The 56,493-nt window shown below is 48.6% G+C and overlaps 2 protein-coding genes across 2 annotated transcripts; one reads left to right on the top strand and one right to left on the bottom strand.

The window, feature by feature from the left end:
• The first annotated feature begins 8,651 nt into the window (after window positions 1-8,651).
• On the top strand, window positions 8,652-46,910 carry LOC8030437. The gene is made up of 4 exons (XM_042293847.1): window positions 8,652-9,177; window positions 34,723-35,042; window positions 38,019-38,179; window positions 46,725-46,910. The coding sequence occupies exons 1-4, from the start codon at window positions 9,078-9,080 to the stop codon at window positions 46,813-46,815; spliced, it is 672 nt and encodes a 223-aa protein (XP_042149781.1). The 5' UTR covers window positions 8,652-9,077; the 3' UTR covers window positions 46,816-46,910.
• Window positions 46,911-47,431: 521 nt separating this feature from the next.
• On the bottom strand, window positions 47,432-53,200 carry LOC120842634. Its single transcript, XM_040213785.3, has 4 exons — window positions 53,175-53,200; window positions 50,348-50,562; window positions 48,875-49,029; window positions 47,432-47,679 (listed from the first exon to the last, which is right to left on the bottom strand). Exons 1-4 carry the CDS (start codon window positions 53,182-53,184, stop codon window positions 47,577-47,579), a joined length of 483 nt encoding a protein of 160 aa, XP_040069719.2. The 5' UTR covers window positions 53,185-53,200; the 3' UTR covers window positions 47,432-47,576.
• Between the last annotated feature and the right edge of the window lie 3,293 nt (window positions 53,201-56,493).

Here is a 56,493-nt window from a genome sequence, read left to right as displayed (position 1 = left end):
CCGGCGTGCAGTCGTGTATCACTACTGCAGGATGGCCAAATTATGTGGAGACACACCTGAGGCATGTGTCTAAGCACCTTTGCTTCGTACACGCAGACAGTTTTTAAATGACTAATGTGACGTCATACAAGGAAGGCCTCAGACAGTGTCTGCAGGCTGTCTGCTATATGCTGTATGTGTATTCGCAGTGTGACCGCGACGGCTGTAAAGCCCCAGGCTAGTAGTAACTGCGCTGACTAAAAGCTTAAAGGGGCAAGGAAACGCAATGACGTGAGCGCGAGCTTTCTACCGCTCGCTTCAAAGTCTGCCCGCAAGAAGCGCAATGCGTACCGCGCTCGTGACGTCAATTGTTCTCGCACGCCCAAGGGTACTGTAGTTGCGAGCCTTGCCGCTTGGTGGTGTCAACGCGTGACAATCTCGTTTAGTAGTAATATCCGAGGACTGTACTCCCTATGGCATATGCATAGCTAGCCCGTAACATCATTTGCGGCCATGCCGGTATTTTACACGCCACGACCGTTCCCTTGACCTTGTTAGTTTAACATCGCAGAAGGAGTGGCTTGAGGAAACCAGAGAGTAGGGAAAACCGCCAGTACCAAGCAATGGCGTATGGTTGGCCTGACAGAGGTCCCCGCATCCTCAGATCAAGCTCCGAACTAACGTCTGCAAAGAACGGCGATCTCGATGGTGTGCAATGCACGTCGCAGAAGCACTGTGGAACTGAGACTGGAGCCAATCCCGAAATCACAAGAGCTCGAGGTCGCTGCTTTAAAGCGTTGGTCCGCAGAACGATTGAGCGCTCGCCCTGGAAATGCATGTCTCAAAACCAGGAGCGCGGGCTTGCTCGCGCTTGTAGCTTTGGCCGCAGTCTAGGCTTATGAGCGTTCTCCGTCATATCTCATTCATGACTAAGTAACTCCACGAGAGAGCCATGTTGCCGTGAAACATTGCTGCTTCTTAGGAACTCATGACGTGCCGACATTCCAACGGAACTTCACAGACCGCCACCAGATGCAATTTTGAAATCTGTTCATTCTTTATAAAGTTAGTTTTCTTGCATCCTCTGTCTGCATCCTAGAAACACTAGTCTAGGCTATGTCTTTCTTTGCGGCCGGCACAACATGGACCACATCTAAACAAAGAAATAAAAGTGCAAACGATTCGTCTCCGTACCCCTTTAAACCATGTGGCATGCATATCTCAAAGGCAGACCGACGTCTTACGCTGTCTAAACACGAACGTCTAATTTTCTTCGCTCTTTTGTTTTCCTCCTTGAGCGAGTCCTGGCACGAGGCTCTCGGAAGACCGAGAATGTGGACTGTTTACAAATGAGCGAACTGCAACGTAACTAAAACGGAACAAAACGAAGAAGTTCCGCGATGACCAATTGCTCGGGTCTGCGGACGCGCCGCCAGGTCTGTCTCCGCGGTCCTTGTCCCTGATTCTTCCGGTGCGGGCAGCTTCCCGAGGAGCTCTCGGTGGGCGGCTAAACGGTCTTCAAGAAGCCCACGCGGCCCTGTATAAAGACGCTGGAGGTCGCCGGACCGCTCCGAGACAACCACCTTGCGCGCCGGCTGACCAGGTGAGATATGCGCGAGGCTCAAATTGCGTCCAACTCAAAAACATATTTAATAACTTGATTCACAAGGTGCGATTTTGTTTGCAATTTCGCAGCTGCGACGTTGAGGACTACAGCTTTCAGTTCGCTCTTTTTTTTCCCCTCGAGCGACGTCGCAATTGCAATATCGCGAGTAAAATCGCATCTTGTAAGTCGACCGTTATTGTATCATAAACGCCTAGGGTGTATCTGGTGTGACGTCAGTGTGCATGCATCTTTTCAATAGATCTGCAACGTCCATTAGCTACTCCACGAGATCAAGTTGTTTAGGGCGCTGGAGAGTTGACTGGCATGAAACCGTGGGGTTTTCCTTGTTCCACGATTTGGAAACATATATGGTTTTATATTGGAGTGTCATTGATCCATTGTTCATTATCACCAAGTCAGGCTCAAACGTAGGTTGTTAGAGTTTGTTTTTTCTTTTTCAGAACCCTTGCTTAGGGATTATGGCCCGGACACTGTGGATGGCCTTCTTGTGCCTGGTCGCGATGACAAGTGCAACCAAGCCGAGCCAAGGCTCTTCCGGCACTGCAGTTTCCAACTACGTCGCTCAGGTAATCATCCGTCTATTATCACTCCGAGTGTTTTTATTGTTCTGTCTGAGGACGTCGTCACATAGCGACGAATCGTGGTAGCCGTGGTTGGCAACAGCCGAGAAGAGTCAGTAAATTCTCGGATATTTCGGCAAGCTTTTTCCGTAACACAAATGTTTGTGAAGCATATTGTTTGTTTGTTATTTTTTTTTCATCGGCCCCTGTCTAAGTTTTTCATTCTTAATAAATGAAATTAAAAAAAAAAAAGACGACTATCGTTTCGAAGTTTGCACACTTCCTCATAAGCGTATGTTCTAAGTAAAATCGACGTATCTATCTTGCAAAGAGGTAGATATAGCGCTTGGAATCAGTGAAAACAAGAATATCGCTGAAGCAAAACTGCACTTGTGCACATATTCAAGAAGGTGAATGGTGAGCCGACTTAGGCGGACACTGAAAGAAAATCCGTTCCTACACCTGACGGGAACAACGTAAATGTTCGCGACCCGACCACTTTTCTCCAATATCATTATTAGCGGGGTGTGTTGATTGTTAATTAGTAACAGGACATCATTGCAAAGGAAAAGGACCATAATGACAGCGAAGCATTGTGTCGTGCACATGTTGTCGTCATTGTCGTCACGGCCTTTGTCGTTGTTATCTTTGGCGTTGTCTTTGTTTGCTCTAATGATTGAACGTGAGAGGCGAAACGCCTGTGCTTAGACATTGCCTGCGCATAACCAGGAAAAGACTGTCATCGCCCGTATCTGCGGGCGAGTAGAGTTTCGCTTCGTTAATCGAAGATGACGGAGGGTTGACTGACTAGAGTTTTATGGTGCGAGAGCTGCTAGGGTCAAAAAGCGCCATGTTCATGATTTATTGCGAGAGAAAGGGTTAAGGAGTAAAAAGAGGTGTAGTATGTGGTATTGTAATAAGACTATGACCATTAGCCTATGGCCCAGTGCCGCGCATAGATAAAAAATTATAATTATAGTTTTTTTGGTGCAATAACAACCCGTGGTCACACGTTACGAAAATAATCCCTGGGGAAGGGGAACAAGGGGGACGAAGGACAAACACAAATCTCCAAACACAGCTAGGGACTGGTGCGCGACCGAAACAATCCGTCTGGTCCGGTTATCGCACCCGGGACCTCTCCATTTCCAGTGGAGCGCTCTACCGACTGAGCTAACCAGTGGTGAGACCTCAGTAGAGCAAGCAGGTTGTATCAGCTGCCACCAGTCTAACACCAACAAGGGTGAAAGGCTTGCATTTTAAGGTTAAGATTATAATGCAATTAAATGCAAATGTGCAAGCGAGCTGGACAAAAATGACGGAAATAATCCCTGGGGAAGCTTTGTTTTCTGCAAGGTTCCTGCATTTTTTAAGTTTGGTTCTTGGTGTTTTTACAAACTGAAAGTCTCCACTGGCCAGTTACATGCGGTTGGTTGGCGCGAACTAAATGCCGTGGAAGCTGACTCCAGCTTGCACCTTTGCATTTAATTGCATTATAGCCACACATTATTTCATATTATGTCAAAGGGGAAGGAGGATGGAGGCGGTGCACGTGTTCCCTGAGGCGGCGCTCTACACATCATACAGAAGGCACTGCGTCCTCTGCCGACATAGTGACGTACGTATCTGCGGACGTGCCCTCAAGCATGCTCGAAGCACTTTTACTTCAAGGTCAGACATACGTATGATGTGTCTGTAGACAGTTTGTGTGTGGCCAATGTGGCCGTCATTCAAGGAAGCGTCTCAGACAGTGTCTACAGACTATCTTTTCTATGATGCATCAGCAGGGTGACCGCGGCTTGAAACCACAGTCGCGTCTGCGAGCAGACTGCGCCTGGTGAGATTCATGAGCTGTGAGCACGGTGACTCTGGGAATTCAACCAGATGTCATCCGCTCTTTCAGGACTGGAGTGTCCCGTACGAGCCGATCCCGTCGGCGGTTGTCCGCCAGGGCACCTCGGCCTTCGTGCGGGTGGCCCTGGCCAAGGTCACGGGACTGCTGGCGGCCGTGGGCGCGGGCTTCCTGCTCTACAACGGGCTGCTGGCAAGCCAGGGAGAGCGGCCGCTGTCGCGCTTCCCGGGGCCCCTGTACCAGGCCGGCTGGGACGAGCGCTGGCCGGGCCTGGTCCTCAAGAGGCGCCAAGGCAGCTCCTCCAACGGGTGAGCGTGCCATTGTTCTTTTTTTTTTTTTTTTTTTTAAGGATGCGACAGCAGTTTTATTAGAACGACTAATCTCACCGTTGCGGTGTGTATAAGATCAAGACTGGTGACAGCTGTTAACATCCGTTTGTTCTACTGACGGCTAGCTCCTGGTTAGCTTAGTTGATGCTCCTCTAGTCTTAGAGAGGTCCGGGGATCGATTTGTAGAGCAGGAAGAGTTCTTCAGCGGCCACCGGTCGTGTATACAGGGTGCGAGCTGCAGCCAATTTCTTCTTGCGACGACAGTATCTGCCCCTGTAATTGCCACCTAAGCTCCCGCAGATATGGCGATTTACACGTCGAGGCATTTAGGGCGCGCGCATGGGAAAAAAAAAAGCGTCTGAGAGATGCACCGTCTGATCACAAATGAAGAGAGGGCTCTGTAATAGTGCTCACTTATTTTACGCCACGTTTTCTGCCACGAATTTACTATTGGAAGATTTCTTTCCGTACCGCGATGCTGCCCTCTTAATTATGGTTCATGATTGAGGTCGCTGGTAAATTGATGGTAAGCTCATTTAGTTTAATGAGTGACTGCGCCAACAACTCTGTGTGCACGTTTGCTCTTATGATAATCGCACGTGACAGAACATGTAACGTTTTGAAAACTCATATGCAGTGGAACGACGCCAAATTATACCTTTATGGCCTTTATAACTTCTGCGCCATGGAACTTTGATCGTCACTATTATTACCGCAACGCCGACTCTTCGATGGTCAGTATCAACGCACTATTCAAACATCTGTCCGTCACTGAAGGTTTTAATCGTGATGAACGTACTGGTCTTTTCAAGGAAACATGTAAACACGAGGCATTCCTCTAGCGTTGTCAAAAGCCGGGCAACGTAGTTAGTGGTTTCTAGCTTGTGCGCGCGCAGTGATTCACAGACGCTTGCCCTGCAACAGTCCTGGAGCGAGCGCCGGGACCGGCGGTGGCAATGTGCAGCGGTTGCTCCGCACGCTGGCCGCCGTCAACTATCCGGAGCAGTTGTTCCAAGTGCTGCGCGTGCACGACCAGACATGCAAGCAGAGGGTCGTCTGCGAAGTCCACCAGTTCCTAGCCTCAAAGGGTTCCGCAGGATTCTTGCTAACCCTGCTCAGGTAAGAGCGCCACATGTAGTGATACGTTTTGTTGGTGAGCGAGGGTTGCACTGTCGTCATTCTCCTCCCGGCTGTAACCTGCAGCATCTGAGGTGAAGAGTTCAGGGGAAGATTCTCCCACCCCTTTCCACTTTAGCAGAGCGAAGGGTAGGGAGAAGCTCACCCCCTCTCCAGCGTTCGCTCTGCTAAACTGGAAAGCGGTGGGAGAGTTTCCTCTCAATTCTTAACCTGTTACCGACTGGAAGTCGTAGAAAGTGTTCCTCCCCCCTCTCAATCAAAAGTTGGGGTCAAAAAGCGCCGAAGAGCATGAGAAGAACGGGGCGCTTATTTATGTTCATTCGCAGACTAAACTAAAAAAAAAAAAAAAAAAACGAATTTTAAACGTGTTTGCCCAAGCACGAAGCAGCCAACGATGCATCTCTCTGGCTGTTTTAATAAAGTTAAATAAAAGAAAGATGAAGCATGCCGCGTTTTTTTTTTTTTATTTAATTTAATTTTCAGACGCACGACGTCTGAAAATTACGCGAGTGTTCTATCCGTCGGGGTGATTTCGTCTCGAGAAAATTATAAACTTTGAGTGCCTGTCAGTCTCTTCAATATTCTAAAAAAAAAAAAAAAAAAGGAAAGCAGTTAAGTGAGCTGCGTGGCAAAATTACTATAATTTATGTGTTTTGTTCAGTGCATGCTGTATTTTTGTTTTTCTGCCAAAGAAAAAAAAATCCTAACAAGTTTTGTCCAATATATTTCTGACAAAAAGTATATTTGTGAGTAGGTATATATATTATCATTCATTTAGTTTTTGCCGGTTGTTCACGTAACCGTTAAATATAAGGTAACTCGTCTACGATGTACAGCTTTGTCAACACTGTCGTAAATAAGAGCGATCGTTACCTATAGTGGAAGCTCCCAGCTCTCACCTCCAGGAGGCAACCACCTCTCGTTTGCTCTGCTAAAGGGCAAAAATAGGTGGGAGGAGCTTCCACTTTAGTCTTAATCTGTCTCCCACTACAAGGTATACTGCGTTCGTTCTCCACGCATGTGCGCACCCAGCCCACAGGTCCCCGGAATGTCCAAGTATCGAGGCGCCAGCGCGAAGGGACTGCGCAACGAGAACTGCGCCTTCGCCTTCCGAGGTTGCCCGGATTCTCTGGGACAGAGGCTGCTCAAGATCATCGGCCTGCGCTGAGCAACGAGGGCTGACTTGCTGGAACGCCGATCGGAGACCTCGGTCTCGAAGACTGGCTGCGCTCCATGTTCTGTGGGACATTTTCCGCAGCTGACCGCAAAGCCTGCTTGCATATCGCCATAGCCTCGTCTATACTCACAAAGCCAGACTGTTCGACGACAGAGCCATAGAGTGCCCGGTCGGAAATCTGGAGCGTGAGATCTGGTAGCACAGAGCATCAAAGAGCCATTTCTCGGGGAACCTGGACGTCAGCGCACAGATTTTGCAGCGGCGAGGACCAGAAACACACTTGTTCGCTCGGGAGAAGTGTGTTGCGGCATCTCGCCGCAGCGGGGCGCCAGTCACGTGGCTCTCCTCTCATCCGTTGTCTGCCGCTCCACCTTTTTCATTTCGGCGGCCGCTTCTCGTAGCGATTTGCCAGGCTTTGTGAGTATAGACCACGGTGGTATAGACCTTTTCTGCGAGTGCGCCGCCATCTTGAATTGACGTCACTTCCAGTATGCGCGAAAACATTGTTTTGCCTTTGCCACGCCACTAGAAGGCATTTAGGATATAAGCGTAACCGTCACACTTTCTCGTTGTGCCTCCCCTTTATTTTTTTACTATTTACAGGTTGAAACGTTGGATTATTTTTTTCGTCGCCCATACCGGATACGCCTATAGGTGGCTGGGCACGAGAGTACACAAAAAAAGGTCTATAAAGGAGGCTATGATATCGCTCGATAATAAAGAGTTAAGTAGATGGTTATGATTACTCCGATAACGATATCCGATACTCCGCTGCCGCCTTTGCGCATTCGTAGTATCGTTATCAGTGGTATCGGAGGTATCCGGAATGATTTATCTACAACTCCAATATTGCAGAAATTCGCGCAAAGCTGTGCGCAAAAGTGCCTTTTTCATGCTCAGCGAGCATAGGCTGCCAGGTTTCTGAAAATCTTGCTATTTGAAGTTGCAACATAACGTACACCATATGCATGTATGTATTTTTAGATGTGCACGTCGTTCTTCTAGATGTGCACGCCTTCTACGAAGCGGGTAATTCGAAAACCGTCTTCTGTTGCATTGATTGTAGTCAGTCTTTTTATTAGCAATAAATTTCAGATTAACGCAAATTTTTTTCTTTGCCTACGAACGACGCATCTCTCAAATGCCAAGGGACGCCCTTTGAAATAAATTGGGTCTAAGTATCAACGGGCTGCCAACATCGCTCACTGTCATATTCGAAAGCAGCTTTCTGGTTGTTCGAGCAGTTTGAAGCAGTGTGTCCTTTTGAGAAACACGTTCATTAGTCAACGATCGGTGACTCCCACGACTATGAAAAGTTGTCAACAAGGTGTATTTGACCTGTCTACAAGCGGGCAGAGTTTGTTACTTGATTACAATCGGATATTTAAAGCGAGCGGGCCCGTACGTTAATATCAGCCCAAGATCTTGGTCATGGTAGGTCTGAAAGGTATACCCTGACGTTTTGATGGCCCAGCGACCGGTAGACTGTCGCTGACCCCCCGTGCTGCGCAACGCCAGACTTGTCTCGATTAGTGATTCTGGAGGGCATTCCCTGTGATTACTTGGCTAAACTTGGCCTCGTCACATGTCCAAACGACGCTGGTCAGGCCATTCTTGACACCGACTTTACCGACGTACAAAGCCTACCAGACGTGGCTGACTGGCCGGACGAGGAACGTTCCTGACATGAACAGACCTTGCCTCTCAAATTATTCTTGCTTCTACGGTCCGTACCGGAAGCGCTCCGGAACTGGTCATTTAGAAGATGAGAGCCGATCAACGCGTTCGTCCGAAGGTGCTGCCGTTCCGTCGGCTCCGATGACGCACTGAGAGACCCGGAGCGAGCACGTCCTCCCCTGAGTCCCAAGAAGGCGCGTCCTCCTCCCCGTCGCCTCGGCCCAGCTAGAAGACAAGGCCTGCGCATGACGTCATCGTTAGTGGATTCCCGACCCAAGACACGCCGAAGCTGGAGCAGAGTGGCCGCAGAGCGGCAGACGCGTCCCCCTTGGCGTCGCCGCCTGCTGCGCGACGCGCTCGTTGTGAGACACCGCAAGACGCGCTGTTAGCGACACTGACGCGGACGTCGCTGCCCGGACCCACTGGTGATGACGTCTCGGGGGAAAGGCCTTCTAGTTGGTATTGGCCCACCGCGGTGCCTCCAAAACGGGACCTTAGGAGGCTGGCCGCCCGATCGGCGGGGGGCAGGCCGCAGCAGATCCGGGAAGCGATGGCGGCGCCCCGAGGGCGTCGCCATTAGCATAGCGCGTAACGGGACAGCCGGGGAAGCCCCCAGCTGTCGGGGTCAGGCGGGCGACGCTGCCGGCCGCCTCCCAATCCAGTTTGGCTGCGCGGCTTGCAAGGGCGACGCGCCACGAGTGTCGCAGGACCCGCACAAGGGCGGCTGCTCGCCGCTGCCATGCTTGCCCGACGGCTGTGCCCGGCCGCCGCCTCCCTGCTGGCTGCGGTCGCCGTCTCGGCCGCCGTCTGGACCCTCGTCGGCTCGGAACCGCTGCCCGGTGAGATAAGCACCCCACTCTCTCTCTCTCTTTCTGTATCGTCGTGTCATGATGTCCAGACCTTCAGTATTCGCAACTTTCAGCGATGGTGGTACCGTTAGAGTGCCTTCATACACACGCGCGCTTTTGCTTGAGTGGTGACATCTCAGCCATTTTTCCGCCCAATCGTTTTTTTATGCATTTTGAAGTGCGCGCAACCTGGTGTCATTCAGCTCGAGCGCGTAGCTTTGGCTAATGCATAGACGCCATTTTACCGCCCAAGTCACGCACCGAGTGCGCGAGAGCGTCACGCGCTGGCCCATTCAGGGCAACAATGGATGTCTTCACCCTCAGACAGACAGACATGTAGGCACTTTAGGTACCGTGTGAGAAGTGCGCTCCCTGGCGTCTGAATGTCGGCCTTAGAATGAAGGTGCTTGCTGGCACCTGGTTGACCTGGAAGTATATGTGGCTTTTATATTGCTCGTATTTCACCAAATTAGACTTACTTACGCCTCGCAAACCCAACGTTGTGCAGCTCTTCTGCGACGGTCATCCAGATAACAGCCATTTCAATAAGAACTAGGACGCCCCCTATAGACCGTGAAAACTACATGCACGTCTAGAGGGGACAGTGTCGTGCCCTAGACTTGCTTTTCTTTTTATACCCGGCATAGGAACAAACTATTCAACTGGATACGACGCAAAGTTCGAGGCAACATCGCGAAATGTACGTTTAAAGGTTGTTTAAATTTCGAGGAATGGAGCCTGAGATAGCAGCAAGAGCCTGAAAAAGGCTCCTCTCGGATGCGTCAAAGTGGCGGTCGTGACTCGCGCCACCTCCCTACACGTTTTCATGCTACCGTTGTCTACGCGTATGTTTTTCTTTAAAGACGACGACGCGATATTTTCGAGAAACGCGTGATGTACGTTTAAAAGCTCCTACTCTCTAGGCGTTCTGACGCTACCATTGTCGTATACGCCTTTCCTTCCCACTTATGCTTTCATCGGACTCGATGCATCTTGTTTTCTCCTTCGCCCTGCAGAATTGCCTTCCGGGGCCATGTGTGCTTGCTAACCTTGCCATTCGTTTTGTTCATACTCCCTCGAGTAATGTTAGTTTGCAATGAAACCGGAATAAAGAACCCTTGTTGGCGCCTAGGGCGCGTTTAAGGCCATGTGGCGAGAAATTGAGGAAGAGGGGAACACGAGAGCTGCGACGTCAGAACGCTGAGCTCAGGTTGGAATGAATAGTGGGTAGAGGCAAAGCTAGCTGCGTTTGTCTCTACTCAGTGTTCGAACGCGTTGCAATGCGAACGCCGAACGGTCCCGTTCTGATATCGAACGTTTTCGAAGAGGGAGCAGAGGCAAAGGCAGTTAGCTTCGTCTCTACCCTCTAATCATTCCAATCTGAGCTCAGCGTTTTGACGTAACGCGTCGTTGCTCGCGTCTGCGAGCAACGTCGAAGTCTACGCGGAGAGAAAGTTGTCTGCTTCTAGCACAGGATTTGCGGTGACGTCAAAAGGACGTCGAGCTCTGATTGGCTTTGATGGAAAGAATAGTGGGTAGATCTTAAGACGCCTTGAGGTCTACCCACTATTTTTGTTTTTCAATCAGCCAATGAGAGCTCGGCGTTCTGACATCGTTGCAACCCCTGTGCAAGAAGCAGACGACTTTTAGTCCGCATTGAGCCAGTCGAGTCTTTCGGACAGAACCGAAGCCACTCTGCTTAGCGATTAACCGTGTTGGATTCCTCTTGAGCACGTGTCTTTGCGCGTAGAGTTCTGTAAGCATCAAGTTAGCCACTGTTTGACAGGTGATCAGTAGATTTTATTGGCCGCGCTTTTGTCGACGATTTTTTTTTTTTTTCACATTTGAGAATATGGCACAACTGAAACTATTTGAGTTAATATGGGTTTGTAGTCCTGAGGCCTTCACGAGACGCCATAGTGTTGGACGTTGTTGGCAGCGTATGCTCAGAATTGGCGAGGAGGCACGATTACGTAGAACGGTTTAGCGGGCATTTCACCTAATCAGGATCACTGTTCTCGGCAAACAAGAGGCGCGAGCCAATCCTCGAGCATCCGCGGCGACCAACGACCAACAATTTATAAGATTTTTAGCAGATCGTCCCGATGATTCCGATAACGACACCCAATACTCATCTACCGCCTTTGCGCATGCATCGTACCGTTATCGGATATCGTTATCGGGAGTATCTGAGGTTTTGGAACAATTTACTAAAACTCTCTAACATGGCGTCCCGCGAATACTGAAGGAGAGTGTTTTCCCGAAGAGGTAGCGCGATAGCTCGCACTGCAGAATCCAGGGGTCCCGAGTTCCTTCTTCTGGCCCCATTCTGAACAATCCATCCCCACCCCTGGCCGTTTTGATCTACATGAGCTTCGTATCGGCGTGTGGTCGTGTAACCACCACTGCATGGCGTACGTCGACAAGTCCAGCGTATCAGTCGTACTGCACTCAGCACGTTACCCATCCACAACGAAGACACTGCAGACGCTAGTTTAAGTCAGGAACGTTCCGTTGTCTAGACCCCTGTGACGCAAATTTGATTTCGCCCTGCCACATGGACGCTTGTATGTAACTAAGCAGGTTTGTGGTTGAAGGAGTGACTGCAGAGCTCAAAATGATTCATCATTGGTTCGCTCTGCTCTTTGCCAAGTTAGACAGGAACCACGCAAAGTTGCGTGACCGTCTGCTCACCTTAAAGACGTGCGTGCGTATTTAAAATGCGAATCATTTAACCACGTAGAGCATAGCTACGGCTGTTCCGAGGCATGTTAAGAATTAGAGGTGATTGTAGAGTTTCTTATGACACAAGACTACTCGCATTTTATTTCGTACACCGGACTAAACTGTTAGCGTAAACACGACATTGGCGCTTTTTTCCCCGAAAGGGTGATTTGGGGTACACAACTTTACCGGTAGTGTCCGAAATTATCAATTTCTACCACACAACTTTTATAATAAAAATCTTCGCATAAAAAAAATATATTGATTGGTTGTTCGCATTACTTCTGTTGTACTACGTGGAAAGGACAGGAGGACCCACTGTATTCTGTCTTTATGTTATAGTAACATGAATTCTTCACAATGGACGGAACCAACTTCTGTTTTTCTTTGCCCCTTTTTTTGGGAGGGGGGGTAGTTTATTTAATATTAAATATCGAACATCCACGCCATCACAGGTGTTGGAGGAAGATAGAAGGAAAAAAATAATATATTACCATTACACAGCCAATCGTTTTTTTTTTTTTTTTTTTTTACTATTTTTGTGCACAGTCTAGCTGCCTGCGCTTCCGGGGGGATATCGCAGAATTCGTGGACGTTTGAGTAAGGTAATTTATTATTTCTTTTACCGATAAAACATTTTGCTCGGACGCCAATGAGAGCCGCAGGAAAACGAGATAATTTTCTCTAACTGAGCGGTAATCAGGCGTGCCTATCGTTCTGGCTACCAACGGACATGGGCAGACGCGAGACAGGCACAGAATCTCTTCCGGATCGTAATGCGGATAAGTGTCGGGCAATTTATGCGCAGGAGCTGCGCGGGGTCAGCACAGATAAATGCTGAGCCCGATGATCCCCCTCCCTCCATGCCTGTTGGGCGACATGAGTGGCACCGGCAAACCAGTCGCTGGAAATGCCGCCACCGCGACGCTTCTTGAGGTCGCCCGCTTCCTCACGAGACGGCATGCATTTTTCTCGTTCTTTCGCTCGGTTTTGCTCGGCCATTTCGAGCTTCCCGACCGCGCCCGTGTCACCCTGTCGCTAGGTCGGCTGCATGTTTAACTCTGGCCTCCCAGATGTGACCCCCGCCGGCTGAGTAAGTCAACTCGCACGCCGAGTCTATATATGCACCTTATCCAGATAGAGTCAGCAGCGTAGGCGCGGAACAGCTCTACTGTAAAAACATTTGCGTGCGGTTCTGTAGACACTTTTATGCGCAGTTTCCAATGCCGATGTCCGCATTAATGCGACACTGAAAGGGCCGTGCGCTCGAAATTTGACGCCATCTCTTTGCTGCGACTCGTCTTCGATGAAGGCGTCGGGGGCCAATCACTGGATTCGCGCCGTCGTAGTGCGATGGTGATTTGTGAAGGAGGGAGTGAAACATGACGAGGCCATATACTGGGCAGCGATTGGAGTGCTACGTCAGTATGTGGCTGAGACTTGTCTCCAATCGGCGAGGACACCAGTCCCAGCCGAATGCCGACGCAGCGTTCGCGTCCAAGCCCTGCGTTCGCCTGTTTAGGTGACGTAAAATTTCAGCCCTCTGGCCTTGTTATCGGGAAATGTCGACAGGTTTTGGCTGGGGTGGCGTTGAATAATCTTTGGTGCCGTCAGCAGCAAATTTTGTCCCAACTTTTTGTCAGTTACATCAAATATGTAGGAATGAATTGGCTTCCACCTGAAATGGGGCAAAACTCGCGCCCTCTAGGCGACTGGTGGCCGTTGAAAAAATCCCCCTGGTCCGGAATGCGATCCCGGGAACTCTCCGAGACTAAAGGAGCGTTCTACCAGCTGAGCTACCCTTTTACGAAGTTTCAATCGGAGCCCATCAAGCAACCAGCCCGAATACCAGTACTCTCCCGCCAGGTACAATGACCCCGCAAAAAGTGAGTCAACGAACGCTCGGCAGCTACAAGCAGCGCGGTCCGTTGACGGATGCAACCGGCCTTGCCGAGCGTAAACCGATGCGGCCGCGATGACCGCATCCAGCGACGAAGGAGGAGACGACCCGCGCATCGAACGGTAGGGCGGTGCGGGGTCGCCCAGACGGGTTCAGAGCCCGTTCACCCCGAACTTTCCCCGTCACCGAACACGATCTCGGTCGTGCGCGAAATCGAGCGGAGACAGCGCGCGTGACCGCGATCATGGCGGCCCAGCGGCCGAGCTTAGCTGCTTAGGCCGCGACGGGCACGCTGGAGCGCCTAGATTACACAGTGTTTCCAACTGCCTGATATGGGTCACGTGCTTTACGGGCTTGGCCTTTTTTGGCTTCGCGACGTGCGCGGCCAAAAGCGTCGCTGTGGTTCATCTCCCACTAAAGCCCTCCACCCATGTGTTTGCGTTTGTCTTGCAAGTAGCGTCATATGCGCCAGTGCACGAGGCCCGTTTCTCGAGCAGCCTTTGGAAGCGTATGACGGCGCAGCACTGATACCAGTGTAGCTACAGTACTCTGTAGAACACTGTAGTGTAGCACTGAAATGAGCGGCCCTTGGAAGCAAATGGCGGCGGAGCACACGCTCGTGAAACGTGTCTGGCGGGTTTCCACAACAGTGGTTAGCGGCACTCGTAAAAGCACCTTTATCAAGAGGCTTTCTCTTTCAGTATATTGGCCAAACGCTCACTATGACGTCTCGAGTATGATGAATTATAACTTGTTTAATAAAAGAGATAAGGAGGAATGCCAGAACCTCAACTGTGACGGTGTTGGTTTAAGGACGCGGTCGCTGGCAATTGATAATCCTGGTCATGACGTCACAGATACAAAACATAAGAGGGATGGAGCCACCAAAAACATCTCGTGGCCGAGACGCGAGGAGGTGAGGAAAGCGTTGGTCGCCTGCAAGCGTCTCTGCTTTCCTCCCGCCTTTCTCCTCGTCAAGCAACAGCTGCTCGCTTGCGACCAGTGTGCGCAGGGGCCCCATTACATGGCAAACGCTCCTCTGCGTGGTTTGGCTTGCTCCCTCCGTTAAATCTAGGCTCTCAAGGCCACGTTGAGGACGTGAGCGACTGGCGACGACGAGAGGGTGCCCCCGCTGAGCGTGCCGAAGATTGCGATGGCCGTCTGCGTCGTCAACAACACTCCCCTCGCTGCGTTGCTGCGCCTCTTTGCTTCTTTTGATGACCGTGTACCGTTTGACTTGTGCCGTCACGGAGCGCGTTCCAGGAGGGAAAGGATTCAAGTGAGATCTTCGAGACGAAGAGATGCGGGCTGTCACGAAAGGCGATCAAAGAGAGCGGCTTTCTCCTTCGAGCACCTTGTCTCCTTTACATATATGTAAAGGAGAATGCTGTTTTGGAAGGGCCAAAGTACACTCTAAAAAAAAAAAAGGTGTCAAGGGAGAGTAACTGCCCTAAGTTACCCTCCTTTAACCCTATCTTCATCCAAGTTACTCTTTCGCGACCGCTTCTTTCGATGATACTCTCCCTTAACCCTCACTCGAACTCTAGAGTAACTGTAGCTAGAGTTAGTTTCTCCTCGCGATATCACGGGCTGTCAACAGATGGCGCCGCTATGGGGTCGGCGCCAGAGCCGTTTATACTGAGAGAGTTTGGCCTTCTTAAGGAGATTTTGACAGTCTGACAACCACAGCAGCGTAGTCTGACAACCGGGGAATGACTACTTCCGTCCGCCATATTGTGGATCTGACTCATAGGAACTCTGCGCGATTTCTCAGGAATGAACAAGACAAAGAAGTAACGCCATATTGTGTTATCGCGAAATCCGCTTGTTCTAGCGGCCAACAAGCTCCGCCCATCGGCCAAACTCTCTCAGTATAAACGGCTCTGGTCGGCGCATTTTCGACGCTGCTCGGCGCAGATTTTTGTTGTTGTGTTTTTCTTTTTCCGGGGAAGGTTTTTTTTTTTTCCCTAGCCGCTTCTTTTTTTTTGGGGGGGGGGGGGGGGGGGGGGGGAGATGGGCAAGGATATTTTAATAAGTGAGTTGATACAGCCTACCTTTACTTAATTTTGTCAACGCGCAATTCAAATGTTTTTTCTGCTAATTAAAAAAAAGTGCAGAATTTAAGGTGGTTTTTTGCTGCTCCTTTGTGCATATGCGTCGCCAGCGATACGAGCTTATAGGGACCACCAAATGAGGCCGCCGATGTCCGCGTCTATGCATCGCCCTCCCGTCGCGGCCAAACGCATGGGACTTTCGCTTTAGATTATTATGTAGACTTATGATCTTGACAGAAAAGCTTCGTACCCTAACTAGGGGTTTATGGACTGCACTTCGTGTCAGGAGAAGAACATTTTTTGCCTCCAACATGGTGACAAGGCACTGATAGTAGACGACAATGTTGGTTTTGACCTACAGTTTAGCCGGAAGTGACGTCAGCTGCAACAAACGTATACTTAGAAGCGCCAGAAAAAACAAACAACCTAACTGAAAGAAGTAGTAGTGCAACCTCAGAGCGGCTACCGGCAGCTCAATTTTATTTGGAAAACACGAACATATTAGCACACCAGCGGCGTAGCCAGGGGACGGGGTGTTGGGTGTTGAAGGGTCGGAACACCGCCGAAGTTTCATGGTTGTCCCCCTTTACCCCTTCCGCTTTTCCAATGTCAGTATTTTTTGTGTGTGTGTTTCGTTTCGACAATCCACTACGGCGAGGGGCGGTGCATGCCCGCAACATACCGAAGCAAAACGAAAAAGACGAGGCTGTCCGTGGACTGCGTGAAAAACACATCTCCGGCTCCGGCTCTTCGAACAGCCCTCTCCAAACTCGGCCGCGTTTGTAACCGAAGCCTTTCTTCAGGCTCGCAGGTGCGAATGGCTTAGCTCCCGACGTCATAAAAGCCGCGAAATCCTGACCTCGAAAGACGCTGGCCTCGCTTCGGGGAATGCAGGCGGCTTAACTAAAGTTCCCCTACCCTTTGAGTGTCAAGGACTCGACGACAATCTCAGGGCAGCACAACAAAATTCCAAAATAGCAATGATTTGACTTTACGAACCCTACAATGCGGAGAAAACCGGACGACAAAATAACAAACAGCTAAGCGTTTTTTTGTTTTTTTTTTGTTTTTCTTTTTTTGCTCCGTCTTTTTTTTTTTTTTAGGGTTCACGCGCCTGCGCTTATTTAGCTTCAATATGGCACAAAAATGCAAAAAACACACAGACACAAACATCCCCATCGTTAAAAAAAAAGAAAAGAAGCAACAGAGAAAAGCGACAGCATATGCACTGTTGAAGCATATTTGTAATGCTCATAATCACTTGGTTTGAAAGCGTATCTAGTTGACTTCTTTAATCGCCGAAGTGGGTAATGTTTACATGCTTGCGTTCAGCACGTGAGTCGTGGAACTTTTTCAAAAATGAGTTCAAAAGCCAAGCCGTTCTTGACGTTCTTTTTTTTTTTTGTTTCTTTTTTTTTTGAGAATGATTATTGACCTACAACTTTAAGCGTGTCATCACCGTCTCCAACAGCTAGAGTCGGCACATTCACGTCAGGCAGCATCGTCCGCCCTTAGCGAGAGCGATGTTGTGGCCAACGACGTCGGTCTCTATGTCGCAAGCCTCGACTTCGATCAAATCGGCGGCCTGTGCGGAGCATTCGTTTTCTTAAATGCACTTCCTGGGGAAGTACTGGTTTTGACACAGATGTGGCGGGACCGCACCGCGTAGCGCGTCTCGGCGGTACAGGCAACTTGCATTTGCCCAGAGGCTTTGTATCCTGATGTAACCCGCCTGCTGCCAATCCTGGCCACCATGCTCGTTAGCAGCGCTGAATCGGAACGTTTGTTTTCTAGACTCCGAATACTGGGACGTTGAAGCACCTGAGTGCTTCAACGTCCCAGGGGCGCTTGCTACTCCGTTCCAAGCTGAGACCAGACGCTCCGCCTTCAACGCGAGCTCGCTGGCTTCGGTAGTGCTTTGGTTGCGCGTGCCTGCGCGATCACATTTGTTTTTGCAAGGGCAGAAAGATGGCGACATGTGCGATCAAAAGCGTCGCTGTGGTCAGCCTTCTACGATTGGCTGAATCGTGACTATGACGTCAGCAAAGGTTTTCTCATCGACAGAAATAAGTGTAATGAAAGAACTTCAATTTTGACGGTGTTGGCAGTGTTGGTTTCAGAGCGCAATAGCTTCCACCATGCTAATTATAAACACCGTCGAACTTGTCCGTAAGGTAATGATGTCACGAGAGGAAACCGTATACGAGGGCGTCACCAAAATATCTCGCCGCTAATAGGGGCTGCGCTTTTGAACATTCACCGAAATATGCAAATCAGCACCGAAAGGGTACTCTCAGGCCTGGTTCACACTTGCGCATCGGCGGGCGAATCTGCAAGAATTCGGCCGCCGGGCGTAGCGTCCCCTGTGCATTGCCGCGGCCAATTCCGCTTCGGCGACAGCGCATTAGCTGTAAGTGTGAACTAGGCCTCACTTCTTCCAATCGACCGACGGCGGCTTCCACTAAATGTTTAGACCCCACAAAATGATCGAAACTGGTATTTTTCTCACACTTTCTCGTAAAACAACAACGAAGAACGTAAATAGCCTAAAACATGACTATACAACAATATTTTCTGAAAAAAATGTGGTCCGCGCAGGAGCAATGAGAGTGACGCTTCACTATTCACTTCACTCATTGCCCCTCTGCGCATTGCAGTGTTTGTGTTTAATCGTATTCTAAACTTCGCTATTCTCTGGCACTTTTCCATAGTTTTCAGTCATTGGATACCCGAGTGTTCCGCATTGAAGTGCACGCACCGTAATTTTTTGTGAGCCTGTTTAGACTTTTTTGCTCGAAGTCAATTATATTTTCTGACTGCGTTCTTTCGTCGTTTAACATCAAATTCTCCTTTTTTAAATACTGGACGAACGAGATGGTGGAAAAGAAGGTTGGACTTTTGTCGTCTAAGAAACAGGAAAATAGCAAACAAAATTGTGTTTGGGCAGTTTCTTTTCCCGGTCTCTTCTTTTCTTTCTGTCTTTCAAACAGCTTAAGCAAAGAAAAACACCCATGAAAAAAATTCCCTGGCTACGCCACTGATACACACTTTATTATACCTCAAGCCAAATGAATCTGAATTTCTTATTTGATGAAACGAGCGACGACGCACTGATGCAACTGTCATCTTCCTTTACACTGATTTTGAACACCTCGAAATTTTTCCCCTCTGTTTTCTGTTCCTACTTGCCCGGAATCTGTGGTTTATCCAGCAAAGGGTCGTACGAACATTTATCACAGTGGACTGCCAAGTTCCCTAAAGAAGACCGCTTTATAGAAAGTTCATGCTCTATGTGCGATCGGGTGGTGCACGAAAGCACCCGATATCAAATGCCCCACGACTGACACGCGCCCTTTTGCCCTGCCTTCAAAGGGCTAGTTTTATCAGAAGCCCATGACGCGAATTCCCAGATCATGTGGCCTGGTCCTCACTGTGACGGCGGAGCATACTGCTTTTAATTAAGAGACAGATAGTGTGCACGCGAGCGCGTGGAAGGTAATCATGCCGTCATTTGTAGACCCTCAAGATATTAGGTTATGACATGAAACAACGGCGGTTCAACCGTGTACAAAAATTCTGCACGTGGGGCTATAATACTACACCCGTACGACCGCCCACATGTCGTGGATATTTTAGACTACCGATGTGGCGCATTTTTCATGTTTGTGTGCATGTCTCTTTGAGCGCATGCTCTCCTGTTTTGTTTATTTTGAGGCATAAGCTAGTAAGCTTCACTGGTGCTCTGAGGGAACGCCAAGTGGCCGACAATCTTCTTGCAATTTATATCACCCCTTTTCTTTTCGTTGGGAGACATTTGATTTATCATTATCTTTTTTTTTTTTTGACGAGGCTTCAAGTTGAGTTCAGTGCTTCGTGTCTGTCAATTCCTTTTTGTCCCCTTGTTCTAGAGTTATCATGTGTAAGCAAACTCTACTATATTGTTTTTTTGGATACCCGGATAGCAAATACCAGCTGAGACAAACCGACGAATTCGAGAGAGGGAAGAGCGTAGTGGAGGGGCGCGCCGATGGCCTCGAAACGGGTTGCTTACGAAGGTCCCTCGGCCTGGCGCAAGTGCTCTATCTCTCCCTCGAAAAGGGCGAGAGAAGGTGCTGAGAAAATAATTTCTCTCCCGTTTTCCCCACCCACCATCACTAATCCCTCCAAATCTCTTGTGAGCCTAGGGGACTCGGCGTCCGCGTCCTTGAAGGAGGAGGGCTCCCTTGATACCTAAGCTGACAGTGTCGGAGGACCGTCGAGCCCGCCATGCCAGTTATCGCGTGCTCCGCTCTCTGCGCGTGGTTACGGGAGGGAGCGTGATCATGTGATTAAAGCCAAATGTACGATTGGCTCACCGAACACCTTAGCTTCCTCTTCACTTTCAGGTTAGGAGTGACGGAGTCCAGCCCGCGAAGCGCGCGCACACACACACACTCACAGAAAGTGGAGTCGCGTGAACCAAGGCCTAACGATAAGGTAGGGACTGGACGACGGTGGGGACGGGCCCCTCAATGTCCAACACGCGCATCCGCGAACTGGAAAGGGGCAGAGGCGCTTCGCAATTTATGGAGTTTTTTTTCCGGCAGAGATAGCTCTTTTCAAGAATGTCAAGATGAACATGCTCATATCAGGACACCGTGGTGTCAGTTTCTTAAGTTGTTTAGGTTCATTTGATTGCTTAGCGGACGTTTATTTTTTATATTTTTTTTATCGGGTGAACCGGCTCGGCATCTCTTTTATCCACGCTTCCCCAACTGGAACCGGTAAGAACGATGGTTTATTGCCAAGAGCGATCTTCAACATGCGGAATGTCAAGACCTTGGATATTCTCTCGGCAGCGCCTACACGCCGGTGATCTTCCTTTGTTGTGGCCATACATGTCACCACCAGCTTCGACGGACCGAAGACACGACGGACCACTTTCTTTTGCACGTGAGTGACAATGAGAGGATCCTCTCCTTCTTCTTGACCATCGGAGATATGTGTTCATGCTACGTAATGTACGTTTTGTCATGATCCGATCCGTTTGAACCGTGTCTAACTCTGGGCCGGGAGTCTCCGACGAGTCCCGCGTGTAGTCCACAGCGATCGGCCTGAAAGGTCCTGTACAGCGTTATTTGCAAATGCTTTTTATTCCAATAGTCTGTGAGAGACGTTCTGATTGGGTATTTTCGTGTTTGAAGTCATTTAGTTCATTTTTTTTTCTGTTAAAATATGGCTGTCTTCTTGAAGGTAGATGTGTGCTGTAGTAAAGTCCTCCCAGTATGTCCAAAGCCGAATTGCACGGGGCGTTGAGTAGTCCTTCTTTGCCAAGATTCAGCTAGTCGGGTGGTTGTGGAGTGTCAGCTATGTCACTGCGCTATGCGAGCGTATTTGCCAGTAATCGTCTTTACTTGACAAGTTTTTTTTTTTTTTTTTTACGTGAGTGATTTATTGATTGAAGCATCATGTTCCGTTGAACTGTCATATTTTGTTTGTATAACAGGGTATTTATTGGACTGATAATTTAAAAGTACATTTGACACTGGTGAGCTGAAGGGGAGGCCAGCGATTTGATTTATAACTTGTAAATAATATAGAGGCCCCCCCCCCCCCCCCCCCCCCCCAATATGCGTACATTTATAACTACATATTTCTGCGCCGCAAACACCGCAATTCCTTAAAACTGTTTCTTTTTTTCTTTCAAATCAACGTAGAAATATAGGTGTGAACTTAAATGTCGAGATTGCAATAAACATGTTTTAAGTTTAGATGAAGGATTGAGAGACGCTGTGATGCTGCCAGTGTAAGGCTAAGCAATTTATAGATTAACCTTTCTACTATGTGGAAAAAAAAAAGAGCTCTAAATTCGACCTTTCAATGCATGTGCCTGCCCCTGCATTCAGAGTGGTGCAACCAGTTCATCCGCATGCAATAAAAAACATAGAGCGCACATCTATTGCGCAGCAGCACGATGAATTGGCACACATGAGCAGCTCGCTGACTTTCTAGTAGTGTCGGTTGTGGTAGAACCTAAGCTCGCCGCGATGCATGTTCTGTTTTGACATGTAGCATATTTATCAGTTATTTTAATACTCGCCAATCTTAATTTGTATGTTCTTGGTATGGCCTACTTTTAAATTTCTTTTTCTTCTTGTTTTGTTTTGTTTAGAATTCGTGAATTTTAGTAGGTACAACTTTTTCTTTATTAAGGTTCAATGGTACTTTATGGCGAATTATCCCCTTGTAGAGCTGTAGTTACAATATTTAATGATTGGTCTCCCCAAACTTAGATGTTACTTGCATTCGTTAGCTTCCTTTCTAAAGTTGTGAAATAAACTATAATATATGGCAGTCAGCACTTAAACGCAATACGTTGTTCACACTAATTTATCTATAAAAATGTTCCTAACATATTGTATGCCACTTGGACAAATGCAGATGTTAAGAAATTGCATTTGTCCTACCCCTCAGTCTAGTGTCTATATAATAAAGCTATGTCTTGCACCGCTATGGGCAGAGGCCAGCTGATTTGCTACTGTTTGGAAGGTGGAGGGGTGATGTGCAAGGAAGCTAAACTCTGTCCCTCACTCCCATATTGCCTGTTATAATTGTTCCAAAAGTCAGGGAGAAAGGGGAGGGGAACTGCCCCCTCTCCTTGCCCCCTTTTTCTGATGGGGTGCAAACTTGAGGATACCATAAATGAATGCAACCGCTTATGGCTGCTATTGCATACAAAGGAAACAAATAGAGAGAGAGCGAGGGATGTGGTTTATCTTTCTCTTAGATGTTCATAGCAGGGGATACGAACGGTTTTGGATTTTTGCGGCTGAGCGAGCTTGCAATCAGTGCTGCCTTAGTGTTCGGTTGGGACTCTTATTCAATCGGCAAGAAAGCGAGCCCCAGCCAATTATTGGAGCGCATCCTATGAATGGCTCCTGGGATTTTCGAAAATGGTCTATTGTCTCGCAAATGAGTGCACTGGTATTAACTAAAAGCACTTCGCGAGCTGTTTCCTCTCTTTTAATATTGCTGACTCTGCATTTAAGCATTCATTCTTCACAGGAGGAGGGACACGGCCGATCGACCTATCCGGTGACGAGAATTGACGAAGAGGACTCAAGTGCCATAACTGTGGTGTTGGAGGACCACTCCTTTGAGGTGACGGGCTGGTGCAGCGCTCGTTCTTGCATCGCACGGAGTCGACGACATTTCTTACCGTCAAAAAGCAAGCCAGTCACTCGCAGTGATTGGGCACTTCATTAGTTTGAAGTACAAATAAAGTCCGTCTTGGCTTTAGACTTGATCACGAAGTTAAAAAAAAAACTGTTAGCCAGAGGAAATTTGTGTGTTGGTTTTGCCTTTTTTGCCATGTGCTGAAATTAAAATTTTGGTTTATTAAAATCTATTCTACTGTTTTATTTCAGTGCTGACTTTTTATGAGAACCTATAGCCTCTGTGCAGGCTCATGCTTTATATTTTGTCATTTTTCAGCTGCAGTTCCACATTTCCTTTGCACCCATCTCCTTGTGAACATGTACATAGCTGCTTTTAGATTTTAGGGTTTCCTGAAGAGGGTGCTAATTCTTTTATACAGAGTTTAGGGAACACATCAGATGGGTCTGTACTTACTGTACACAATTATTTCTGTAGAGTAATTACAGTCCCATTCAAGTGTTGCCTAAACTCTGTATTAAAGAGTTAAGTACTATCTAAGGAGGGGTCAAACAAACTGCTCAAGTGTGCTGCTATGTGACATTAACTCTTGGTAGAGAGCAGAGTTAACTCTTTAATACGGACTCAAGGTACAATTCAAATGGAGTTGTATTTACTCCACAATAAGGTTAAAACTACCCTTCCTGGAGAGCGTGCTTGATTCTTAAATATAGAGTTCAGGCAACACTTCTAATGGAGTTGTCATTACTCTCCACAAACGAGTGGATTCAACTCTTCGCGGAGAACATGTTTAACTCTTGCATACAGAGTTTAGGTAACACTTCTAATAGAGTTGTGGCTACTCTACACGATGGAGTGAGGGTAACTCTTCCTGGCGAGTACGCGTAACTCTTGAATACAGAGTTCAGGCAACATTGTAATAGAGTTGTAGTTACCCTACACGAAGGAATGAAGGTAACCCTTCCTGGAGAGTATCCTTCACTCGTCAACAAGGAGTTTCGGCAACACTTCTGATTGAGTTATAGTCACTCTACACAAAAAAGTGAAATTTACTCTCATCAAAGAGTTTAGGCAACACTTGTCATGGAGTTATAGTTACTCTACACAAAGGAGTGAAGGTAACACTTACACTTACAAATCAAAAGAGTAGCCCTGACTCTCTCAAAGGTATTGGCGTGACTCTCTATAGAAGAGTTAAATGAACACTTGTATGGAAGAGTTAAACATACACTTGCCTCCGAAGAGTTATAGTTACTCTTTAAAAGAGTGGATTCTGTGACAAGCCAGTTACACTCCAAAAAGAGTTAAATCGACACCTTTTTTTTTTAGAGTGTATGAACGTGCGGGTATACACGGCACGGCTCCTTAGTGGCGCAGAGAGTGCCACCTCACTTGACAGTGAGGTGGTTTCATTTTTTCTTATTCTTTATAGAGTACTTGGCGATGCATTCGAATGCTTATAGATATGACGAGGCTGAGATTTACCGTTTGGAAGGTCAATTCCGAGGAGTCGAACCCTTCGTGACAAATGCGGGATCCGTTGGGAGAACGGCAACAGAAAAGAACTGTTTAAACCTGCCATGGTGTTCATGTCGTGGCTGTAATCAAAGCCACAAGCCCCACATATCGTTTCCAAAGTGCAATGTGCTGCGCACCGCCAGAGACAATCGTGTCTGGGCAAGTCCCGACTCGTAATGTTGAAGCTCGATGGCTTCATCACGTGTCACTGTTATTCTAAAGACTATATGACCGGCGCGCCGCTAAGGCATCACCCCGCTGCGGTGGCGCTGCTCTTGGCATGGTGTCAGAGCCGTTTATACTGAGAAAGTTTGCCCTTCTTAAGGATATTTTGATGGTCTCGCAACCAAAGCAGCGTAGTCTGACAACCGGGGAATGACTACTTCCGTTCGCCGTTTTGGGGCTTTGACTCCTAGGAATTTTATGCAAATTCTCAGGAATAAAAAAGAGAAAGAAGTCACGCCATTTTGTGTTATCGCGAAATGCGCTGGTTCTAACAGGGAACCAGCTCCGCCCATTGGCGACGTGTGCGACCGAAAGCGTCGCTGTGGTCGGCCTTTCACGATTGGCCCAAAAGCTGACTATGACGTCGGAAAGGGTATACCATCGACGGAAATAAGAAGAATGAAGGAACTTTAATTTCGACGGTGTTGGCAGTGTTCCTTTGAGAGCGCAAGGATTTCAGGCTTCCACCATGCTATTTACAAACACCATCGAACTTGTTGTTCGCAAGGTAATGACGTAACAAGGGGGAACCATAGGAGGGCGCCACCAAAACATCTCGCCGCTAATTGGCCAAACTCTTTGCGTCTACGCCAACGTTATTAGATTACCTCAGTTATGGAACTCCCGCCCCCCCCCCCTCCCCCCCCCCCCCCCCCTCACTCACTACAGTTCGCATCCCGTCGTTTGAAGCGCCAAGTAGGGTCTGCGCGTCAAAAAAAAACCTGCATTCTTTAACAAAGCTGTTCAGAAAGGGCGCTAACTCTGTCCAGCTGCCTGTTGTAAAGGGAAATCCCCACCATTATCTGCACGCTCTTGGAGATCCTACATTTAAGAGAGGGGGGAGCAACTCAAACCATGGGGAGCGTTTGAAATTTAATGGCGGGCACCTCGGACGCAAATTGATTGTTCGTGCGCAGTGGCGTACCAACTTGTTTTTGAGTGGGGGGGCAAACCAGACCCTCTCCCCCCCCTCCCCAAATCGAAAATTCGGCGCAACTTTTGTCCAACTTTTCTAAAGATTTGGCAATGATTCGGCAAAATTACAACGTTACCAGACTTAACATTGATATTTTGTTTTTTCTCACGAAAAAAATTTTGCTTCTTCTTCTTAAAATAAATACAACTTGTAGTGCCTATTAAAAGAGTTATGACTATATAAGGTGATATTCTAGAAGATAATTGTATCGATGTCGCTTTTGTGTATTTACTTGTAATTTTGGTGTATGCTTCCAGAAAGTGGCGTGACAACGAGGTTGGGTAGTAGCCGGCACAGTCACGAATCACACTACGAGAGCTTTGATTTTGAGGCTTCATCAGCGCACGCCTGCAAGTGTGTTTACATTGTTAAAATAAAGGCAATCACTGCGTTCTTACTTTCTCTGGTAGTCGCCGTTTCGTGCGCGAAAACGGATGCAACGGTTGCTGAGCCTTCACCAGAAGAGATAACAATATTGTATATATGCATGTTTTTCGATTTGAGTCACTTGACGTCAGCTTTGCATGAAAGTGCGCGTTCCATATTCGCAACGTGCCGTTTTTAACCTTTAAAATTCCGGTTTCTGGTGTTCGGACACACACGGACGTTTAGGAAGATGGGGAGAGTTAGGAATGGTCGGATGTGCAACGTCGACCATGATAGTTCTGTGTTTAACGAATATTTTTCATCAGTGTTTACTAACGAGTGCTTGGACTCCGTCCCCACTCTCCCTGAAGAGCTTTACGAGCGCATGCATCCTATTAACGTTAACTCCGCCGGTATCATAACATTGATTGATAAACTAAAACTTACTTCGTCCGCTGGAACCGATAACATCAACTCTAATATTTAAAAGAAACACCAGTGTTATTTCGAGTGAGTATTTAAAACTTATCTTTATTCAGTCCTTATCTCAAAGGTGCCTTCCATCTGACCAAAAGGTGGGAAGGGTAATTCCCAGTCTTTAAACAGGGCAGCCGCTCTTCCGCATCTAATTATCGCCCTAATTCATTGACTTCAATTTCTTGCAAACTACTTGAGCATATCCTCTACTCCAATATCATGAGGCACCTATCATCCCATTTCTTTTCTTTAAACAGCAGCACGGTTTTCAAAAAGGTACACTCTCCGGCAATATGAAAGACCCACTGGGAGCGCGTGGCCGAGGCGGTGGCTGGCGGGGGCGCTGCGAGCCCTCCGGGCAATTCCATTCTGCTTTGAGGGGAGGACGCTCACTCGGGCTCAGATAAAGCGAAACGCGCTTATCAGTTTGTGTCGAGTGCCGAATGAGCGTCCTCCCCTCGAAGCAGAATGGAACTGCCCGGAGCGCTCGCAGCGCCCCCACCAGCCACCGCCTCGGCCACGCGCTCCCAGTGGGTCTTTCATATCGCCGGAGACTGTACTTTCCTGCGAAACACAACTCTGCGACTTCATCCATGACTTGCACACTAACCTTGAACCTTGAACCTTGAAATGAAAAAAACTGACGCAGTTTTTTTTTTTTTTTTTCCAAAGCGTTCGGCCGTGTTTTTTATCAACGCCTTCTTTCTAAGCTATCATCTTTTTGCCTCGACCAAATAACCGTTTGCATAGATTCGTGACTTTCTTTTTTCCCGTGTACAGGTCACGTCCATGATGATCATGAATCTTCCTTAATAAATGTATCTCCTGGTGTTCCCCTGGGGTTCGTACTTGGGCCCTTACTCTTTTTAATATTTATTAATGACATCTCCATTGGGATTTCTTCAAAAAACCGCTTTTTCGCCGACGACTGCGTCATCCATAACAAAGTAACTTGTGTGCAAAATAATAACCAGCTTCAGGAAGATCTAGAGAAAATTAACAATTGGTGCAAAGAGTGGATTATGTCATTAAACAAGTATAAACGCAAACTAATCCACTTCACCAAGAAAAACAAACAAACACTGTCATTTAATTACTTCTTGTACTCCGATCTGATTGAGACCGCTACTGTGTATAAATACCTTGGTGTAAGACTAACATCTGACCTTCCCTAAAATAACCACATTGAAGTCATTACTGCCGATTCATCTGGAACTCTTGGACTAAGCAGACGTAACTTAAAAAGGGCTCCACCCTTTGTTCGTAAGCTAACCTTGGACACGTACGTCAGACCAAAAATAGAATATGCTTCAACCATCTGGAATACCCATCGACTGTACCTCATCAATACCCTGTAGAGGCAGTTCAGAACAGAGCTGCTCGCTTCATTTCATCCACTTATGACTTTTTTTTTCAGTGTCTCAGCGCTAAAAACTGAACTAACCATGTCCTCTTTGCAGCTTCGCAGAAAAGTCTCTCAGCTGTGCTTTATTCACAAAATCTACTACCACATTCCCGACCTCAAAACCACTTCCCGACCGAACATCTTCTCGCCTCAACAACGTCTGCACCATCAAGCACATTTCTGACTCTACTAACGCTTTCAATTGGTCATTCCTTTCTCAAGCCATCAGCCACTGGAACAGTCCCCCATTCTCCATTGTCACCATCTTGGACCCTGCTGATTTCTCCTCTGCAGTAAAACTACACCTTTCTTGGCCCATGTGATGGTGTGCGGGGCTAGGCAGATAGGTGAAAACCCTTACGCAGAGCGCCTGCCGGGCCAGACTTGTACGTAGTTCAACTACTTTACTCAAGTTACTGTAGTTTAACTACTTTTCTGGGTAGTTTAGTAACTTTTAATTACATTTCTATTCTAGTAATTCGTAGTTTACTTTAACTACTTTTCCGAGTGACTTCCACTCAAATTACAAATTACTTTCTAATTTTAGTGGTTGTTTTGCCTATCAACACAGAAAAGATGTCGGAAGGTCAGCTGATATTTGCAGAGGGGGAAGCATGCGGAGTAGAAAAGGGGGGGGGGGATGGGAAGGAAGAAAGTGATTTAGATAGTCCAAAAAACCCCAAAATTTTAACGAGCCCCCCCCCACTGCAACAACACTGCTACGAGGCGCGGGGAGCGAACAGACACGACGCAAGAGAGGTCGAGTAACTGTGGGATTAGCTCCGAATAGTGGCGTTTCTTTGTATTCCGAAGCTCAAGGAGACTTGACGCATTTGAAGAAAGGGCTTGTCCCCGCTTCTCTCCAATGTAGGAATTCTTGCCCACTACAGGAGGTGCACACACTGCTCCTTTTACGGTGCAGGCGATAGAACCCCTAACAACGACGCTCACGCCGGATGGGCTGCTCGTGTATCACTCGAAGCGCGTTAACCCACCCCCGCGCCTGCGTTCACGCCGCTTCGCGGTGACGGTGTGCGGCTGCTAATTACAAATCTATTAACCCACCTAGCCCCCCCACCCCCCGTACACGCCGCTTTGCGGCGTCCGGTCGGCAACCCAAGCCCCGCTGCCCCCCATGCACTTCCGTAAATAGAGTCGATACGATTTAGTTTAGCGATGTTTCGTCAACAACATTCATTTTTTTTAGTGTTAATGGTAAAAAAGAAATGTAAATATCGCCAAATGCCTCGACAAAACAAAATGTTCGAGAAAAAAAATAAAAAGAAGTAAGCCGGCCCACACCATAAATAGAACCCGGGTCTGACACGTATGAGGCAGACATCTCACCACTAAGTTACGCTACCTCTTCGGAAACTCGCATTGCATCCGCTGCCTATGTTGACGGCGGCAGCGCCTATCTCCAAGCAAGCAAGCAAAACTTCCCAGACAGCACACGACGTCGGGCCAACATTGGTAGTCAATTGGCAAACAATGGTCCAATATTGGGCCAATGTGGCCATCGCAGAACCAATATTGGTGGTACAGTGGAATATACTGGCCAACGTTGGCCTGACTTGACCAACGGCTCACCAACGTTGGTAATCGAATGGCTTAGGCCGGCCAACATTGGCCTACCTCAGCCAATGGCTTACCAACGTTGGCAATCGATTGGTTTAGACTGGCCAACATTGGCCAACCTCAGCCAACGCCTTAACAACGTTGGCTATTGGTTGGCTTAGGTTGGCCCACATTGGCCTGTCTTAGCCACTTGGTTACGAACATTGGTAATCAATTGGCTTAGGCTGGCCAACATTGGTCTATTTTAGCCAATGAGTTGCCATCATTGGTAATCGATTGGCTAAGACAGGCCAATGTTGGCCAGCTTAAGCCAATCAATGGACTACTTCCAAAACCGACGCGCCCCATCGCGGCGAAATACCACGCAGTGCACTCTGGGAACTAGTTGGCCACTCAGTTTCGGTTTCGACTGAGCAGCTTCACCTCATGCTATCACGCCGCGACCGAATGCGCTGCTTGCGTTTTCGATTACCCGTCTTTTCACGAACGTACAATACACTGATTCTCGAGCGATACAAAACGAAGACCGGGGCAGTTTCTTTGGTTCCCGAAACACCGGATATTGTGCGTGCGATGCGAACGTAGTATGACCTGGCTTAGTCACCTCACCCTCCGTGTGCACGTTTGAGCTCAATTTCAATAATCCCGTCTAGTACCACTGAACTAGAAATGAAATTTGTTCATCTGGAGCCTTATACGTATTTTGTTTGCCAAACGTCCGTTTCTTGTTACTTCATTGGGCGAAAAGAAAGCCGCATCCCCACAGGGTATCAAAGTTGAGCCCAGCGTTTGCGCATGAACTTTTAAGGAAACACATTAAATTCGACCTCACTTCTGCACAAAAGTTACTATGATGTCTTCCTCGTGTCATCATATATCTCCCACTCGAGTTTCATGTAGAGAAGATTAACTTCTCGCAAACGCTGCGATCGGCTATCTACGACGGAGGCCCTATGAAGCTTCCCGTACACCTCGTTAAGCCTTTTAGGACGAGCTTTTACAGACGCCCAAGATCTGCGCCTGAACGGTGTGTCTGAAATTATCTCGGCATACTCAGGCAGGAAGAAAGCAAACAGATAACAAATATTATGGCCATTAGCACCCGTCAAACGCTCTTTGAATTCGTTCGAGTCTTGTGTGAAGAAGGTCGCACCGTGCGCCGGACGGGCATGAACCCCTATGCGGTGCGCATGGGGGTTCATGCCCGTCCGGCGCACTACCGGGGAACGGTGCGACAATCTTCACACAAGTACTCGACTTTTGCTTTCTCAAAACGGTCTGTATGTGCGAATTTGCCTATATGATTGCAGGATAACTTTATGTGCATACGCGATGTTGAATAATAGTGGAATGCAAGCGGGTGGGGACTTCACTTCGTGCAGTGCTGCGGGTCAGTACAGATAGGAGATAAGAAGTGTGTCAAAATTGAGCTTTTCAATGGCGCCTCCGAGTTTTACCTCGCATACTCAGGCATATTAAGAAATGCAGTAATTGCAAAAAGTAATATTTCGTCTATGGACGCACGAAACAAACAAACTTCCCGATCAACAACACTAATGTAAAGGCGCGAGCTCGATGTATGCGTACTTATTGGTTGCTACAGCTTGTTGATTCGTACACAAGCAAGATCCCCGAGCTTCGCAGCGTCGAGATTCCCAGCATTGGCTCGTCCACATACCTCGATTGGAACGCTAACAGGAAAGCTCAAGTACAAAAATACAACAAGCATGTGTTAAGACAAGCTATACGTCTCAGGTCAGTGCTAAAGCTTCGAGGCCTGGCCATTTAGGTTAGTCTAGAGACCACACATGACGCTCTCGGGACCAGAAAACCATCTCTTGTCGACGTGTCGATCGAAACCGAAAGCATGCCACCCTCCTTCCTGGCCAACTAGTTCCCAGAGTGCAACGCGCGCCGTGTTACATGCAGGGCTTTATGGAAGTAGTCTATTACCGACATTGGTAATCGATTGACTTAGGCTGGGCAACATTGGCCTGTCTTAGCCAGTGGCTTACCAATGTTATATATAATTGGCTTAGCTCTTTTAATGTGCTGATCGCGCACGCTGAGAACAATCTCTAGCTATGCCTCCGGGGGGAACGATTCTTCTGTTTTCACACGCAGAGCAAGTTAGCAACTGAATTAGAACGCTGTATGCATTGCGAGCTGTAGCAATTTTGAACTTCCACGCAGAAAAAAACCGTGTTCGGTGACAGGTTAAAAATAAACGATTGGTTTAAGCTGGCCACCAATTGCCTGTCTTAGCCAGTGGCCTACCAACGTTGGTAAATAGCGGCGAGATGTTTTGGTGGCGCCCTCATATGGTTCCCCCTTGTCACGTCATTACCTTGCGAACAACAAGTTCGATGGTGTTTGTAAATACATGGTGGAAGCCTGAAATCATTGCGTTCTCAAAGGAACACTGCCAACACCGTCGAAATTAAAGTTCCTTCATTCTTCTTATTTTCGTCGATGGTATGCCCTAGCTAACATCTCTGTCGCTCGATGAACCAAAATAGCAAACCCGACGTCATAGTCAGCTTTTGGGCCAATCGTGAAAGGCCGACCACAGCGACGCTTTCGGTCGCGCACGTCGCCAATTGATTGGATTAAGGCCGGTTCACACACTTGCGTTTGAGTGCGTTTGACTGAGTTGCGTCGAGTACCGAAAGCGAGTCACCGGCACATCTGTGCTTCGTATGAAGCGTGGAATCCAATTCAAGGAATCATCTTGGCACGCGATATAAGCAGCAGGGATGTCCTGGTTTCTCGCTGCCGCAACGCAGTAAAACGCAGTCAAACGCAACTGTCTGAACCAGGCTTTAGTCTGGTGTGATGAGCGATCCCGCGACCAGCCGAAGAGGACGAGAAAGAAGAAGACGAGGTGGGGGCTTGCGAGGAGCGCGAGAGGGGATTCGGGCGGTTGACAAAGGACGGTGCAGACGCGACCAGGCCGGACCTCCGTCGGCGTGACCAGACGTCAAGAGGCCCGACCCACAACCCACTTCTCACGCAGTCCGGGCGCCAACCTTCCGGAGGTAGACAAGACTGCATGCGTGGCGCAGTTGAACTCCCGCTGCCACTCCGTGCCACAGACGTTCTGAGCCTGACTCAAGCCTTCGGCCAACGCCCAACTGCCTCGTCGCTACGTCCTTCGGCCCAGACCTTGGCGGACACCTGGTCATAGGCTGCCACCGGCGTACGGGGCCTGATTCAAGCCTTCGGCCATCGGTCAACTGCCTCGTCACTACGTCCGGACCTCGGCCCTGACATCGTAGACCCCTGATCATCGGCTACCACGGGTGCTACGCCGCAAGGACTGAAAAGTCGTGAGCGAGGGACTTTTTAGGGGACACTCAAACCTTAACATTTGTTGAAGTGCTGCTTGGGAGTGTGCTTTACTGAGACCAATGTGGGTTTGAAAGCGTTGATCTTTGACCTTTGGATCTTTTCGTAGATGCCATCAGTGCGAAGCTAACAATTGAAGAATCGTCAGCTTAAAAATGGTGCTGAAGTGGCTGCCAGGGTCTTGCGACAGGGGAGGCTGCAGGAAGAGGCGTTCGGAAGCCGTAATGGCTCCCCAGCCCCAGGACTCGCCCCAGGACCTTCCCCAGGACCAGGCATAGGCTCCCCGCTGAGCTTCCTCCCTAGCCCCCTTCAATAAAAGTTCCGAAAAAAGTATTAATTGACCTTGAAATAGTCATTTGCTCGCCAGATAAAATAGTGCACAGACAAAGCATAGGACGACCTTGCCATTTGTGCCCAGAATGTTTTTCTTGCAGTGGGCTGCTAATAAGAAACAGGCCAGGGGTTCTTAAAACCCAATGTTGGAATAACCAGGATTTAAACACATTGCCATCATTGCATGGCCAGCATTAAAGATATGGCATTAACACTGGGACATGCCATTGAATTAGTGTGAAAGCCAAAATTGGCATAGCCAATGATCATTGGCTATGCCAATTTTGGCTTTCACACTAATTCAATGGCTATGCCATCATTGGTATACAAGTTCAATCATTGAATAGGCCGTTATCTGCAGTCAAGCTGATTCATTGGCATGTCCCAGTGTTAATGCCATATCTTTAATGCTGGCCATGCAATGATGGCAATGTGTTTAAATCCTGGTTATTCCAACATTGAGTTTTAAGATCCCCTGGCCTGTTTCTTATCCATCATTAGCCATCATTGGCACCTTTTTTAGGCCATCGTTAAACCAATATTTCAGCCATCGTTGGCATCCACACTATGTCGACATAGTGTGGATGCCAACGATGGCTGAAATATTGGTTTAACGATGGCCTAAAAAAGGTGCCAATGATGGCTGGATCATTGGTTGAACGATGGCCCAACGTTGGCGCCAATGACGGCTGGAAGGTTGGTTGAACGATGGCCCAACGTTGGTGCCAATGATGGCTGGAACATTGGTTGAACGATGGCCCAACGTTGGTGCCAATGGCTGGGCCAACATTGGAAGAAGTTGCGCTCGGCCAGAATACCAATGTTGGACCAACCTCCGGAGCCAGCGTTTGCCATTGTTGGCCCAATGTGGGTCCAACATTGGTGTGCTGCCTGGGTTTATTTTGTGTAAGGGCCTACGTCCTGGTCTGGACGGCCCGTCCGGCCCATGTCTCGCGGATGGATTCCGTAAGGTTACCGTGTAGCCTTGTTCGTGGAGCAAGGCTTTACGAACCAGCCAATCCGGCGTGCGTGAGCACCGTTGCTAGGGTTTGTATCGCCTGCGCGTTAAAAATATGCCCGCGCGGGTCGGGGGGCAGTGCCCTTGGTATTCCTTGGGCGCCGCCGGCCTGTGTCTGCTCTGCCCAGTGGCGGCCGTTTCAGGGGGGGCAAAACGCATGCCTTGCCCCCCCCACTCTGAGAACTGGGGGGGCAAGTGCCCCCCTTGCCCCCCCGGTTGGTACGCCCATGTTCGTGCGTATGCGTCAGTTGGCGTGCAGAAAGAAAAAAAGCGGGCAGGGAGGCTAAGCAAAGTCTGGCGACGCTTGCAAACGATCGACGGTTTCGTCTCCTCGACGCTCGTGTGGCAAAAGCGGCCCATAAACCACGCGATCCCGATCGATCAGTTAGAAACACATTGAATCAGCTCGCGTGCACCCTTGCTTTAGTTACATTAATCTAGTTACATTTCATTCGGCAGGAGCATCCACCGACCAGGGCACCGAGAGCGCGCCCGCCCAGTCCCCGGCCCTGCGGCCGAGCAGTCCCTGGCGCTCGGAGCGGGCTTGGACCTCGCAGCAGCGGCACGAGAACCAGGTCGGGGACAAGGACACGGTGGCCGAGGGCCGCATCTTCGCCAGCCTGCTGCGGGTCTTCGAGGCAGCCGAGTGGGACAAGGTGTTCGTCAAGATGGCGCGCGTGGTCGTCAACTACTTCACGGACATGGCCTTCAAGGTGCTCTTCGGCTCCACGGGCTCCAAGGAGGCCGCCAGGGCCCTGCACAAGGGCGCCGGACTGCAGGTGAGACGCTGGGCGGTCAGCGCTGTGGATTCACGTAGATCGGGAAAGCCGCAAAGCGCGGGTGGTGTCCAGCGCTAATACATTATGCGAAAGACCTTCACTGCAGAGATGATGGCGGAGCGAGCATGTGTACATGTGTGTGCAGATACTTTTTGTTTGAACAATGTAAGAAAGAAGCACGATCCGGACAGTGTCTTCAGACTCTATTAGCATTGTAACCTTGACTTTAAGCATATTCTCTCGATATAGTCGCATGAAAAGAAGAAAACGAGTGACTGCGATCTAAGGTAGCATACATGTCAAATTAAACCCGCGAGTTGTACGTACAAGACCGAGGACAGTCTCATCTTCAGATAGTACTCACCTTCTAATATTGTTACTTTCGTATGTTACCTAATTATTGGTGACAGTCGGGTTTCATACTTTCTAGAAGCATTTTGTAAAGTTCGAAGCGGAAGCTTTTTCTTTTCTTTTTTTTTTTTTCGCGCAAACTTTGCTCTCTTAGGTTCTGAGAAAGTAGAGTGCAAAGGCTTAGGTTATTTTCTTAAAATTATTCTTACCAGGTTTGTCTACATTCGTGCTTTGTTTCGATGTCACGTCTGATGATCACGTCACGTTCCTCCGGAAATAAGAAAACCAAGAGTTGCGCGTCTTTTTCCATTACAATGATGGTTATTATTACCTAATTGCAAACCTAACAAGCTTAACACACTAAGGACTGCTCTGAATTACTCAAATAATACGACTAGTAAGACGAAAAATGAAGTTTAAAGGGACACTGACCCCCCCCCCCCCCCCCCCCCCCCCCCCCCGGGCCCAAATTTTTTTTATTATTTTTTGCCAGGCGATTTATTATGGTGTCGGAATACTACCCGATTAATATTTTGCTACAGAGTCACGTATCTTTTTAATAAAGCCAAAAGAAAACGCAACTGCTCGAAACTGAAACCCAAATCCCCGCACCGCACGGAGGAGTGGAGGGGAAAGAGTGAGTGGCGGAAGTCACGTGGCTACACCCGACCGTGCGTTTTTTGTTTTGTTTTTTCCGCACGCAGCAGACGAATGCTTTGCGGGATCCGTTCGCCGTACGATTCCGTTGCAGTTATGTTTGTTCCGCTCGCTGTTCTGTACTTCAAGATGAGTTGCTTTGTACATCTAAGTGTTGGCAATTAGTAGTGAGTGCCCGTGGGGAATTCCCGTGATCGGCTCCGAAAAGAATACCCCCAAGATGTTGCGTGAAGAGCTGCCTCACATGTCCTGCATCTGAAAGGGGCATTGTGCGGCAGAGTGCACAAGTTTCCGAAAGATCAACGGGTCGGGGTCAATGGCTGGCTGCAATCCCTGTAGAACAGTTACGGGAACCTCGGAAAGCGGACGCTACCCGATTCATATGCTCCTGGCTTTTTGTGGAAAGTGACTACGTTGAGTTCGCAGGTGTCAAAAAGGGAATCCCATACCATTTAGTTCAGCGACGTATCGTCCACAACAATTATTTTTCAGTAATAATTGCAAAAAGAAAAAAAAAGTAAACATCGCAAAATGTTTGAAAAACAAAATGGTACGCCCACACTAGGGATTGAATTTGTGCCCGCTGCGTGTGAAGCGGACGGCTTTCCATTGAGCTACTGCAGGAACTCTTTCACTCGTAGTAATGCAGCCGGTCGACTGTATGTCGGAAAGTTTGCTGCCGATTTCCCTCCAGTTCATGCACTCCCGGCTTGAAGTCGGGCAGCACCACGCATTGGCCTCATTCGCACCTAGTAAAGAAACCGTACGCGTTCGCATTCAACTCGATGTACGCACTTCGTGCTTGACGTTTGAGCGAGCGATGTCTTCAGCCACGAGAAGGGACGACGGCTCGGCGACGTCTTCGTGCAATCGGATTGCTGGTCGGGCGTGTCGTACGGGATGAATATGAATTCTTTTGATCGGTCCAAAATTTCTCTTTCGAAGGAAGACAGAATTCGCCGGTACCGTGAACGACAGGTCTGAAGTAGAGGTCCAACGCCCGTCGTCCGCTGCCATCCGCTAGCCCCACGATACGCGAAACGACGCCATGTTGAGAATTATGCAGTGAACGCACAGAATGCTTCCAGTTGTCTGTGCTACCCTTTTTTTTAATCAACGTATTTGCAGCTTTTTGGAAGCCACAGAAAATGGCTTTCATAATTTTTTTTTCTATTTTTAATATTGATTGTGTGCCTTCAATGACCCACGACTTTGATTAAATTTGGTGGTCGCGTCAAAACATTAGAAAACGGCCCGTGGCCACGGAGAAGAGAGTGAGCGCGACTGAAACCGGCCAGTTCTCGATCGGCGGTTTTTCTAGCGGAAAGAAACCGAATTTCGAGCCGCAAATTCTGTTCTGGGTAGTTGGGCTCTCGTCACGTACAACTAAAAATCTCGGCGAGTATAACTACCCTGTCAGTGTCCTGCAAGATAGAAAATTATTCGGGTCCAGACTATGGATGATGGGAGGTTGTTCCAGTCGCCAATGGCCTGAGGAAGGAATGATCGACTAAATGCGTTCGTAGAGCCTGAAATATGTTTGATGGCACATGTGTTGTTAAGGCGCGAAGATGTTCGGTCGGGGGTGATAGCAACTCATTTTTAAGGTTCGGAATGTGGTAGTAGATTGTAGGAAGAAGGCAGAGCTGAGAGACCTTCCTGCAAAATTGCAAAAAAAAACACGATTTTTTTTCTTTTAGGGCGGAAGCATTAAACGAAGGATCATAGGTAAACAAGATGAAAGGGGCAACCCTGTTTTGAACTGCTTCAAGATTGTTAATTAGGTAGATTTTCTGGGGATTTCAGATGGTAGCCGCATATTCTAATTTAGAACAAAGAACATTCAAATTACTACCGCTTCGACACGATAGAAGAAGTAGTAAGACGTGGACAAAAAAGACCCTTGAAAGTAGTCGAAAACGTTGATTGTGATTGATCATTGACCATCTCGTCGGAACGTGCCTGCAGGTCAGCCCGGGGCGGCCCAAGCGTGACGTGGAGGCCGAGTTCCTGAGTCAGCGGCAGCGGGTGAGCCAGCTGCCGCCCGAGTGCCAGCGCAGGGTGGCTTGCCGCGTCGGTCAGCACTTCGGCAGCATACAGAACCTCAGGGCGCTCGCGCCCATGCTCAGGTAACTCTGGCGTCCAGAGAGCCATGATTTCGGAGTTTCCAACTGCCCGATCGGGGTCAGGTGATTTGTGTGCAGTGTTTGCAACACGAGCTGCGTGGGGGTGAGCGTCGATCGTCCGCAAGCGTCTCAGCCTTTCCTCCTCGCCACCCGACAACGCAAAGCAGGCGCATCTGCGATGAATCGGCGCAGGAGGGGTCCGCCAATAAATTGCGGACGTTCGCATGGTCTAGGCTGCGCCCTCTCACTACGTACCTGCCGAGGTCTGTCACCGGCAGTGACGCCGCTGTGAGAGACCGTTGAATGGACGGTCTCGACATGGGGGCTCCCTCCTACAAGCCCCTCAGTAATGACTTCGTTTCCATGGAAACGATCGTAGCGAATCGAATCGAGAATCAGGCGCTACCAAGCCTCGTCTGTCTCCCTCTTCTTCCCAGTCATTGTCATCAATCACATAAAAACGGCCAAGGCACCTAGTATTCTTCAAATTAGTGAGTGACAAATGTATATGTATGCGTATGTATGTTTTCTTTCCACTCCTGCAATGACCTTATCGAGGTCGCACTATTTTAAAATAAATATATAAATAATAAGTAAACGAAGCTGAAGGAACAGGCGTGAAATGCAGAGCAAGCTAGAGCATATTTTTGTCGGAGCAAGTGAAGCAGACAACTCTTACGCGATCAGCGGATTGCCTTGCTTTCGCTCACCGGTGCTTCGATCTAGATGTCATTTTCCCCCGGTTCCTGAAGCAACGCACTCAAAGCAAAACACGCGCATTTGTTTCCCGGGAAGCGGGTACCAGTAGCCGGCTTTGCTCGATTTATTATGGAGTTTTTGCGAATTGTTTCCCAAACTCCGTTCACGACACCGGATACACCTCCGGCGCTTTTGCGAATGCATCGTACCATTACCGGGTATCGTTAGCAGAGTTACGATCTACGGAAACTTTTCATTAGCGCAATGAACGCGATTTATTACGCGATAGTGGAAGTGATTAACAACCCATGAAAAGAAAAGTAGAAGCTGCACGACGAGAGGATATACGTTGAGTGCGGCCTCCTGAGGCGCATGCTTTGGAGCACCTGTAAACTGTGATATTCGCACTGGTCGCAGTCGGGAGAGTTTGGGCTCGGGTTCGGGTCTGATGACGGCTAATACTATTTCGAGAGTTTGTCTTCAAGAAGCAGACTTGGCGCATGGCCAACGTCGGAGTGGCGACCGGAGAAACCGATGAGAAGATTTACATCGAATCCCGTAAAATGTAAAATACCTTAGAAATAAATAAATAAAAAAAGGAATATCCGAGTTGCTTACAAGAGGGGTAGTCGATAGAACCAGACCTCGGGACCACCTAAAAGGCTTGTTATTGAGTTCGAACATTGCGGATTTTTCGACCCTAGATAATAAAGCCGTTCCAGTTTGCGGGGCAGGGCAAGATTTTATGCAAGACGAGGTTATTTTTTGTCTCAAAAAAACGTAAAATAAAACTAACCAAAAAAAAACAAAAAAAAAAAAAACAGGATGTGCTGAACAACCCAAGATCGTAGGGCAACGTGACGGCGGACGTTTCCAGGGGATTTGATTTGAGAAGCGCGAAAAATTGAAGGGAATCGCAAGAATGGGAAAAGAAGGGAGCGGCTGTTAGCGAAAAAAACGAAAAGGTAAAAAAAAAAAAAAAGAAAGTGAGGAGGAAGGAAACTTCCGCTTCGAGACGAGAAAGAAGAGCCTTTTCACGGTCCGGTTTGAGGTTGCAGCCAGGCGACATGAAACGAAGCACGGTAGTTTGGTCCCTTGCTTGGAGCGCGCTCGTCTCGGCTGTGCTTGTGACGCGATCAGCGAGCGGCCAGGAACAAGGAGCGACCGACGTGAGGCGTCCGCCCCAGATGACGCGCGACATGATGTCCTGCCTGCAGCAGAGGAACGTCCCCAACGCCAGCGAGATGTTTGCCCAAATGTTCCGGGTGATCGCCGATCACGTGCTCGACTTCTTCTTCAACAGCCTCTGGGGACTCAGTGGCCGCTTGTGATTGGCCGCACCTGCTTCTGCAATATGCGCTCAGGTACACATTGGTCCTTCCGTCACTTTGAGCAGAGGAGGGAATTTCCGCTGTTCGCACGCTCGAGGGATGTTGAGCCTTTCGCGACTGTTCTAAGATTTTGTTTTAAACTTTCGGTTCAGTCCAGCTTAGCGTTGCCTAATTTGCGTAGTATTTTTTTTTACATACGTTTGTGGAAAATAGGCTATTTACAGAACGCGGGGCTTTTACGCAACGCTTCTGGCTCTATGCTTTCCACCGACGCCTGGGTTTGGGGCATGAATGGCATGTAGGATTAGCGATGTTTCAAACTACAGGCGATAATGAATGGGTCTGAACGATCCTGCTGGATGGATACATTTTCGACAGTGCCAAGAAGGTCTGATATGGTGCCTAGCCTCTGCCCGCGGCAAACCATTTGGCCTGATATCTTCCGAACACGGGGGATATCCTTTGACGGATTGATTACGAATGTCACAGGATGTCCACAAACATTTGTAGTGGTTTTAAAAAAAAAAAAAGCTTTTAGGGCGTCAGTTTGTTAGTGTCAATATGATCAGCTTACTTCTTCAAAGGGCTCATCCAACTGTCGCCCTGATCATTGAAAAAGGACTTTTTTTATTTCCTTGACGTCGGTTTTTGCAACGGGACTATTGTTTTTGCCACCCATGCAAATGCCATCACTCGATGGCGCTCGCACAAAAGTCCCTTTTTTCTTTTGCATGTGCGGTGGGAAAGTGTTGCGGTTCCGCAGCTATAAAAAATCGCCCTCGCCGCGCAGATAGTTGGTATTTTACTCTAGGACTTAATTAATCATTCCCCTCAACCTACTAAAGTTTGAAGATTAATGTAAATGTAAAATGTAAAACAAATAAAAAAAGTTATAAAGAAAAGGTTCGCGTCCGGCAGGATGGAGGGGACAGTATCCTTGGTTAGGCAAGGACAATCTCTTGCGAGTTGGATGCCCTCTCCGTTGATGACGTGGGTGAAATGCCGCACGACAAATGGTTCTCCAAACTCTAGTTCACAAATCACTGACTGGAGCTGAAGTTCTTTGTCCCTTCCTTCGAAGCTCGGTCTTCTATTTCCGATCAAATTAAAAATTCCTTAGAAAAAAAAAAAAAAAAGACACTTTTGATTTTTGTTTTGATGACTTGTAGCCTGTCTTGCAGAGGACTCGAAGCAGGTGGTGTCCTTCTTGATCTTCATTTGCAAACAGACAATATCGCCGATCGCAGCCGACAACTACCGACGAGACGCTTCACACTTTCGCGACTAGAAAGTAGCCATCTACGCGAACGTGGGAACAAGAGGTGGGAACAAAGCAGCATGCCGCCCGAGAAAAGAAGCAGAGCGCAAGTACACACAAGTTACGTTTATTCCGAATCAAGTTTCAGAACGCCTCGCGCACAATACGCTGCGTAAGCTACAAGCGCAAGGCAGTCGTTTCGATCAGCGCTTGCATTGCACGAGCGCGCGTATAGCTTTGGCTTCGGTGCTAGACACGCCTTGCCTGGGCGCTACGAAAAGGGATTTCAGCGTCTCAAACTGTCACACATGTACAAGCGTGCCTGCTCTTGTGCGGAACGCGAGATCGCGAAGAAAATACAAAAAGTTCGAACGCCGTCGAAGCACAGGTAAAGTGGCAGTTCGACGACGGAGCCACAAAGTGCCCGGTTGCAGATTTGGGGCGCGAAGGTCTGGTAGCAGAGAGCATCGAAGAGCTATTTCTCGGGGAACCTAGAGTAACTGTATATGCTCCGCTTGCGGAGCAGAGTACCGCAATGGTGCCATTCTGGAGCCAAGCACTGCGGGAAGCCAAGGTCGGTTTTTGCAGGGGACACGAAGGCGCAGGCGCGAGGCGGCGTGCTGTGGCGTGCTGCGGCGCGCTACGTAAGGAAAATAGTGCGGCTGACGAGAACGCCGTCCCCTCGCTTTTGGACGAGAGCTCGCCGACTCGCCGAGATGGCCGGATGTGCCGATCGCGTATCACTCCGCGAGAGCCGCAGACGCGAGCTACGCGATCGTCGGCCGTGTCGTCTGCTTTCCATACCTTGGAAACGGATGTCCTAAAACATCGCTCGCGTTATAAAAAAACAGGATTGTATTGTACCCAGTTGACGCTCAGAATGTTCAATGAGTTATTAAGCTTTCGGTTCGTTCGATTTTAGTCTAGGATCTATATCTTGCGAACTCAAAGCGGAAAATATGTTCCCCCGAAACCCGGTGCTCTGGAAGGCCGCTTTCCCGCACGAAGGTCGGATCCAGTTCTGCCCACGTGCCCACTCCTCCGCCAATACGGAGATGGCGGCGAAAGGAAAAGGAACGCGATACTCTGGCTCTGCAAGCAGAGCCTATACAGTTACTCTAGGGGAACCTGGACGTCAGCGCACAGCTTTTACAGCGGTTAGTTAGCTATTTACAGAACGCGGGGCTTTCACGCAGCGCTTCTGGCTCTATGCCAGGGGTGGCCAAGCTGCGGCTCGTGGCCCCCTCTCCGCAGTCTAGATTAGGTTTGATTATGCATCTTTGAAAACCGGTCCAAAAACCTTTGGCTGGGATCGCGGTTGGTGTACTCGACTTTTTTGCGTGGGCCAAGCTACAGACCAGGGTGTAAGATAGACAGGTGGGGAAACGGCCCATAGAAGCTTACCGCAGCGCCGTGACCGGATTGTGTACTCGTCTGCTGGCGGGTACCCCTGATTTGCGACAGATGGCGCTGCGGCGAGAGGAAAAAAATTGGAATCGGATTTGCATGGAACTCTATAGGAGAGTACGTAAAATAAACCGAGAGCACGACAGTCCTCCATTGAAAATCCACGAAAAATCATCTCGTCAATTTAGCCGGTCACCACCGGTCGCCTACCCGGAGTGAGAGTTCGCGGTGCTCCACATAGATGGCGCCACAGAAAAAGAGAAAACCGAAAGGGACACAATCCGGTCACTCATTTGGCTCTCGTTTCCCCACCTGTCTATCTTACACCCTGCTACAGACTGACACGCTGTTCACAAAGTGCCTGTTTGCCCACACGAGGGGGGGGGGCACCGCGCGTCCGCAGAAACCTGGTTCGTGTAAAGCGTCTGCGCCGTGCCCACCCGATCGACTATCATGCAGCACTAAAAATAAATGTATCTGTTCTTTTACAAATATCGAACTTAAAGGAGCTATGCAACAATTTTTGTACTGTGCACAAATACCGCTTAGAACGGATCCCTGACGTTAATGACCTATGAAACACGCGTTCGTTTTTCACTCCACGCAATAGAAGTCCCAGAAAAAAATTTAAGAAAAACGAGCAGCGTTCACCCTCTCAACTCGCAGCCAGAACAAGCGGCCACGTGATCTGGAGCCGATTATATGCCGCCAGTGTTGAATCATAGCCACGCGCTGGGGTTGGCAAAGCGCAGGACACGTGCTGAGTTCCAGACATTGTTATAGCTCGGCTGCTGTCGTCGCTGCAGCGATTGGACACGGGTCACTACCCGAATGCTTCTCGAGCTAGCAATTGTCACGAGCCCAAGTCGAGTGCCCACGCAATGCTCGGGTCCAATCTATGAACCGCATTCAAATATCGTCACTTGGGTGTACTGCGATCCCCGAGTTACGTCATCAAATTTTGCAAAGGAGAGATTGAATGAAAATGATCGCTTTTGTCCTTGAAATTACACCGCAACAAAAGAGTTTCTTGGCCAATGGCGTTGCGTGTGAGTATCCTTGAGTCGCAGGTGTGCCAGTAAGCTCGTGTAGAGAAAAAAACATTCGAATTGAATATCGTTGCACAGCTCCTTTAACTAAAAATAAAATGAAAACCGTTAACAATTCCCTGTAACGCCGGTTAGAGCGCAGCTCTTGAGGAGGAAGATGGAAGCGTACTGAGGGATAGGTGACTCCTTGAGGTCACGTGACCTCAAGGGGGTCACGTGACCTCAGGGGCTCACGTGACCTTTGGGGGTCACGTGACCTCGCGGTTACGCCGACGCCGCTCAAGCCGGAAACGGGTCCCTAAGAGCTGCGCTCTAATAAAATCAACTATCACACACGGCTATGAGAAGAGTGCACATACCTATCCCCCGCACCAACCATGGTATCGCGTCCCATCAGATTCATTCTACCATCTTTATTAAACGCGGCATATCATAGAAACATCAGCCATAATTGTCCATTTGATGACTTCATGTTGATTGTATCTACATTATAATTTTTATATATAGAAACGCTATGTGTCAGCCATTGCAAGGCGAAAGATACCTCTGTACATAGGTTAAAGTAGGCAACTCATTACACAAGTGCTGAACGCGAACCACCATCTTGGAGCTGGGGACTTGTCCAGCTGCGCTTGTTGCAGCTTTTTGCCCAAGCTACCATATTTCTTCGCGAAATAAAATGAAACCAATTGATTCACAATGGCGACACTACAGCAACTTGACTTCACTACCGCGTGTTGGTGTGTGCTAGTGATGAGCCGAATCTGCCGAACTTGAGATCGGCAAAGTTCGGCAAAGATTCGGAAAACATTCAGCAAATGCCTGCGTACGCGCGAGAACGCCAAAAGACGCCGTGCGGTCGCGCGGTTACCATTGTACGGTGTAGTACAACCAGCGGTTACGGCGAAGTGTGGAGTAGGCGACACGGTAACTGTGCGTTTGTGAGCCTTTGCGCGTGTGGTTCTCCTCAATACTTTCTGCCTCAAGAACAGGATATCGACCAGTAATTTACACAGTCCACTACGCAAGTGACAAATGATGCGGTACATTCTGGATAGCGTAATTTTCTTTCGACCTTTTTAGTAATGCAACGAGGCAGTTCAAGCATTGACTGACAATAACTTTAAAGCACTCCTCCCAATTATAACAATCCTGTTTCCGACTCACAACAAGTTTGTGCCCAAACAAATAAATATTGCGTTTTAGTTTGTTAAGGAAAGCGTTTCCTAACACCAGAAATCGGCATTTTAAAGGTTAAAAACGAGACGTTGCGAATATGGGACGCACACTTTCATGGAAAGCTGACGTCAGGTGACTCAGATCGAAAAGAAACAAAAAAGCATGCATATTTACAATAATATGGTTATCTTCTCTAGTGAAGGCTCAGTAACCGTTGCATTCGTTTTCGCGCACGAAACGGTGACTCCCAGAGAAAGTAAGAACGCAGTGTTATTTCCTTCGTATAAACAATGTGCACCCGTGAGCGATATGAAGGTGAACAGCCCTCCTCTTGTTTTTGACGCTCCTGCAAGTTTTGGAACAAGCTCTCTTCCAGAAGAGGGCTAGAACGCAAAGTTTCGACCCCAAGCCACGTACCATTTGAGTACGTGGCTTGGGGTCGGCCAGTTACAGGCTAAGAAAAGTTTTCGATGGAAAGGAGGACTGGGGAGGGGAAAGCGGAGAGGAGGAAACTTCCTCCTCTCTCCAGCGTTGCGTCTGCTTCCTCCTTGCCAGCCTTCCTTTCCCTCTAAACCCAGACGGGGGCCTCCGCATGACGTCATCGTTAGTGGATCGCCGACCCGCCCCAAGCGGCAAACAAGCTGAAGCTCGACGAGAGTATAGACATTTTCCACAGGGGCGCCGCCATCTTTAATTGTCGTCACTTCCAGTATGGGCGACGACAAAATGGTAAAACGTTTCAACCTGTAATCAGTAAAAAAAATAGAGGGGAGCCAAAACGAGAATGTGTGACGGTTAGGCTTACATCCCAAATATCTTCTATTGGCGTGGCGCCGGCAAAGTAATGTTTTCGCCCATACTGGAAGTGACGACAATTCAAGATGGCGGCGCCCTTGTGGAAAAGGTCTATAGACGCTTTCAGCGCGCGCCAAATTGAGCCGCCATAGCCGACCTTCTCTTGTCTTACCGAGATGCCGAGCAACTGAAGCGGGCGTTCACGAGTCTCCACAAGGGCTTATGCTGGGGAGAAGGACACGGTAGAACCTAATATGACAATTACCTGTCCTGCTGTGGTAATGAGGAAGTGGAGCGAACGCGATAAGAGGAAACAAAAACTGAAGGTCGGTTATGGCGGCGCCCATGCATAGCTGCCTGAAAGCGTCTATACCTCAAAGCGGTAGACTTGTGCGTCTTGGAGTGCTAGCGTCGCGCTCGTTGCGAGACACTGCAAGACGCGCCTGCGCAACACCTCCGAGATAGCAAAGCCGTGGTGCTGATAGAGATGCCGTTATCAGCGAAGGCCAACTCTGGCCACAGATCGGACACGACGATTGCGTCAACGTTCGACCCAAACTTGACTCGAAGCCGACCGTTGACGCAGCAGTCGTTTCCAATCTGCGTCCGGCATTTGCCTTCGCTGGTGACGCAAAAAAATCTCAGCACTACGGCCTTGTCTTCTAGGCGGGGTTGGCTTGCGGCGAGGCTGACGTGAGCTAAGCTGCGCTGTGTGGATTCGCTAGCGACTAAGTATGGGGAGGAAAGGCCTCGTGTTCTAGGCGGTTCGAACCTCTTGCCCTGTTTCCACCTGCAAAAGGCCTCCGCGCGGGTCTCTCTTCCTTTCGCAGGACCGTGGACCGTTCCCTGGTGGAAGCCGCGCTGCACGGCATGAGCAACCAGGACTGCGACGCCGCCTACCCGGACTGCCACCTGCCCTGACTATGCCTCATCGCCACACGGCGTGGCCACGGGCCACTTTTATTTATCACTCGCTCCCCCACCACTCCCGAAATAAAGATCCCATTCCCGTGTCACAAAATGTCCGATTCGAACAAGTCAGAGGCCCCTAAAGCAAGTGGCCATTGGTTCGCTTTATTATATATGGGAGTGTTTGCCGTATGCTCTCCTGGTTTTCCAAGTGGAAAGCATACGTCTCTGTGAATGTGTTTTCTTCTTCTCGCAAGCTTTACCTTTTATAAACAACGGGATGGTGTATATGCCGGACATCGGCTCTCGTATAAGGTGCATGACACGCGGCTACTCCGAACGCACTGGTTGAGACGGGGAAACAGCCTTTCCTGGCTCTGTTATGAACCTCGGGATGATCATGGAGGTCTCGGTTATGAAGTGCCCATTTCAGTTCGCACGATACATTCATACACTCTTTATTTACTAGATATATAGGGAACTTCGCTACCGTTCCTCGCTGGGGAACAACGAAAGCTGTCTGGGTCCCCCAAACAACTTGGGGCGTCGCATTGCGCATGCGCAGAAGTTCCGCGTATACACAGTGCGACGCGTAAGCTCTTTGGTGGGCCAGGGCGTAGGGGTCCCCTATTCGTTCTTTCATATGCATCGTCCTCCTTGCACCTCGGGATCAACCCACGTGACGTCATTCGGTTCTTTGGTCGTAAGCATAGCCCTCCGTTGTTTGTGAGTGCGCAGGCGGTCCCTCGGTTCACTTGGAGTTCGTGCGTTGATCAGCTAAAGTCTGTGCATCCCCGATACTGCGATTCACAGTCGAGTCCCCGTATCCCCAGCAATGCCGAGTCCAGGTACTTCATGTCCCGGTCCACCGTCTCTCTGGAACAAACAACAGGCACAAGAAATATTTAAGGCAACACGGACGAAATTAGTCTTGGTCAAGACAAGTGCGTGGATGTGGCTAAATAGGTCTAATCCGGAGCAGTCAGAGCGCCCATTGATTACGAAACTCCGGCTGCAAATTTATGTACGAAAGTACATCAGGTTGATGTTGGGACAAATTTCAAAGCTTCCAATCCACACTCTTTTTATTTATGACGCAGCAGCACTGAGGCAAATCTCTTCCTGTCCAACTTAAGCGCCAAGTGTGTGCTGCTAAAAATGGCTTAGAACTGTCGGACAGCAGCGCTATATCTAATCAAAATACTGGGTCCTTAGCCAAACCAACAGCAGTATATTACTTAAAATTAATTTTATGTGGCTTTCTTGAAAACAGAAGATTGTGTTATAACAATTAGGTACTAAAAAAACAGCATGAACTTGTTTTTGTACCTTAAGGTCTAATCCGCAAAAGGTCATCCCGGTGATATCTCGCACCGGCTCGTGATAGTTAAGGAAATGCAGAGGGAAACGACATTGACTCATAATGGTGAAGAAAAAAAAATAATGTGTTTTAGTTCTTAGGCTAGGTGGCGCAAGATACCGTCCGTTATAGAGGGTACAGCCGTTAACAACCATACAAGTCACTTCATTTAAACACGAAACACGCCCAGTTGCTCGAAGAAGTGAGCACCGCGCATTCGCAGGAACCCGCTTTTCGAAGAGCGAAGCATCGTATCCGCCATTGGAAAGTCAATGTCACCACATTGGCTAACTACGAACAACCATGAGCTGATGAAAAGCCACTGAGGGTGTGAACTAAAGATGGTTCAGAATTTTACGTTTGAGTACGACCGACTCCGTTACGACTTCTTGAGTTCCACTACGACGCGTTGCAAACCGCCGTAAATAATCATACGTGGTCGTACCCAAGCACCCAAATCTGAACCAGCTTTTTTCAGAATTACAGGATCTCAGCCAGATGAAGGGCATCGCGTAGGCTTTGTAGGTTTCTAACGGCAATTACATTTTTTTGTTACGGCGGCATCCAGGGTGTCTGCGCAGTCAAAGCACTGCAAATAATCGGGCTGGAGGCAAGTCGTCTGAATGACGAGTCTCGTTCTTCGCTGGTCCCGGGAAGCAGACAACAAGCGGCCTTCGACTGCCGGAGCACGGCGGGCAGCGTTCAACTCACTCTGCGGCTTCGCGTCCCACATCCTCAGCAAGATCCCGTCCCTGGACGCAGGCATCCATGCGGTCACAGGCCACTGTCCGGACTTCTTCCAAGAAGCGCTGACGGTCGTAGTTGCTGATCCTGGACACGAGCTCGTTGACGCCCTTCAGGCCGATCTGAAGCCACACAAGCGTCCCACGGTATTGTTAGAAACTGCAGATAGGACGCCGGCAGGGAGAGGAAAATATGGGAAGCGGGGATGCAGATTAAATCGACTCTGGAGACATAAAAGAATGTAAGATGGATATTGCTAAGGAGTGTAGCTTGTTATTTGAGGCCAGGATAGGGCCGTTACGTGCTATAGGATGTACAGAGCGAAATAGCAGGATATAGATACGGTGTGTAGGGCATGAAGGGAGGAAAAAGAGACGGCTGAACACTCCATACCCTGGGGTCGTTCAAGGCGACACTGATTTAGCGATTGAAGGCTTTGGGCTTTAAAGGTAGTGACTGCAAGATAGACATGTGAAAGCGGAGAGTGACCAAGCAAATGTTATCGGACTGGCGACCCTTTCTCCATTGATTGCGAATTTATTGGGAGATTGGTTAATTTGATGAAAATAATCCCTGGAGCAGGGGAGCAAGAGGGACAAGGGACAAACATAAATCTCCAAATACAGCTAGGTGACTGGTGAGCGACCGAAAAAATCCGCCTGGTCCGGGTATCGAACCCGGGACCTCTCCATTACAAGTGGACCAGGCGGATTTTTTCGGTCGCTCACCAGTCACCTAGCTTTGTTTGGAGATTTATGTTTGTCCCTTGTCCCTCTTGTTCCCCTTCTCCAGGGATTATTTTCATCATTATTGTCCAGCTCGCTTGCCCCTTTGCATTTAATTGCATTATAATTGGTTAATTTGAATTAGAAGCTTTGGCTAGGTGACGCAAGCCGCCGCCCGATTTAAAGGGTTCAGCTGTATCCATTCATCCGTGCTTCTCCAAGAAACAGATATTGAAATGCAACCACCCAGACATCTCGCCACAGTCAAATAGCGAACTGCTATTTAAATCAACAAAGTTGTCCGGTAGGATCAAGGCAAAAATTGCCTACGAAACCCCACAGCCAAAGTAGCGTGAAAGCACGTTTGTGTTTTCTTCTGACATGTGATACCCTTGGACATCACGGTAGGAAATATTTCGGCGTTGAATCTAAGATCAGGTAAGGCTATAAGCCTATACCGAGGTGCAAAACGGTACACCGAGGACAGATGAAATCACCCAGAGTTCGAACCAAGTGCCCCGAGTTTCGAATTCCGTATGAGAACCTCTCCTGGGAAATCGCCATTGCTCTGTCAGTCACCGTATAGATATTGAACACGCTGCTGTTTTCTAGGATACCATACGAACACCTCTTGGCCTCTCTAATTAAAACAAATGAACTTAAAAAATTGCCCATAGTCTCCTGGGTTTTACTTCAGCACCTGAGAGAAGCTCACCTGATTGCTGAGCGAAAACGTGCCCTCGTATTGCTGGCTGCCCGGAGCGTTCTGCTCGGTTTCCATGAGGGAATCGGAGCCTCCCGTGAGGAGGCTGTACACGGCCTGCATGCCCGCGGCGCCGGCGCTCAGGGTGCCCAGCGCTGACTCCCCGGACAGACGCTTGCGACGAGCAGCCCCGCCAGATGCTAAGGCAGACGCCGAGTCGCCGGAACCTACGGAAAGCAGGGAAGAAGAAAGGCAACGAAATCGAATCCTTGCACAGACAAGTGGAAAACCCCCTACAAACCATTGGAATGATTAAGAAATACGTGGATGACATTTCGTTATGCTAGGCTTGAGGCGTTTTGTGTTTGTCCCCCTTTTCCCACCCGTCGCCTCCGGTCTTTCAAAAAAATGTCTTTCCAACCCACTCTGAATAAACCACCACTAGATATTGCTGATACGTCGCACTGATAGTGTTTGTCGTTAATATAAGCGTCCTCTGCTCTGTCCACTCGCTCAATGGATTAAACTTCCTCTTCTGCACCATTCTCCAATATATTATAATTTATGATTTTTTTTTTGTCAGAAAGGGCCTTTTAATACTCCACCCCCATCACCGTTGAAATTCAGCTCCGCGAGTAGCGTTACCAGGTAAAAATGCACAGGGTAGAAGAACACAGCAGAAAAGGATTGCAGTCACAAAGAGGAGGCTAGTAGATTGGTGCAATTTATCTAAGGAAAATCAAATGAAGTAAAACTAACTAGCACAGCTTGAAACAGGTGGGACAGAAAAACAAATTGTAACTCCCTCCCGTGTGCCTCTGGCCCAAAGTCTCAACCCTGTTTCCATACAGCAGGGGTGGAACGGCTGCGCCATTTGCGCCATTTTGCGCCAGACGCATGTGTCTGCGCCATCCTGCGCCATGTTGCAGAGACTGCGCCACAGCCTATACCTCGCGCCATTATGCGCCAAATCGCAAAACGTGCGCCAAAAAAACTTTTTATTTCGTCTTAGTTTCGGTTTCTATCGACTCGATTGGCAACAATGAGGGCGATTAGCCTGGTCGGCCTTGTAATCCTTTGTTGTGTTTATTCCCCCTGTCTATCCCGAGTCGGAAGCGCGCGAAAAAAACTCGGATTCTAAGCGCTACACCACCTGCGACTGGATTGTTATTCTTCAACCATAAGCGGTAGGGCAAGTCGGCCGAGGTGAGGTCGAGTCGTTAAGCATCAGATTGCATGAGGCTCTGCGGCCCGGGATCCGGACGTCATCCAGTCGAAAGCAAATGAGCAAAAGATTCCTTTTAGTACTTCATCCTTAGGAGTTGGAACCGCATTCTCGCAAGATAAATCGTGATTCGATAGAACTGAAACGCGGTCCGATCCGAAACCTCTCCGGCCAGCAGCTCTTACCTTGCCGGCCAGCAGCTCTACTTATCTGCTCGGCGTACTTTAACCTTGCTCCTGCTTATCGCTTCAAATACGATAACTTCGTTAATCGTAGCCTGCTGCTTCGATACCGAGTTGCACAATAGGATAAACTCGAAATTTGTTGCCCTGCTCCTCCGTCCAACTGCACGTCCGTTGTTTACGCACGTCACGTGGTTCGCACCTGTAATTACTATGTCAATCACGTGTGGGTTGTGCGATATGCAGTGCTGGTTTGCATCTTGAGCATCTGAAAGCCACTCAGAAAATATCAAGGACGCTATCTTCAGAAACATAGAGTACTTGCTTTTTGATTCTCATTAAGGCTCACAAAGTTTCAAGTTTTCGCATCTATTACACTGTTATCCCATCTGCCCAGGTCCCTAACCACTCATGTTTATCTGTGCTGCTAAGCACAATTGAAATTGCTCCAGTGCTTGTCTAAGACACAAGCTGAAGTGCAATGAAAACTGATCTGAGCTGCTCCTAGCCTGCTCCAGAATGTAGTTTTAGCTGCTCCCAACATGCTCCAAAACAGCTGTTTCAGCTGCTCCCGTGGCTGCTCCCAAGTACATTTCATGAGTTCCACCCCTGATACAGAAAACTAGGTTACGGCCTGATAACTTGAAAATATATTTGCTAGAAGTTTCAACGTGGAAACCGACGTATCCTGGAGAGACGTTTCAAGGTCTTTTCACGAAATGGCCGCTGCTGCCACTCAGAAGCTTTCAGGGCTTCAAGAACGTATTTACATATCTACGGTAAATGATCTGAGAGGGGTGACTTCAACGTAGTAAATGAGCTAATGAAAGTGGGCGAACAAGCCTAATCGTTCGGAATAGCAAACTAACATTTAGCATTGCGGAAACAAAAGCAGTGCAAGCATTCAGCGCATGCCTGACGCCGCTACAGCGTCAGGCATGGTAGGTAGGCGGAAGTGCAAAAGATGTCTCGTGTCGCCTCCTGCTCTGCACATGCAAGACTAGAGCCCCAGCGAGATTATGGTACGCGCAGTCTAAAGTTCTCTCGATGCATCGCTGCAGCAGCGTCGTAGACAAACTGGCTGGTGAGATCGGTCTATTCGCTCTTTTATATTAGCTGATCTTATTAATCAAGAAAGGCGCGTCTGCAGCAGTACTATTTCTGCGCCGCTTACGCAGAATGCACCACGGAAAACCATATAGTTAATTTCAACAGTTTAGAGATCCTTCGAAACTTTTAATGCAGATAACGTTGCGGCTGAACTAAAGTTTGCTGCTTGTCCTGAAGCAAACCGCCTATGCACGTTATCAAAAGCCGAGTTGGAAAGTCCTTCAGACTGCCGTTGAACTGAAAATTTCACTCGATATACGCTTTTCAAACGCCACAGCAGTCTGATCTTCGATTACATTAAGCAAGGAAAGGTGAGACTCACCGAACGCCATTGTAGTGAAGATCGACAAAAGCATCGTTGGCGGCAGAGCGCTTGACCACATCGTGCCAATGGGAACACTGAGCCGCTGACGGGTCGATGACACACCAGCGGCAGCAGTCAAGCCAGAGAACGAACAGAGTTGTCAGTGGCCCTTCGCTCAAACACCAGATTCCAGAATTCACAAATTCACAAACGCGAGAAGATAACAAAATAAACTGTCACAGAGTATTCTTTCGTTAGGCGAGTGGCCAAGACCAGTCGTTTATCTTCCGGAAAAACCGGAAAACCTTATCTTGGGAGGGGAAGCGTTGGAGGGAGGGAGGCTTCGTACTTGATTGTTCAGGGAGACTTCGAAGATCGGGAACAAAGCGAAGTAGGTCAGCTTGCTTTTCTGTACGGCGGCCGGACGGGAACGCAATATTCCTTTTATTCTCGATTTTTTTTTTGTGTTGCAGAAGGTCTTCTGGACACCGTCTGTCAGACAAGCGACAGTCATGCTTGCGCGCTGCGCCAAAGCAGTCATTGCTAATTTCTTCAAGCGTTGGCGCAAGCGTAATTCCCACGCAGGGCCGTACAGTTCCTCATGCAATTTTTGTTTCGAAATCATAAATACCTCCCTTTCATTTTCTTTGCAGCGATGGTCCTCTGCTCTTGATTTTTTTGTTTGTTTGTGTGTTACGCACTTTAGCAAATTTCGATAATTATTTAGTATCTCTTGATGTAAAGTACACTAGCGTAGAAGCTTGAGCTAGTTGGTATTTCATTATTAAAAATTAAAGCACTGCGAGGGCACGAACAAGAACAAGAAGGTAAACGCCTTCTACCTTCTCTGTCTTGTCCGTTTCCTTGCGCTGTTTTAATTTTTAATCGTAAAATATACTACCGCGCTTTCACCTGCACAACTTCATTCCCTAGACCTTTTTAATAATTAGAATATAAAAAATATTTCCCTGAGAGTAAGTAATGGTATAAGTTTATTTATTGCGGGTCTGTACAGACAAGGTATCAACATGAAAGTCAAGAGCTAGTCAGAAAATATTTTTTATTGTGATCCGAGACATAATGAAAAACAATAAGCCCTTATAAGAAGCTAGATTTCTAAAATGATTGTTGAGTCTATAAAGATACTTCGTAGCAACTATGGCGAAGGCGAGCGCCACGGTTTGCCCAAACGTATGCTGAGGAACTTCCGAGCCGGAGAATAAGAGCAGAGTCCTTGGAAACTTTCACAGGAGGGATCTCGAATACTGCGCGAAAACACCTCGGCGTACTTGTTGAGCGGCGGCAGCTTTTCGCTGAAAACAAAGGAAACGTCAATAAGCATAGTACGGAGAAGAACACTTTATACATAAAACTCACTGCGCAAAGCATGCATAAATACAACGTACATATATCAGCATACAAATCATGACACTTCATGTCCAACGTCAAGATACGCATTTTGAGCGTTTTAAGAAAAACGCGTAACACCTCAAATAAAAAAAAATAAACGTTTTAAAATTGTTTCTTGCAGATGCTCTCAACGTTAGAACGTGGCAATAAACAATAAACCCAATAACAAAAAAAGAAGAGAGAAAAAAAAGAAAGAGGAATGCAGATGACACGCATGCGCTGAATAGATCTTTTGCAAAACTTGCAGCGCCCTCATCGGCACCGAGGTGACCCCGGATACGACAAAGAAAGTCCAAACGAGCGCGTAAGGGCAGTGTCCCACGGTAGATGCTGCGGGGCCCGGGGGCAAGGAAGACCGTACATGACGTTCCCAGAATTCATTGCGTGCGAAGCGCGCAGCTTTTCGGCATTTGTGCAACGGGTTTAGCGGACAGAGCCGCGGTCGCTCTGCTAATCCATCCTAGAATAGACCGTCTGAAGACACTGTCTGAGGCAAGTCTTTTCCTCGTATGACGATCCTCTTGCATTGGTCCTAATAAAATGTCTCCAGGCATGTTCTTCAACATTTTTGAGCATGCGTGAGCCGTTTCCTCAAACTATTATCCTAACGGCATTACATGTCTTTTGTACGAAGATACGTGACTGCGGCTTACCGTGTTTTTGCACGGTAAGCTGCTCATATTCCGTTCACCCCTCATTTGACAGTGCGGTGAGAGCTACGGGCTCACCGGACCTATCACCCCCTTTCTTTTCCTCCCCTGATGCCCCCCTCTGTGTGTGGGGAAGAGTATGATCACATGGCGTACGAGAAGTCCAGCGAACCGCACTGTCAACGCAGGGAGGAATGCGGAGCGCTAGTTCGTCTGCTTCTTTCGCACGGGTTGTGGTGACGTCAGAACAACGCCGAGCTCCGATTGGTTCTGATCGAAGGATAGTGGATAGAGCTCAAAGCAAGCTGCCTCGAAGTTTAACCACTATCCTTCAATCAGAGTCAATCAGAGCTCGGTGTTGTGACGTCACCCCACAACCTCCACGAAAGAAGCAGACGAAGTTGCGCTCCGCATAGGATGCTGGCGATCCAGTGAAATCGACGGCCCCTAAGAACGGAAAGCTGTAGCGGCAAGTTTGCCAGCCAGCCTGCTCGAGCGAACGGGATGTTCGCAGCGCCTGGTAGTCAAAAGACGGAGCCGTAAAAGAAGGTCAAAAAGCGCGCGATGAAAATCGCCACTATAGGAAGTATTCACAGGCGGCCATAGTTGTGTGCGCGACTGCTGAGCGCGTGCTGATGGCGAGCTTCCACGGTTCTTTTGCAACGTGCATTCCCCACCATCAGGATTGCCAGTCTTAGCAGCCTACTAATGTGGGCTCGTTCTGAGCGTGCGCTCTAAACACCACCCACAAATATGGCGCCCAGTGAATACTCCTCATACTCTGTTTCACCTTGTGTTGTATCGCAGGAAAGGCTACAAGCGTGAGCTTCCTGCTCTATGGCACACCTCGGCGGCACAAGCCCTCGTGCACCAAGGGCAGCTGGCAACGCTATGAACTCGCGCTTCTAGCCTTCGCTGCGGTACAACATAAGGTAAAACGGAGTATAGAAAACGCGTGTTTACCTGACATGTCGGAAGAAGGAAACGAGGAGCGGATGCCGGTTCGTGAGCCACACGGCCAGCTCGCACATGAACCTCCGCCGGCAGCCGTCCTCTCCGATGCCCAGCAGCGCGAACGGAAGGTCGGTTAGACTCGGCGAGGACGCGAAGGTTCGGAGTCCCTCCGCTCCGCGGGCGGTGACCAGAGACATGCCGTTGAAGAGCCACGGCGACAGCGGGGCAGCCAGCGACGGGACCGCCTGAGTCAGGAACAGCCAGAGGAGGCCCAGGCTCTGAGACAGCCTCAAGCCCACGTTGATGAGCGACACGACCACGGT

The sequence above is a fragment of the Ixodes scapularis genome, unplaced genomic scaffold (genome assembly GCF_016920785.2).
Source record: "Ixodes scapularis isolate PalLabHiFi unplaced genomic scaffold, ASM1692078v2 PGA_scaffold5__190_contigs__length_132052651, whole genome shotgun sequence".
Taxonomy (NCBI): Eukaryota; Metazoa; Arthropoda; class Arachnida; order Ixodida; family Ixodidae; genus Ixodes; species Ixodes scapularis.
The sequence above is the reverse complement of the archived record's forward strand: the minus strand, read 5'-3'. Positions and strand labels throughout refer to the sequence as shown.

Bases quoted from the DNA above. Each gene is read 5' to 3' on its own strand.
- LOC120842634 (XM_040213785.3), bottom strand. The intron at 49,030-50,347 runs GTGAGCTTCTCT...GTGTGGCTTCAG, and splicing joins CGTTTTCGCTCAGCAATCAG to ATCGGCCTGAAGGGCGTCAA. The intron at 47,680-48,874 runs GTGAGTTGAACG...TGTTTGTTCCAG, and splicing joins GTGGGACGCGAAGCCGCAGA to AGAGACGGTGGACCGGGACA.
- LOC8030437 (XM_042293847.1), top strand. From the start codon at position 9,078: ATGCTTGCCCGACGGCTGTGCCCGGCCGCCGCCTCCCTGCTGGCTGCG. The intron at 9,178-34,722 runs GTGAGATAAGCA...TTCATTCGGCAG, and splicing joins CGGCTCGGAACCGCTGCCCG to GAGCATCCACCGACCAGGGC. The intron at 38,180-46,724 runs GTAACTCTGGCG...TTCCTTTCGCAG, and splicing joins GCGCTCGCGCCCATGCTCAG to GACCGTGGACCGTTCCCTGG.